Genomic DNA, 53,376 nt, shown 5'->3' with positions numbered 1-53,376 from the left:
GAAAATGAAATAGAATTACCATATGACCCAGTAATCTTATTTCCGGGTATGTATCCAAGAGAATTGAAAGCAGGGACTGGAAGAGAGATTTCACACCCATGTTCACGGCAGCATTATTCACAGTAGCCGAAAGGAAGGAACCCATTGTCCGTTGACAGATGAATGGAAAAACAAAATGTGGTCCCATGGAATGTTATTCAGCCTTCAAAAGGGGGGAAGTTCTGACCCATGCTATGATGTGGATGAACCTTGAGGATATTATGCTCAGTGAAATAAGCCACTGACAAAACGATAAATATTCCACTCTTACTCTGTACTTAAATTAGTGGCATTCATGGAGACAGGAAGTAGAATGATGGTTGCCAGGGGAGAGGGGGTGTGGGGAGTTGTTTAATGTGAATCGTGTTTCAGTTTTGCAACGTGCACAACAGTCTAATCTACTTAATCACACTGAACTATGTATTTTTAAGTAGTAAATTAACATGAAATGGTAAGTTTTGTGTTTACCACAAATTAAAAAATAAGTTTAAAAAAAAGCCTTTCTGGGCTTCCCTGGTGGAACAGCGGTTAAGAATCCGCCTGCCAATGCAGGGGACACGGGTTCGATCCCTGGCCCAGGAAGATCCCACATGCCGCGGAGCAACTAAGCCCGTGCGCCACAACTACTGAGCCTGCGCTGTAGAGCCCATGTTCTGCAACAAGTGAAGCCACGACAATGAGAAGCCCGTGCACCGCAACGAAGAGTAGCCCCCACTCACCGTAACTAGAGAAAGCCCGTGCACAGCAACAAAGACCCAACACAGCCAAAATTAAAAGCAAATAAATAAATTTATATATATATATAAAAGCCTTTCTGAACTTAGTAGCCTTTCATTTCTTAAAGAACAGCTGTTAAGAGAACAGTGAGGCCAGGACGAGAACCGTTGAGAAAATACATGTATTTCTCTACTGAGTTTGAGCATTTTTTGTACAGTACAATCAGCTATATGTATTTCCTTTATGAGGGATAAATATTGAAAAGGAAGTAAAAAAATACTGCAGAAGATGTATGCTCATCTCTGTAAAAAAAAAAAGCCGATATGTTTTGAATAATACGTTGACAGTGAAGTGTCTAGTTATAATATTAACACAAAAAAACCCAGCTTTCCCATATATCAACATTAACCGCCTAGAAAAAGGGAGAAATCACATCCACGATGGAAACACAAACTATAAACTAGAATTAAGTTGACCAGAAATTATACGAGATAATTAAAGATAAAATTATTAACATTTAGGACATTCCCTGGCAGTCTAGTGGTTAGGACTCTGTGCCTTCTCTGCAGGGGGCATGGGTTCAATCCCTGGTCAGGTTACTAAGATCCAACAAGCCTTGGGACGCGGCTAAAAAACAAAATTATTAAAGTTTACTAAAGAAAAGACATGAATAAATTGAAAGAGACATCATATTAATGAATGAGAAGGCTGGGTCAACATTGTAGAAGTTATTCTTCCACAGATTAATCAATATAAATGCCATTTCAGTAAAAATCCCAACAGGAATTTTTATGGAACTTAGATTGGTTTTCAAGTTTACATAGGGGGACTTCCCTGGTGGTCCAGTGGTAAAGAATCCGCCATTCAGTGCAGGGGATGCGAGTTCGATTCCTGGTTGGGGAACTAAGTTCCCACATGCAGTGGGGCAACTAAGCCCACGCACCACATCTACTGAGCTCACATGCCCTGGAACCTGTGCACCACAACTAGAGAGAGAAAACCCACATGCCACAACTAGGGAGAAGCCTGCACAGCACAACGAAAGATCCTGCACGCCTCAGTGAAGACCCCGCGCGTGCTTCAACTAAGACCCGATGCAGCCCCCCCCAAAAAAGAAAATAAATAAGAAAAATAAATAAATATTTAAAAAAATAGTTTACATAGATAGTAAATTGCAAGAAAAAAAATAACAAAGGAGGTCTTGTCCTGCCAAAATCAAAACACCTTATAAAGCTATAATCACTAAAACAGCATGAAGGACTTGTAATCAGAATATACAAAGAACTCTTGTAAGCCAACAATAAAAAGACAAAGAACTCAGTTCAGAAATGGGCAAAGAATTTGAATGGACGTTTCTCCAAAGAAGATATGCATATGGATATATGTGGTACATCCAGGTAATGGAATACTACTCAGCCATAAAAACAAACTATTGATATGCACAAATGAACTTATGCTACCTGAGAGAAGCCACTAGGACAACCACTACTGCCTGGAGGATGATGGATCCCAACCCCGTTCTAACAGTCAGAAGCTAGAAAGCTAAAAACTGTATTCCCCAGAATCCCATGCAGGGAAGTTTCTGGACATAACTTGGGTTCTGCTAATCGTGACTGATTTGGAAGTGCCACATGTGACAGGGAGAGCCAGGTTGGTTGCCGAGGTGCTTCTGGGGCCAGCAGCAGTGGCATCAGCTTTCTGCCTTGGCCGGCAGTTTCCTGACTCAGCGGCCTCTTGAGTATAAGCAGTTTTCCTGGTCACAGCAGATACAGCGTGATTCCACTGTCAGCTGCTGTAGAGATGATGGAGCCTTCTGGACTGATGAACTAGGGCTTGTTTTCGGAACATACTCTTCCAGCCCCACCGATGATTTTTTTCCCTCAGATTAAAAAAAAAAATTATTCGTTTATTTATTTATTGGCTGCATTGGGTCTTCATTGCTGCGTGCGGGCTTTCTCTAGTTGCGACGAGCAGGGGCTACTCTTCGTTGCGGTGTGCGGGCTTCTCATTGCGGTGGCTTCTCTTGTTACAGAGCATGGGCTCTAGGCGTGCGGGCTTCAGTAGTTGTGGTGTGCGGGCTCAGTAGTTGTGGTGCACGGGCTTAGTTGCTCCATGGCATATGGGATCTTCCCAGACCAGGGATCGAACCCGTGTCCCCTGCATTGGCAGGCAGGTTCTTAACCACTGTGCCACTGGGGAGGTCCATCTCCCAGATTTTTTGAGCTATGATTTACAAACTGTAAAATTCACCTCTTGTAACAGTACAACGGCTTTTAATAAATTCATACAGCATGAAACCATCACCACAATCTAGTTTGGGGACACTGTCACCCCAAAAACTTCCCTTGTGCCTGTTGAGATCAGTCCTGCTCCTAATCCCAGCCTCAGGAAACCACTGATCTGTGATCTGTCAAGGTAGTTTTGCCCTTGGTAGAAATTTCACATAAATGAGATAATACAACATTGTAGTCTTTTGTGTCTGGCTTTCTCTACTTAGCACAAGTTCATTTGCATGTATCAATAGTTCATTCATTTTTATGGTTGATCAGTATTTCATTATTTGGATGTATCGTGTTTATCAAGTCAGCAGTTGATGGGCATTTGGACTTTTCCACAGCGTTTGGTGATTATGAATAATGGTGCTACGGACATTCATGTACAACTTTTTGTGTGTGAATATGCTTTCATTTCTCTTGGGCATATATATGCCTAAGAGCTGAATTGCCGGGTCATGTAGTAACTCCATATTTAACATTTTAAGAAATTTCTAAACTGTTTTCCAAAGTACCTGTGCCATTTTACATTCTCACCAGTGGTTGTGAGGGTTCCAGTCCCTCTACATCCTCAGCCACACTTGGTATCATCAGATTTTTTATGTTAGCTGTCATAGTAGGTGTGAAGTGGTATCTCGTTGTGGTTTTGATTTGCGTTTCCCTGATGGCTCATGATGTTGATCGTCTCTTCATGTGTTTATTGGCCATTTGTATGTTTTTAGAGAAATGTTCATTCAAATCCTTTGTTCATTTCTAAGTTGAGTCATTTGTCTTTTTACTACTGAATTGTAAGCGTTCTTTGTATATTCTGGCTACAAGTCCTTTAGCAGATACATGATTTTTAAACACATTTGTCTTCATTTTCAAAGCTGACATTTGTTTGACAATATGGTTTGAAGGGCAGGAATTTTAAATTTTGATGAAGTCCAGTTTTGTCATTTCTTTCATTTATGGTTTGTGTTTTGGTGTCATGTCTAAGAAATCATTACCTAAGCTGGAACATAGAGAGTGGCATTGACATATATACACTACCAAATGTAAAATAGATAGCCAGTGGGAAGCAGCCGCATAGCACAGGGAGATCAGCTCGGTGCTTTGTGACCACCTAGATGGGTGGGATAGGGTGGGTGGGAGGGAGACGCAAGAGGGAGGGGATATGGGGATATATGTATATGTATAGCTGATTCACTTTGTTATACAGCAGAAACTAAAACACATTGTAAAGCAATTATACTCCAATAAATATGTTAAAAAATGAGATAAAATGTGGTTTATTTAAAAAGTATAAAATTTGAAGATACTGTCATAAAAATTATATACTAAATTTGAAAAATCAAAAATTAAAATTATTTTCACATTTGTTTTCAAATATTATCTTTTTTCCAAACTGTTGGATATTATTTATAAAATTAAAAAAGAGTATACAAATTGTAATTAACAAATACCAAATTTTAAGTATAATAATAAATAAAAAAGAAATCATTACCTAATCTGAGGGCACAAAGATTTTCCCTTATGTTTTTTTCTCTCCCAACACTTTTGTAGTTTTGACTTTTATATTTTAGGTGTATGATACATTTTGAGTTAATTTTTGTATATGGTATGAAGTAAAGGTCTTAAGTTTTCTAAGTTATTTATTTATTTGCGTATTATCCAGCATTGTTTGTTGAAAAAGCTATCTTTTTTGCATTGAACTGCTTTGACAACTTTTTTTTTTAAGTATAGTTGATTTACAATGCTGTGTTAGCTTCAGGTATACAGCACAGTGATTCAGTTATACATATATTTTTCTTTTTCATATTTTTTCATTATAGGTTATTAAAAGGTATTGAATGTAGTTCCCTTTGCTATACAGTAAATCCTTGTTGCTTATCTATTTTATGTATAGTTTGTATCTGTTAATCCCATACTGCTAATTTATCTCTCTCCCTCTCCTTTTCCCCTTTGGTAACCTGTGATCTGTTTCTGTTTTGTATATAGATTCATTTGTATTATTTTTTATTTATTTTTATTTTTTGATGGTTCATAAATATTTATTAGAATTCAAAGTTGGAGAATTCCCTGGTGGTCCAGTGGTTAGGACTCTGCGCTTCCACTGCAGGGGGCACGGGTTCAATCCCTGGTGGGGGAACCAAGATCCTACATGCTGTGCAGCGTGGCCAATAAATAAAATAGGCTTTTAAAAAAATTGAAAGTTGTTTCCTCTCCTATCCCATGAGCATCCTTCCAGCTGCCTGTCACCTGTTAAGATGCATGACTGCTGTCATAAATGCCCTTTGCTTAAAACTGCTTGCTCCCTGCGTTGTAGCCAGTACCTCTCTTGACACCTTTATATAAAAGATATCCAAAACTTGCACCCCAAGCAAGCCATCCATGGATAAAAACGTGTACCCAGGATCAAAAAGTTGGCCCGGACAGTTCAAGGATTCAAGTCCACCCCTTCAACTTTCAGCTTAGTACCTACATAGTGCTTAACTTCCTGCTTAGTGCCTGTTGGCCCATGGACGCAGCATTAAGCTTGCGCTTTGAGACCCCAGCAGCGGTTCTCATCCCTTTGGTACACAGCTGTCCACCAGAAGCCATCAAAAGCCACATTGCATTCATGCCTGGCACCCATGCCTGGCGCCATTCCAAGAGCTGTCTCATACCTTCTAAAGCTGTATTATTTTTTAGATTCTACATATAAGTGATATAATATTTGTGTTTCTCTGTCTGACTTGCTTCACTAAATATAATATTCTCTAGGTCCAACCATGTTGCTACAAATGGCAATATTTCATTTTTTTTTTTATGGCTCAGTAATATTCCATTATATGTGAGGGGTGTGTGTGTGTGTGTGTGTGTGTGTGTGTGTGTGTATACACACATGTATATATATATATAGTCACGTCTTATTAAGCCAATCATCTGTTGATGGGCACTTGCGTTGTTTCCATGTCTTGGCTGTTATAATTAGTAGTGCTATGAACATTGAGGTGCCTGTATCTTTTTTTTTTTTTTTTTTTTTTTTTTTTTTTTCGTTACGCGGGCCTCTCACTGTTGTGGCCTCTCCCGTTGCGGAGGACAGGCTCCGGACGCGCAGGCTCAGCGGCCATGGCTCACGGGCCCAGCCGCTCCGCGGCATGTGGGATCCTCCCAGACCGGGGCACGAACCCGTGTCCCCTGCATCGGCAGGCGGACTCTCAACCACTGCGCCACCAGGGAAGCCCGCCTGTATCTTTTTGACTTAAAGTTTTTGTTTTTTCCATATATATACCCAGGAGAGGGATTGCTGGATTATATGGTAGCACTATTTTTAGTTTTTTAAGGACTCTCCATACTGTTTTCCACAGTGGCTGCACCAATTTACTTTCCTACCAGCAGTGTAGGAGGGTTCTCTTTTCTCCACACCCTCTCTAGCATTTGTTATTTGTAGACTTTTTGATGGTACCCATTCTGACCCGTATGAGGTGGTACCTCATTGTGATTTTGATTTTTATTTCTCTAACAATTAGCGATGTTGGGCATCTTTTCATGTGCCTGTTGACCATCTATATGTCTTCTTTGGTGAAATGTCTCTTTGAATCTTCTGCCCATTTTTTTTTGATTGGGTTGTTTGGGGTTTTTTGACATTGAGTTGTATGAGCTGTTTGTATATTTTGGGTATTAACCCTTTGTTGATTGCATTGTTTGCAAATATTTTCTCCTATTCCATAGGTTGTCTTTTCGTTTTGTTGATGGTTTCCTTTGCTATACAACAGCTTTTAAGTTTGATCAGGTTCCATTTGTTAATTTTTGCTTTTATTTCTTTTGCCTTGGGAAACTGATATAAGAAAATTTATGTCCCAGAATGTTTTGCCTATGTTCTTTGTAGGAGTTTTATGATGTCCTGTCTTATATTTAGGTCTTTAAACCATTTTGAGTTTATTTTTGTATATGGTGTGAGGGAGTGTTTTGATTTCATTGATTTACATGTAGCTATCCAGCTTTTCCAACACCACTTGTTGAAGAGACTGTTGTTTCTTCATTGTATATTCTTGCCTCCTTTGTCATAGATTAATTGACCGTAGGTGTGTGGGTTTATTTCTGGGTTGTCTATTCTGTTCCATTGATCTATATGTCTATTTTTGTGCCAGTACCACACTGTTTTGATTACTGTAGCTTTGTAGTATGTCTTAAGTCTGGAAGGGTTATGCCTCCAGCTTTGTTCTTTTTCCTCAGGATTGCTTTGGCATTTCTGAGTCTTTTGTGTTCCCATATAAATTTTAGTATTATTTCTTCTAGTTCTGTTAAAAATATCATGGGTAGTTTGATAGAGATTGCATTAAATCTGTTGGTTGCTTTGGGTAGTATGCCCATTTTAACAATATTAATTCTTCCAGTCTAAGAGCATGGGATATCTTTCCATTTATTCGAATCATTTTCAGTTTCCTTTATCAGTGTTTTACAGTTTTCAGTGTATAGGTTTTTCTCCTCCTTGGTTAACTTTATTCCTAGGTGGTTTTTTTTGTTTTTGTTTTTGACACGATTTTAAATGGCATTTTTTGGGGTAAATTTTCTCTTTCTGATATTACATTGTTAGTGTAAAGAAATGCAACCCATTTCTGTATATTAATCTTATATCCTGCTATCTTGCTCAATTCATTTATTCTAATAGTTTTTGTGTGGAGACTTTGGGGTTCTCTATATGTAGTATCGTGTCATCTGCAAATAGTGAGCTTTATCTCCTTCCTTCCAATTTGGATACCTTTTATTTCTTCTTCTTTTCTGATGGCTGTGGCTGGGACTTCAAATTCTATGTTGAATAGAAGTGGTGAGAGTGGGCATCCTTGTCTTGTTCCTGAATTTAGCAGAAACGCTTTCAGCTTTTCACCATTGAGTATTATGTTGGTTGTGGGTTTGTCGTAAGTGGCTTTTATTATGTTGACATATGTTCCCTCTGTACCCACTTTGGTGAGAGTTTTTTTATCATGAATGCATGTTGAATTTTGTCAAATGCTTTTTCTTTGTCTATTGAGATGATCATGTGATTTTTGTTTTTACTTTTGTTAATGTGGTGTATCACATTGATTGGTTTGCATATGTTGAACCATCTTCGCAACACTGGAATGAATCCAACTTGATCATAGTGTATGATCCTTTTTGTGTATTGTAGGATTCGGTTTGTTAATATTTTGTTGAGGATTTTTGCATGTGTGTTCATCAAAGATAACATCCAAAGATAAGCCATCCAGGGGGCTTTCCTGGTGGCTCAGTGGTTAAGAATCTGCCTGCCAATGCAGGGGATACGGGTTCAAGCCCTGGTCTGGGAAGATCCCATATGCTGCGGAGCAACTAAGTCCATGCGCCACAACTACTGAATCCTGGGCGCCTAGAGTCCATGCTCTGCAACAAAAGAAGACACCGCAATGAGAAGCCTGGGCACCGCAACAAAGAGTAGCCCCCGCTCGCCGCAACTAGAGAAATCCCGCACCCAGCAACGAAGACCCAATGCGGCCAAAAATAAATAAATAAAAATAAATTTTAAAAAAAGATAATGGCCTGTAATTTTCTTTTTTTGCAGTGTCTTTGTCTGGTTTTGGTATCAGGGTGATGGTGGCTTCATGGAATGAATTTGGGAGTCTTCCCTTCTCTTTAATCTTTTGGAATAGTTTGAGAAGGATGGGTATAAGTTCTTCTTTGTATGTTTGGTAGAATTCCCCAGTGAAGCCATCTGGTCCTGGGCTTTTGTTTGCAGGGAGTTTTTTAAACTACAGATCCTATTTCACTTCTAATGATCTGTTTGTTCAAATTATCTGTTTCTTCTTGACTCAGTTTTGGCAGGCTGTATGTTTCTAGAAACTTGTCCATTTCTTCTAGGTTGTCCAGTTTGTTGGCATACAACTGTTCATAGTATTCTCTTGTGTATTCTTGTTGTTGTTGTTGGATTTCTATTGTATCAGATGTTATTTCTCCTCTTTCATTTCTTAACTTATTTAGGTCCTCTCTTTTTCCTCTTGGTGAGCCTGGCTAGAGGTTTGTTAATTTTGTTTATCTTTTCAAAAAAACCACTTCTTGGGTTTTTTTAATCTTTTCTGGGTTTTTTTTGATCCCTATTTTATTTATTTCCTTTCTGATCTTCATTATTTCCTTCCTTCTGGTGACATTAGGTTTTGTTTTTGTTTGTTTTTGTTTTTGCAGTACGTGGGCCTCTCACTGTTGTGGCCTCTCCCGTTGTGGAGCACAGGCTCCGGACGCGCAGGCTCAGCGGCCATGGCTCACGGGCCCAGCCGCTCCGTGGCATGTGGGATCTTCCCGGACCGGGGCATGAACCCGTGTCCCCTGCATCGGCAGGCGGACTCTCAACCACTGCGCCACCAGGGAAGCCCGACATTAGGTTTTGATTGTTCTTTTTATAATTCTTTTAGGGGGTAGTTTAGATTTTTTATTTCGATTTTTTCCTTGTTTCTTGAGGAAGACCTCTATTGCTATGAACATCCCTCTTAGAATTGCTTTTGCTGCATCCCATAGATTTTGTAAGGTTGTGTTGTCATTTTCACTTGTCTTTAGATATTTTCTGGTTTCTTCTTTGATTTCATTGTTGACCCATTGGCTTTTTAGCAGCATGTTGTTTAGTTTCCATGTGTTCATTTTCTGGTTTTTCTTTCTGTGGTTGATTTCTAGTTTCATACCATTGTAGTCAGAAGATGCTTGAAATAATTTCTATCCTCTTAAATTTGCTGAGGCTTGTTTTGTAACCTACTATGTGGTCTCCTAGAGAACGTTCAGTGATCACTTGAAAAGAATGTGTATTATGGGTTTTTTTTTCTTTTTGGATGTAGTATCCTGTAGACATCATTTAAGTCCAACTGGTCTATTGTATCATTTAGGACCTGTGTTGCCTTATTGATTTTCTGTATGGAAGATCTGTCCATTGATGTCAGTGGGGTGTTAAAGTCTCCTACTATTATTGTATTCCTTCATTTTCTCCCTTTATGTCTATTAGTATTTGTATTATATATTTAAGTGCTCCTATGGTGGGTGCATATATGTTAACGAATGTAATATCCTCTCTTGTTTTGGTCCTTTTGTCATCATATAACATTCTTCATTGTTATTCTTTGTGGACTTTGTTTTTTTTTTCTGTACGCAGGCCTCTCACTGTTGTGGCCTCTCCTGTTGCGGAGCACAGGCTCTGGACGCGCAGGCTCAGCGGCCACGGCTCACGGGCCCAGCCACTTCACGGCATGTGGGATCTTCCCAGACTGGGACACGAACCCATGTCCCCTGCATCGGCAGGCGGACTCTCAACCACTGCGCCACCAGGGAAGCCCTGGACTTTGTTTTAAAGTCTATTTTGTAGCCAGGTCATGGAAGCAACCTAAATGCCCATCGACAGACGAATGGATAAAGAAGATGTGGTACATATATACAATGGAATATTACTCAGCCATAAAAAGGAATGAAATTGGGTCATTTGTAGAGACGTGGATGCATCTAGAGACTGTCATACAGAGTGAAGTAAATCAGAAAGAGAAAAACAAATATCGTATATTAACACATATATGTGAAACCTAGAAAATGGTACAGATAAACCAGTTTGCAGGGCAGAAACTGAGACACAGAAGTAGAGAAAAAAACGTATGGACACCAAGGGGGGAAAGTGGCAGGGGTTGGGGGTGGTGGTGTGATGAATTGGGAGATTGGGATTGACATGTATGCACTGATGTGTATAAAATGGATGACCTGCTATATAAAAAAACAAAATTTAAAAAAAGATAATAAAATCTATTTTGTCTGATACGTGTATCCTACACCCACTTTCTTGTCATTTCCATTTGCACGAAATGTCTTTTTCCATCCCTTCACTTTTTTTTTTTTTTTTTTTTTTTGGCGGCGTTGGGTCTTCACTGCTGCCTGCGAGCTTTTCTCTGGTTGCGGCGAGCGGGGGCTACTCTTTGTTGCAGTGAGCGGGCTTCTCATTGTGGTGGCTTCTCTTGTTGCAGAGCATGGGCTCTAGGCATGTGGGCTTCAGTAGTTGTGGCACGGGGGCTCAGTAGCTGTGGCTCGCAGGCTGTAGAGCGCAGGCTCAGTAGTTGTGGCACACGGGCTTAGTTGCTGTGCTGCATGTGGGATCTTCCCAGACCAGGGATCAAACCCGTGTCCCCTGCATTGGCAGGCAGACTCCCAACCACTGTGCCACCAGGGAAGCCCCCCATCCCTTCACTTTCAATCTGCGTGTGTCTTTTGCCCTTAAGTGGGTCTCTTGTAGGCAGCATATTGAAGGTTCTTGTTTTATTATCCAGTCTGCCACTCTGTGTCTTTTGATCATAGCATTTAGTCCATTGGCATTTAAAGTAGTTATTAGACACAGACGTAGAGAACAAATGTATGGATACCAAGGGGGAAAGGGGTGGGGTAGGAGGAATTGGGAAACTGACATTGACACATATACGTTATTGATGCTATGTATAAAGTAGACAACTGATGGGAACATACTGTATAGCACAGCGGAACTCTACCTAAATGCACTGTGGTAACCTAAATGGGAGGGAAGCCCAAAAGGGAGGGGATGTCTGTATGTGTCTGGCTGGTTCATTTTGTTGTGCAGTGGAGGCTAACACAACATTGTAAAGCAACCATACTCCAATAAAAGTTAATTTAAAAAATTAAGTAATTATTAATAGGTATGTACTTAACTGCCGTTTTAAACCTTGTTTTCCAGTTGTTTTTGTAGTTTTTTGTTCATTTTGTCTTTTTGTTTTTCCTTTTTTGGTTTGATGGGGTTTTTATGTATGGGGGGGAACGCTTGAGTTCCTTTCTTTTCGTTTTTTGTGAATCTACGTTTTTGATTTGTGGTTACCCTGGATTTCAAGTACGTTGACCCATAACTGTATCTACTTGCTTTATACTGATAGTCATACAAGTTCAAACACATTGTACGGGATCTACATTTTTATACTCCCCTCCCCCACATTTTGTGATCTTGATGTCCCATGTTACGTCTTCATGCTTTTTCTTTTACTGTTAACTGTAGTTAGAATCACTTCTACAAAACTTTTTGATTTTTTAAAAAATCTGTATACTGGCTTAAGTGAGTTTCAATCCTTTTCTATATCTGCCTTTCCTATTGTGCTTTTCCCTTTCTTATAGAGTCTTGTTTCCTTTCTATTTAAAGAAGCTCTTTCAATATTTCTTTTAGGGTATGTTTAGTATTGCTGAATTCTTTTAGCTTTTGCTTGTCTGAGAAATCCTTTGTCTCTCCTTTTTTTTTTTTGGCCGCACCATGCAGCATGCAGGATCTTAGTTCCCAACCAGGGATCAAACCCGCGTCCCCTGCAGTGGAAGTGTGGAGTCTTAAACACTGGACTGCCAGGGAAGTCCCTCTCCCTCTATTTTATTTTGTTATTTTTTTGAAATAAATTTGTTTTTTATCTTTGGCTGCGTTGGGTCTTTGTTGCTCCGTGCAGGCTCTCTCTAGTTGCAGCGAGCGGGGGCTACTCTTCGTCGCGGTGCGCGGGCTTCTCATTGCGGTGGCTTCTCTTGTTGCGGAGCACGGGCTCTAGAGCGCAGGCTCAGTAGTTGTGGCGCACGGGCTTAGCTGCTCCATGGCATGTGGGATCTTCCCGGGCCAGGGCTTGAACCCGTGTCCCCTGCATTGGCAGGCGGATTCTTAACCACTGCTCCACCAGGGAAGTTCCTCCCTCTATTTTGAATGATAGCCTTGCTGGGTAGAGTATTCTAAGTTGCAGGTTTTTCCCTTTCAGGACATGAGTGCATCACGCTACTCCCTTCTGGCCTGCAAAGTTCCTGCAGAGAATTCATCTGATAGTCTTATGGGGATTCCCTTCTAACTGACTCTGTTGTTTTCTTGCTGTCTTTCGAATCTTCTCTTTATCTTTAACTTTGGCCATTTTAATTATGATGTGTCTTTGTGTGTGCCTATTTGGCTTCAGCTTGTTTGGACCCTGGGTGCTTCCTGTACTTGGATATCTGTTTCCTTCTTTAGGCTTGGGAAGTTTTCTGCCATAATTTCTTCAAATACATTTTGGATCCCTTTCTCTTCTCCTTCTGAAGCCCCTCTTATGCGTAGGTTGGCATGCTTTATATTATCCCATAGAACTCTTATGTCATCTTCATTTTTTTAATTTGTCTTTCAGTCTGCTGTTCTGATTGGGTGATTTCCACTGTTCTGTCTTCTAGATCACTTATATGTTCTTCTGTGTCATTTCGTCTGCTATTCATTGCTTCTAGATTGCTTTTTATCTCACCAGTTGAATTGTCTAAGTTTGACTGGTTCATCTTTATAGTTTCTACTTCCTTGTTACAGGGATCTGCATTTCTATTAATAATCTTTCTTAATTCCTTTAACATTTTTATTATCTCTTTCTTGAACTTGGGGTCTAGTAGACTGGTGACATCTTTTTCGTTATTTGTTCTTTCAGGGGATTTCTCTCATTCTTTCAATTGGGAGTAATTCCTCTGCCTTTTCATTTTATTTAAGTTTCTCTGTCTCCATGAATTTAGGAGAAACAGTTATCTACTGTGGTCTTGAAGGGGAGTTTTTCTGTGGGAGCGTCCCTGTGTAGACTGTGTTGAATCCAGTACTTGTGGCGCAAGGGCTGGTTTTGGTATGGACACCAACCACATCTTTCCTCGGGGTGTGCTAGCAGCTACCCCCTTGATAGGGGGTTTGGTTGGTGTTGTGGTATCCAGAGCCTGTGCTGGGTGTTGGGCAGGGCTTCCTCTTTGCTCCATGGCTGTCACCACCCTGCTGGGGTGGGGTCTGCTCCCCAGTTATTGGGGTAGAAGTCCTGAGGATTGGGTTTGATGAGTCTCCCTTGCCCTTGAGTGCCTGCCCTCAAGGAGGTGACCGCCGAAGCAAGTGAGGCCCTTGTGGTCACAGCAATGCCCAGAGTGTAGCCCAAGGTCACATCCCTTTCTCCATCGTGTTCATCCCAGACCTAGTGCCGGGCTATGTCGTGGAGTAGACCTGGGCAGGCCTCTCCCAAGACCTGTCCGCCTCAGATCTGACTCCAAGCTGCTGTGTAGAGTGGGTGGAGCTGGGGTGCTCCCGCTGGAAACGAATCACCACCTACTCCTGCCCAGGGCCTTTCTGCCTGAGACTCAGCGCCCAGCCGCTCTGTGTTTCCGTGGCACCATTCGGTGTGCAGGCCGACAATGCCAGACCCCCTTTGCTGTGTGCGTGCTGACAGTGGGCTCCACGATTCCCCCCCGGATGAGACCCCAGGCCTTCTGGGCTGTCCCCTGCAGGTAGATCAAGTCCTCTCCCAGGGCCTGTCTGCCGGAGATTCAGTGCTTCATGGCTGTGAATATTTGTGGCCCCGCCCCACGTGCACGCTGACAGTGTCCGCCCAGTTCCATCCGCCGCTCCTGTGCGTGTGCGGACAGTGGTCTCTGTGGTTTGGCCCGGATCACCCCCCAGGCGCCCCGGTCTGTCTCTGCGCAGCTAGACTGAATCTCTGCCCTGATCTCACACCAGGCTCTACGGTGGAGTGTGTGAGGCCAGGACACCGGGTCCTTCGGATTGGAGAAGTGCAGTGAGGCGGCAGCCGCCAGCCCTCTGATTGTCTCTCCCCACCCTGACTGTTAGCAAGCCGGCATGCATGCACTCCTCGAGAGTGGAGTCTGGGCTTCTCCAGCCCCTTTACCTGTCCCAGCGAGTTTCCCAGCAGGCAGCGGGGCTCCCCAGGGCAAGGGTCTGCCCGTGTGGACCTTCTCTTCCTTACAGATCCTTCCCAGGTTTGCCAGTCCTGTCCTGATGCTTTTTTTTTCTTTCTTGTCCAGCCCAGTTATATAGAGATCTTTCCTGCAGCTTTGGTCGTATAGGGGTTCTCTGTCAGTTTCCAGTCCGTTTGCTGTGAGAATTGTCCCACGTGTAGATTTTTTTTTTTTTTTGCGGTTGGCGGGCCTCTCACTTGTGGCCTCTCCCATTGCGGAGCACAGGCTCCGGACGCGCAGGCTCGGTGGCCATGGCTCACGGGCCCAGCCGCTCCGCGGCACGTGGGATCTTCCCGGACCCGGGGCACGAACCCGTGTCCCCTGCATCGGCAGGCGGACTCTCAACCACTGCGCCACCAGGGAAGCCCCCCGGTCACAACATTTTTATCCGCTGATCAGTACATACCTTGTGTAATGTGTATTTCTGTTTGGGGACACCTTAAGATATACTGGTGATTCACTAGCATTGAACTCATGGCCAACAGCGCTATAATTCGTGCCTGAATGGAGCTTATTTAACACGTGTATAATCTTTTCATAAGGCACCTCACAGCCTTCTTGTACTCAAGACCACTAGTCAGTACTTCAACACTGTACTTGGGGGCCGCCTTCAACAGTGAAATCACCAATAAAAATGCAAAAAGACAGAGCACTAAACAGACCCCCAAAAGACACACGTTCACAGTCTGAGCCGAAGCAAGGAGGCACCTTCTTCGACCTTCAGCCGTGAACGTGCACGTTGGGTCATTAAAATTTGCCAGTGCTGTGAGCATTTCCAGAGGTGACTACAAAAGCGCCACAGGCGTTCATTTGGGGGGTTACAAATAATGTTAGTGAGCAGGCAAACTTGTTAATATGGACCCTGCAGATAAAGAGGGTCGACTATACTTACATATTCAAAAACATAAAAACTTGCCAAATTGAGGAGGCGGGCTTTAAGCCTTATCTGCATCAAATGCTTTTTGCGAGGAGAACGTCTTCATACATTTCTTATCGATTTATAATTTGATGTTTGAAACTAAAAGAAAAGGGGTGCCTCTGGATATCTAGAACCTTAAGGGACACTGAAGGTTTTCTTCCTCCTGTCCTGATGGGCTGACCCTCCCTGCTCCTCCTGCCGATACTCTTTCAGGGCCAGATACTGTGGACGTGCAGTATCAGCTTTGGTCTGTCCATACACGGACTGTTGGATGAGAGAGGAAGAAAGTTCTTTCTCCTTTCAAACTGCTGCTGTCTTGGACCTCATGACAACAGCAAACTCATCTTTCCCGAAAGATGGAATTCATCAAGAATCACAGCTGCTGGACTTCCCTGGTGGCCCAGTGGTTAAGAATCTGCCTGCCAATGCAGGGGACACCAGTTTGAGCCCTGGTCCGGGAAGATCCCACGTGCCGCAGAACAGCTAAGCCCATGCGCCACAACTACTGAGCCTGCGCTCTAGAGCCCGCGAGCCACAACTACTGAGCCCGCGAGCCACAACTGCTGAAGCCCGCTTGCCTAGAGCCTGTGCTCCGCAACAAGAGAAGCCACTGCAATGAGAAGCCCGCGCACCACAAGAGTAGCCCCCGCTCGCCGCAACTAGAGAAAAGCCCGCGCACAGCAACGAAGACCCAACGCAGCCAAAAATAAAATATAAATAAATTAAATTTATATATTAAAAAAAAAGAATCCCAGCTGTTAACTGGGACCAACGGGGTGCTGTGATGATCACTGTCAACGCGTGTGAGGGGCTTTGGGGCATCAGACACTGCCCCCTTCTGGTCATCTTGTTGCCCCTCCACGGCCACCCTGTGAGATGGGGGTCTGTTTTTACAGATAACGTCCCCTCCCAAGACTCAGAAGGTTGGACTCACACAGCCAGTCAGAATTTGAACCCAGAACTGATTTTAGAGTCTGAGCTTCTCAACAAAGGACAAGATGTTCGCATCTGGCCAAAAATCAGAACACGGGGTGTTGAAGTGCTTTATTGTCAGAACTTAGTGGAAGGGTTTTCAAGTTGCTCCCAGGAAGGCAAGTAGGTTCGGGGACCCAGTTCTTCTTCAAACGTGTGAAAGCTTTTCTTCTCTGATGTCTCAAGTCAATCCTCCGAAGAGGAAAAAAAGCCAGTTGGAACCCACAAGGTCAGATCTTTTTTTAAAACAGGCAGTTCTTCAGAGACCTCCCCATCAGCTTTCCCAGGATCACGCCCTGAAGGTTCATGGGAATTCAGAGGTCTGTGATGGCCCTGTCGCTTCAAGAGGCATGGCAGGTCTGAGAGGGGGGTACCTCTTCAACAGGTGGATGACAAAGAGACTGACCCATAGGGAATCTGACTTCTTAAAAACACGAGAGACTCAAGTCCCTGCCCAGAGCAGCAAATCACGTCGCGATGGGGTCTTCCTCTTGGAGGCTAGAGAGAAGAGAAAGACAAGTTATCACATGGGGATCCTTGGTACACGTATTATATGTTCATTCCCTGAGACCCCACAAGGTACTGTAAGATGGAAATATTCCAGAATGAACGGATCCACTTAGAAATGAGAAAAAGAAAAAAAAAAGAATCCCTCTCCAATGAACTTTAGAGTGGCACTCTCCAGGAGGAGTATCACGTGAGCCACCGAGGTAATTGAAAAATTTCTAGGGCTTCCCTGGTGGCGCAGTGGTTGAGAGTCCGCCTGCCGATGCAGGGGACGCAGGTTCGTGCCCCGGTCCAGGAAGATCCCACATGCCGCGGAGCGGCTGGGCCCGTGAGCCATGGCCGCTGAGCCTGTGCGTCTGGAGCCTGTGCTCCGCAACGGGAGAGGCCACAACAGTGAGAAGCCCGTGCAAAAAAAAAAAAAAAAATTCTAATAGCCACACAAAAAAGGAACTGGTGAAATTGACTTAGGTGCTATATTTGATGTAACCCGGTATGTCCCAAAGATCATCATTCCAACCTTCAGTCAGTACTTTAAAATATGAATAAGATGTTGTATGTTCTGTATTTCGTACCCTGACTTGGAAGCCCAGTGTGGGTTTTATACCCACAGCACATCTCAGTTCAGACGGGCCGCATTGTGGGCCAGTGGCTGCCATACTGGACAGCACAGGTGCAGAGAGGGTCCACCTCCCACCCCCACGTCAGTGTTGGATGATCTCTTACCCAACCACAAAGTGAAATCTGAAATCTTGCAAAAGACGCGGAATGATGAGTGTGATGGGTTTAGCTGCTGGGCTCACCCACGGCACTTTGACAAACGAAGGTGTGGAGAAGTTTAATCGGTTAACAACGAAGAAGAGAAAATGGATACAGTGGTGTCATGGGCTGGATTGTGTTCCCCTCCACAAATTCGTATGTTGAAGTCCTCACACCCAGGACCTCAGGATGGGAGTGTCTTTGGAGATGGGGTCTTTACGGAGGTCATCAAGTTAAAATGAGATCGTTAGGGTGGACCCTAACCCAATAGGACAAGTGTCTTTATAAGAAGGGGAAATTTGGACACAGATGCAGGGAGAAAACGGCCGTCTACAAGCAAAGGCGAGGGATTTGAGAAGGAACCAACCCAGCCGACACCTTGACCTTGGAGACTTCCAGCCTCCAGAAACTTGAGAAAAGAAATTCCTGTTGTTTAAGCACCCTAGTCTGTGGAACTTTGTCCTATGGTAGTTCTAGGAAACTAATACAGGTGGGTAGGCTGTGGACGTCAGAAGAGGATGATTTGACCACTAAAGGGTTACAGGTGACCCTTGGGACAACCGAAGCTGCATCCTCCTCTCTGCCTGCACTGTGCCTCTAGCTGGGGTTCCAAAATCCTATCAGTGACTCCTGATGTCGTCAGGGCTCCCTGTGAACAAGACTTGGGGGAAAAGGGGGAGAAGAGGGGTGGGTGGGAGGAGCTCAAGTCTCTGTCCTTTACCCCCCAGGGTGGGTCGACACACCTCATTCCTTGGGTTCCCGGCCAGTAGAACTTCTCCCACCCACAGTTTTCTTTTTTTTTTTTAATATATAAATGTATTTGTTTATTTTTGGCTGCGTTGGGTCTTTGTTGCTGCGCACGGGCTTTCTCTAGTTGCAGTGAGTGGGGGCTACTCTTCGTTGAGGTGCGCGGGCTTCTCGTCGCAGTGGCTTCTCTTGTTGCGGGGCACGGGCTCTAGGCGTGCAGGCTTCAGTAGCTGTGGCACGCGGGCTCAGTAGTTGTGGCTCGTGGGCTCTAGAGTGCAGGCTCAGTAGTTGTGGCATGCGGGCTCAGTAGTTGTGGCTCGTGGGCTCTAGAGTGCAGGCTCAGTAGTTGTGGCTCACGGGCTTAGTTGCTCTGTGGCATGTGGGATCTTCCCAGACCAGGGCTTGAACCCATGTCCCATGCATTGGCAGGCGGATTCTTAACCACTGCGCCACCAGGGAAGTCCCCCACCCACAGTTTTTGACAAAAGGGCTTCTCCAAATAAGTCACAATGAAACATTTGGGCATTTCACCAAAAGCTCTGGTCCTGGATGGGAAGGCTGCCCTGCTCCCTCTACGAGACAAGTAAAAGGCAGGAAGAACAGCTAACAGAGTTGGTGGCCAAGCAGGAGGGAGTTTGCATGCCCTGCTGGGACCCAGGAAGAGCGAGAGTTGAGGGCAGACACTACCTAGAAGCCGCGGCAGCCGCGCGTGGGTGTGTGTGCACACGAGGCCTCTGCGGTTCTGCTCAGGGACCTACCTGCCGCCTGGGGGAGACCAGCTGTGTTGGACTCATCTGAGGCACAGCCCAGCGAAGCCGGTCTCGCCATTGGGGCAGCCGGGAGCAGCTCTGCCAATGACGTCACTGATAGAAGTTGTCGATTTGCGTTTTGTATTTCTGGATTATGAAATGTCTTTTAATCTTTGTCGTTGGACCTGCCGAGAAAGGAGAAACCAGTTCAGACGTAGGGATGCAATAAGAGTCCACGTGCCCTGGGCGTGACCAGGAGACAGGTTCTCATGGCTGGGGCCGGGCTGGTGGCTGGCTGTGCCCTTGACTTCCTGGGGGCACCCCCTTTGCCATCCGCTGGGATGAGAGGACCCCTCCCCACCCCCGCCTTGTCCTTCGGCCGCGGTGAGGATTCCGTGAGCTGGTAGGTGGAGAGCACAGTGAGCTCTGTGCCTGACAGGGATGCTGCACCCGACCATGGAGGGACAGCCCCTGACCCTCTGATTTTATAGGTGAGGCTCAGGGCCAGTTGCTCCAAGGTCACCCAGCAAGTGCATGGCAGGGTGAACACTCGAACTTGAGACTTGTTTCATATGCAGCCCAGGACGCCCTGTAGGCTCCGGTCACCACGGGGTGTGGGCTTCCCTCCAGATGTCCTAGACACACACACACACACACACACAGACACACACACACACACATACACACCCAACCCTGGATCACATTTCCAACTCATAAATAAAAAGACCAGGGTTTGGAGGGACAAGTCCCAACTCCATGTGGCGGGCACAGGATTTGAACCCAGGTTGTTAAAGACTGCATGCTTGCCATGCTCCCAGCTCCCTGCGGTCCACGCTGTGGAAGTACAGCCGAGTGCTGAAAGCAAGCCCCAGGGGGGACCTCAGGGGAAGGCAAGACCCCCCCCACCCCGACCCCTCCCCTCTCGGCAGGGAGATAGGCAAAGCTAAACTAATACATAGGGTAGTTTCAGACTCTGACGTATTAGGGAAGCAAGAAGACAGGGCGGTACAGTAGGTGTGACGGTGGACTGTAGGGTCAGTGTGTTAGGGGGGACGGCAAGCTGCCTTAGCCAGGATGGCCAGGGAAGGCTGCTCTCAGGAAGTGTCCTTTAGGGTGAGACCCGGACAATGAGAAGGAGCCTTTCGGGCAAAGAATTGCGGGGGAAGAGCAGTCCAGGCAGAGGGAGCAGCAGGTGCAAAGGCCCTGGGAAGAAGGGTGTGTGTGTGTGTGTGTGTGTGTGTGTGTGTGTGTGTGTGGCCGCGGGGAGCTGGACACCTGTTAGCTGGAGGCGGCCGCATCCCCCTCCCGGTCCACAGCTGGTCCCACAGACACTCTGACTCCCAGAAAAAAAGATGCGTCTCCTCAGAGCCCACAGTGGCCCTGGACACTAGCAAGGGACCAGCCTCCAAGTTTCAAGGCCACTGGCTCTCCGGGCCACTCACCTAGCTCCCCGCCACTGATGGAAAAGTCCTTCTCCAAGATGACCCACTTCTGAATCTTCTGCGCGTTGGAGATGGCACACTGATTCACGGCATTTATGCCTTTCTGGATGGCCGTGTAGACCAAAGGGTCTCGCAGCTCCAGGATCTCGGACACGGTGGTCGCCTGGCTGCCTACATCCCGGCAGAACTTGATGGCCTCCCAGGTCAGTCTGTCCAGCGGCTCTCCAGTCGTCTTGTCGACCTCACACTGCCCCAAGACACCCCTGTCACAACGCCTAGCACCCGGCCCTGAGGACCAAGAAGCGGATCCCTCTCGCCTAGAACACCCACGTTACCTTCAGCGTCAGGAGGACACCCAGAAACTTGGCCTTATCTCCCACTAACATGGCGTTACTGATGATGGGAATCTTCTCCTTAATCAGGTTCTCGATGGGAATGGGGCCCACATTCTCGCCGCCAGCAGTGATGATAATTTCTGAAACAAAGCATGGCTGGGTGTGGGTTCAACCGTGACAGTCCAAAAGCCCTGCCCCTCTGTGGATCAGAGGGGACAGAGGTTGGCACCAATGACCACTCACCTAGAAAACCCCAGAAGCAGAGGAAGACCTCCGCCCATGGCCAGGACTCTCTCTCTGTCCTTCTCCAGGACACAGACCCAAAGTCACTCTGCCCTTCATCCTCCATCTTCAGATTTCCATTAAGCATCCAAGTCCTGGGCATTCCACTTGGACAGCATCTTACGAGCTCCTTGCCTATTTCTTGGTCCCCCATACCCTGCTCCAGGCCCTCCAGCATGTCTTGCTTGGAAGATAGGTGCTTCTGACCACACCCTGTCTCTCTGATTCCTCCTTCTCCCATCATTTGGCAACTCCCAAAGACCCTAAGTCCACGCTCCCCCTGGGGGGGCGGGTGTCACATCCCTAATTTTGACAAGCTCTAAGAGTTGTGTCACTTTCTCTCGCTGCCCCTGAAATTCTTCAAGAGCCCCTCCTCCTGCCCCAGACACAATCTTTACTTGTTCTTTCACCCTGGGATGCTTGCTACACCCACCCAGACTCTCTCCCTCCCATCCCATGATCTCACAGTCACCCTAGCTGAGGTCGTTACAGCACTAGTAATAATCAGTTTGATCCCATAATGGACATCTCTGATATCATCTGCCCAGTGACGACTCCTTTGGGTTTCTTTAGGGAGCTACTCTCCATCTTTGTGTGGTTTTGGGGGGTTGGACTGCCGGCGTGAGCGTGTGACCAGGTCTGACCAGTCGGCATATTCCGTCCTCTACAGTGATTCATTCTGAGATGTGATAGCGACCCAAGAAGATCCAGCGAGAATCAGGCCTAAAACTTGCCGACGCTACTGGGAATAATACACTCTTACTCGTCCCTTGGGTGTTAGGATGAACCTAGACTGTTGGCAGCCATCTAGTCACCAAGTTGGAAAAGCCTCTTTAAGAATGGCATCAGGGGACTTCCCTGGTGGCGCAGTGGTTGAGAGTCCGTCTGCCGATGCAGGGGACACGGGATCGTGCCCCGGTCCGGGAAGATCCCACATGCCGCGGAGCGGCTGGGCCCGTGAGCCATGGCCGCTGAGCCTGCGCGTCCGGAGTCTGTGCTCCGCAGCGGGAGAGGCCACACCAGTGAGAGGCCCGCGTACCGCAAAAAAAAAAAAAAAAAAAAAAAAAAAAGAATGGCATCAGGGACTTCCCTGGTGGCGCAGTGGTTAAGAATCCGCTTGCCAATGCAGGGGGCACGGGTTCGAGCCCTGGTCCGGGAAGATCCCACATGCCTCAGAGCAACTAAGCCTGTGTGCACAACTACTGAGCCTGCGCTGTAGAGCCCATGAGCCACAACTACTGAAGCCCGTGCATCTAGAGCCTGTGCTTTGCAACAAGAGAAGCCACTGCAATGAGAAGCCCGTGCACCGCAACAAAGAGCAGCCCCCACTCGCCGCAACTAGAGAAAGCCCACGCACAGCAACAAAGACCCAATGCAGCCATAAATAAATAAATATCTTAAAAAAAAAAAAAAAAAAAAGAATGGCATCAACACAGAGGACAGCATGGTAACAGAAGGATAGAGAGATTCCTTGTGATGTCATTTTGGCACCTGGATCCAGCCATGCCGGAAGCATGACCTTTTGGACTTTTCTGGTTTTGAGCCAGTAGCATCACTTTTTCACTCAAAGCTGCTTAAGAAGGGTTTTCCGTTGCTTATCATGGAAATAATGCTAACACAGCCCTCTAATTGTATAATTACTGCCTATGTCAGGCTCCATGCCACATGGTCCCCCTCAGAGGTTGGTAACCTCCAGCCTGTGGGCTAAATCCCACCTTCCGCCTGTTTTTGTATGGCCACGAGCTAAAAGTGGCTTTCACATTTTTTAATGGTCGGAAGGAAATCCAAAGAAGGATAATATTTGTGACACATGAAAATCCTGTGACACTTGTGTTGGCAAACAGCCATGGCCGTCGGTCTGCACATCGTCTACTGCTGCAGCGGCCAAGTGGAGCAGCTACGACAGAGACCCTGTGTCCTGCAAATCCAGAATATTTACGAGTGGGCCCTTTATGGGAAAAGTTGACTGATCCCTGCTCTACATCATTTCAGTTAATCCTCACTGAATCGTCACAACTCTGTAGTTATTGTTATCCTCGAATGGCAGGGGAGGGAACAGAGGTTTCAGGCCCAGAATGGGCTTCTTTTCTGGCTCCATCCTGCCGAGGGCCACATGCTGGGCCCAGGGACAGAGCTGGGATGCGCGGACTGGGGTGTCCCTGTACATCAGAGTAAGCCTGCCCCGTGAAAGGCGGGGGCTGGGAGCCTTCAATGTTCAAGGTGAGCCTGCTCCCAGGAGGCCCCTGCGGAGCCCAGCCCTAGTACCTTTGATGCGGCCTGTGATATAGAGGAAGCCCTGGTTGTCCACGCGGCCGAGGTCCCCAGAGTGGAGCCAGCCCTCCTCATCGATGGCCTCCACGGTCGCGTCCTCCCTCTCCAGGTAGCCCATGAAGACATGCCGGCCCCAGAGGCAGATTTCCCCAATGCCATCCTTGTTCTGCTGGTACAGCATGTTCTTACACCCAGGCATGACTTTGCCGGAACTGCCAGGGGACAGGAGGGAGGAAAACTGAGGCTCGGGGAGACGAGGTCACCCACCCAGGTTGGCCTGGGTCTGTGGCCCAGGCTCCTGACGCTCTGCTCAGCCGGCCTGGGCTGGAAGCTGCTGCTGCACCCTCCCCAGGCCCCGGTGGGCATGAGAGGTGTTGGCCGAGTGGAGGGAGGGCTTGTTCAATCAAGTGAGCCAACTTCCCAAACACTTGGTGAACTGGGAAACCCAGCAGAGTTGTAGATTGTTTTATCATTACTGTTTTTGAGAATTAAAAGAAATTTTTATTGGAGTATAGTTGTTAGTTTCAGGTGTACAGCAGAGTGAATCTAGATTGTTTTTATCTTCACATAAACGGGAGAAGGACAGAGTGCTCCCGGGTTAAAAACAGCAACAGGGAATTCCCCTGTGGTCCAGTGGTTAGCACTCCACGCTTTCACTGCCGAGGGCCCGGGTTCAATCCCTGGTTGGGGAACTAAGATACCACATACTGCATGGCTAAAAAACAAAACAAAAAAACTGACTTGATTTCAATGTTTATCAACAAGGTATCTCATTTTCAGGATCTACAAGAGGTCCTTTCTGAACACCAAAACTTAAGAATTAAGATTAAATCTTTAAAAAAAAAAAAAGCTTTCCTAGGAATATGGAAAAACTCAGAAGCTATACAAGTTTCATGAGTTCAACCAGGTAAAGATAAAAAAATTCTGCACAGCAAAAAACACTCTTTTAGGAAGGACCACTCTTTGGTTTTGGAAGAAAACTCCAGTGGGCATTTGGGTTCTGCAGAAAACAGACCCAGATGGGATTATGGACTGGAGAAGGGGAGATACTGATGTGCGAGGTAAAGTAAGAGGCAGGAGATCGTTTTGCCAGATTGGGAAGACTGAATTTAGTTTTTGCTAAGTTCAGAGGCAGCCAGAACTCGGCCGAGCATGAGAGGAGAGCCAGCCTTGCAATATGGCGGCAGGGCGGGGGTCAGGGAGCGGCACAACCAGGAGGCCCTGTGAAGGAACACGGTTCTGAGACTCCACGTGGAGCTTGGCTTGGATGTTCTTACTGTGTCAGTATCACTGGGCTCCATCCTGCAGCCCGAGGTGAGCTGAGCTTGGGAGAAAGCCAGGAGGGGCCTGGGGACGTGCTTGAGATAAAGCACCGTGGAGATGAACTGTCCCGAGGTCTAGGGAGGTGAACCTTGGGTGGGTGAGCCCGGGGTGGGCCGTCTGGAGGCAGAGCCAGCAAATGACAAATAGGGAGAGTCCATAGAATGTTTGAGAGCCCTTCCCCTTTGTCCATGGGCTCTCGGACAAACTGGGGCTTCCCACGGTCACGAAAATTTGGGGCTTGGAGGCTGGAGAACAGGGGTCATTCTGGAGACACCAAGTCAGGATTCATCTTAGCCCAGAGGCCTGTCGACCCTCCCATCTTCATCCCTTTGACCCTAGAGGACCCAGAGGCTGCCCAGGAGGCCAGTACCTTAGAATCCGGTAGTTCTCTGGACTGGATGTGGAATGGGGTCCTGAGCTTTCGCTCATACCGTACGCCTCACCTATAGGTACGTCCAGACTTAGAAAGAACTCAGCAGTCTCTTGGTTGAGGGGTGCGGCCCCGCTGATAAAAATACGGCAGTGATCCAGGCCAAGGGAATTCTTGATTTTGGTGAACACGAGGGCCTTTGCCATGCGGTAGCTCAAGGGATTGTCATGTCCCCTATGAACATGAATGCCAAGGAGAGCTCTATAGCCATGGGGCCACAAGTGGGCTGATGGGACCCAGCTGGAGAAGGCTGAGCCCCCTCACCACTGCCCTGTATGCCTGGCCCCGCTGGGCCCGCCACTTACCCTCGCATCCTTTTTGAGTTGACCTTGAAGCCAATATTTCTTGCCCATGAGAACACCTTTCTCCTCAAGCTTGAAGATTTGCCAACAGTTTCCTTTATCTTCTCATGCATCTTTTCCCAAATCCGGGGCACCCCCAGGAAGGCGGTAGGCTTTACCTCCTGCAGAGTGTTGACCAAAGTGCCCTGCAGGGCGCAGAGCTGGGTTAGCCACACCTGCAACCCAGATGTCCATCTCTCCTCGGCCGCTCAGCTCAGCCCAGGAGAACCTTCTCTTGGCTTATTGGACCAGGGTGAGCTCCTGACCCAAGGGAGCCAATCCATTGGCTGGCCAGTGGCCAATCAGATTATCACGCTCTCTCTGGGGATTTGGTAGAGAGCACAGACCGGTAAAATATTTTTGGAAGGCAGCGTGAGAGTACTATTAACATTTGAAGTGCAACTTGGCAACTTCACTTCTGTGGGTGACAGAATTCAGCTGAATGAAAGATCAGGTACACAGAGAAGCACGTGTGAGATATCCTTTGTGCATCATTTTGTAACAGGATGGAAACAGACTTCATGGCCAATGATGGGGGATTGGCTAAAGAAACTGTGGCCCAAGAATGCAGTGGAGTATTATGCAAGATTCTCCCCCAAACTGATCTATAGGTTCAATGTAATCCCTATCAAAAATAGGCAAGCTGGGCTTCCCTGGTGGCGCAGTGGTTGAGAGTCCGCCTGCCGATGCAGGGGACATGGGTTCGCGCCCTGGTCCGGGAAGATCCCACATGCCGCAGAGCGGCTGGGCCCGTGAGCCATGGCCGCTGGGCCTGCGCGTCCGGAGCCTGTGCTCCGCAACGGGAGAGGCCATGGCAGTGAGAGGCCCGCGTACCGCAAAAAATAAAGAAAAATAGGCAAGCTATTTCATACAAATTGACAAGCTGATCTTAAGATTTATATGGAAATGCAGAGGATCTGGAATAACCAAAGCAATTTTGAAAAAGAAGAACAAAGTCAGAGGGTTTGTTACCTGATTTTGAAACTTATTACAGAGTAGGGTGATCAACTGTCCTGATTTGCCCAGAACCGGAGGCGTTCCTGGAATGTAGGATTTTCACTTATGAAATCGGGAAAGTCCCAGGTAAACAGGGACAAGGTGGTCATACTACCATAAAGCCAGAAAAATAAAGTCAGTGTAGTTTTGGTGTAAGGATAGACATAAAGTTCAGTGGATCAAAACTGAAAACCTGGAGATGAATCGTCACATTTATGATCAACTGACATTCAATAAAAGTGCCAAGGCAATTTAATGCAGGAAAGGATATCTGTATACAAACAAACACACGAGGGCTTAGCTAACTTAGAACCTTCTTGCCAAATGCAAAAATTACCTCAAAATGGATCACAGACCTAAAAGTAAGAGCTAAATCTAAAAGCCCTCCAGAAGGACACATAGAAGAAAATCTCTGTGACCTTGGAGTAGGCAGTGATTTCTTACAAATGACACCAGAAGCATGGAAGAAAAAAAATCAATAAATTGGAGAGTCAACACTCATTAGAGGTAAACACGTTTTGCTTTTCAAAAGACACTAGTAAGAAAATGAGAAGACAAGCCACGGAACTGGGAGAAAGTATTTGCAAATCATACATTGGATAAAGGATTTGTATAAAGAACCCTTAACATTCAACAATAAGAAGATACACAACCAGATTTTTTAATGGTTAAAAATTTGATCAGACATTTTTCCAAAGAAGATATACACACGGCCAGTAAGTCGGGAAACGTTGCTCACCGCCACTAATCATTCGAGAAATGCAAATTAATATGGGAGATACCACTTTGCATCTACTAGGATGGCAATAATAATAAAAACAAAAACAAGTGTTGGTGAGGATGTGGAGAAATTGGACCTCTCGTACACTTCTGGTTGGGAATGTAAAATGACACAGCCACTTTGAAAACATTCTGTCAGTTACTTATGATGTAAAGCCAGGGTCCAGTGGTTAAGACTCTGCGCTTCCGCTGCAGGGGGCGCGGGTTCGATCCCTGGCGGGAGAACTAAGATCCCACGTGCCGCGCGGTGCAGACAAAAAAAAATGTTAAGACAGCTTTGTTTCCTGGTTGACAATTTAAAATTTTTTGACAGTATTCGGGGTTGATAAGGATATTGGAGACTGGGAACTTCTCAGGCGCTGTAGGCGAGTGTGTATACATTATGTTTTCAGCCGGAAAATAAAGTATTCATTTACAGAGTGTCTAGTGTGTCTCGGACACTGAGCATGGGGGATGTGAGAGTGACCGAAAGGGGTCAAGGAGATATTTAAGCAGGGAACTAAATGACACGGAGGAGCCAGCCATGTGAAGGACAGGAGAATGAACCCCCTGGAAGGAATTACAAAGGCCCTAAGACTTAGCCTAGGGGAGATTATCCTGGATTTTCCAGGTGGGTCCAGTGTCATCACTGGATGACATAAGGGGTCCTTATAAGAGGGAGGCAGGAGGATCAGAGAGGTGTGACAGTGGGAACAGAGGTAGGTGTGTGTGTGTGTGTGTGTGTGTGTGTGTGTGTGTGTGTGAGAGAGAGAGAGAGAGAGAGAGAGAGAGAGAGATTTGAAGATGCTATGTGCTCCTGGCTTTGAAAATGTAGGAAGAGGCCACAAGCCAAGGAACATAGGCAGCCTCTAGAAGCTAAAAAAGGCAAGGAAACCAGTTCTCCCCAAGAGCTTCCAGAAAGAACACAGTCCTTCTCATGTCTTGGTTTTATCCCATTGAGACCCATTTTAGACTTCTGACCTCCAGAACTGTGGCATAATAAATTTATGTTGTTTTAAGCCACTAAGTTCTGTGGTCATTTGTTCCAGCAATCATAGTAAGCAAATACAGAGGATGTAGCTGAGGAAAGTGCAGAGTTCTTTTCTGGCTCTGTTAAGTCTCTGCAAGGTCAGGACATACAAGAATTCTTTCACTTACTTAACATGAAAAACCTCCCAAAGATGAACTCCGGCTAAATGAAGAGGTAACCCCCAAAAAAGAACACAAGGACCTTAGAAGACAGAGGATTCGGCACAGGAGAGGGAGGAAGGGATATCCCTGCATGACAGCTTGTAGAAGCTACTGTTGATGTCCTCTTCAGACCTCTGATTGTCCACAGCTTCCCTCTTTTTCAGAGAACTGCCCTTATTCAGAAATGCCTGGGAAGTCATGCATCCACATGAGTGCATAAACCTATAGCCAATGACTCTGAGATGGGGGTACAAAAGCCCAGACCCCTTGCCTCAAAGCAGTACCACTGTGGTGCCATTCACGCTTCAGAGATTCCCATGGGATTGGTTTGCTTAAGGGCAATTCCACTCACATGCCAGCTGAACTTCCATCCTCTCTTCTCCCCTTGCCGTATCTTGCTCCCCTCACTCCCTTACAGTTTTCACCTGAGAGATCCTACTCAACTAATTACAAAAATCTCCATCCCATCTCAGGTTCTGCTTCTAGGGGGCCCAATCTAGGACAACTTAAAACAACAACCAGTCCTACTCAGGGCAGAAGGATGGAGGAGAAAATAATGCAGTAGGTGTTAGAACATTTGGAAAATCCCAATAAGCATGTGACAGTTGGGATGGAGCAACTGGACAGGTATACAGAAAACTTCCACCCAATTGGAAAAGAAAGGCAACTATTAACTCTGGGGAAAACAAAAGGTTGTACCAGACAGGAAGTGTAATCATGTAGTAAACTACATGGCTCCGTTAACTAAGAAATCTTTTCATTGAGAGGGTGGGAAAAGGGGAAGCAAGTGAAGATGGGGGTGTAAGAGGATTAAATCCTTGCCTACTGCAATAGAAAAGTAATAGGTAATATTTAAAAGTACATGAATCATGAAAATTATTACATATTTTTTAAAAACTGGAGGTGAATGCCAGAAGAAATCTCTTGAAAGTTCTGGAGAGTTTGCCTCTGGAGGGTGGTTAGGACACTGCTGTTTTTCAAAAGAGGTCCAACATCCCTTATCTCAAACCCTTGGGGCCAGATGTGTTCTGGAATTTAGAATTCTCTGGCCTTCAGAAAGGTAATACGGTGCTTATTTGTTATATGAACCCCACAGCGGTGTCTTGGCAAGCCAGCTGAAATCCTTCACCTTAATATTTCTGCAGGTACACGTATTCCCAATACGTGGGATAAAAATGAAGACTCCAGATAGCTTCACATCAGCTTAAGTCAGATTTTCCTGCCAAAAACGTTTGGTTTGGGGAGCATTTTGGAGTTGGGAATACTGACTTTAAAAAAAACTACACACGTACACACACGTTCTGCTTTCAATACCATTCACATCTTAGTCTTAGGTTGTTCAGTGTACAGTCTGCACAACCATGGATACCATGACTTGGATAAAGATAAAAACTAAAAGAAGGTGGCCGACTGTTTCAAATGCTGCTAACTGGGAGCATCAGACGAGGATGGAGAAGGAACCCCCCAGATCTGGGACCTGAAGGAACCATCCACACCTCCGGGCTGCCCTTAGCCTTCATACCTTCAGAGCGTCTGCTTGAGCAAAGTAGGTGAAAGCCCCGACCTTCATGGGTATCCAGACATCCATCATCTGAGCTGCGATGTGGCTGAGAGGAAGGTAGCTGACCACCACCTCCTGCTTCTCAGGAGCATAAGCCAGATTGAAGTCCCTCGCCACCGACCCTGCCGTCCACGTGATCTAGAACACAAATCGAGCTTACAGTCCAGTACCGTTCCGCGCGCCTCATCCTTGCCCGAGGGCCATGTAAATACAATTATTTAACAAACACAAAGCACCTGCTTAGGCACCGCTCTTGTACTTTACAAACATTGAGTCCCTTAGTCCTCATCTGCACACACTGGGGTTGATAACTGCGATTCTCGCATCTTACAGGTGGGGAACAGAATCACAGAGAGGTTCACTGACTTGCCTGAGGATGGAAGGAGCAGTAAAATTCGATGGGAAGCTTTGGGGGATTACCAGACGCCCTAGGATCCAGCAACAGACTCTAGAGTCGGAATGTCTATCGGGGATAGTCAGAAATCTGAAGGATTCAGAAAGTGTCCCAGAATCAAATCCTGACTCCGCCATTTACTAGCTGTGTGACCCTGGGCTATTTGCTTAAAAATCCTTTGCAGCCTGTATTTGCTCATCTGTAAAAGGGGCACAGACCTTCCTCGTGCCCAACATAAAACTATAAAACCAACACTGTCCAACAAACGAAAAGGCCACCCATAATCCCGTGGCATTAATACCCCAACAATTAGTATGTTAATGTTTTTCTTTCTCCGGTGCATACGTTGATGGAAAGTTTTAGCGTACCTATGATTTTGCAATCTATATTTTTTACTGGTGCCATAAGTCTCTGGCAAACAGTCGTCTCGTTAATGCAGCCACACGGGCCTCTGCACTGTTCCTCCAACACATCAGGCAAGGTCCCGCCTCAGGGCCTTTGCATGGGCTGTTCCCGCCGCCTGGGATGGGCATCCTCTAGCTGTCTACACAGCTGACTCCTCAAGATGTTATATTCTGGTTAAATGTCGCTTCCTTACGGAAGCAGTCTCACATCACCCGGACTGAAGTTTCCAGCATCTTTCTAATCCGCTACGTACTACTTGCCACAATCTGAGTGGTTTCATTTGTTCATTCCCTGGCTGTCTTCCCGAGCGCCACCATTGGGTCTGTTTTGCTCAAAGCGGTTTTCCCGGCACATAGTAGGTGCCCAGTAAATTTTTGTTGAATGAATGAATGAATGAGGAAAGAGAAGTTACATTTAAGTGTAATGAGATATGCAAAGCACTCGCCCTGTAGTAAGCCCTCAAGATTTGTCCCTCGTCTTTCTCTGGGCCTCAGGATGGAGGGATTTTCCGTCTGTACCCACAAACCCTGTCACCCACAGTGACCCAAGGAACCCAGTGCCCATTTGTTGAGAAAAGGGGTGTGTAGACCGCGATTTACAGTGGTTTAGACACTCCTGGGTTCAGATCCTGGCTCAGACCTTTCTGTGCTCTCTGACCTTATGCAAGTCATTTCCCCTCTCTGAGCCTCAAGTTTCCCAATCTCTGAAAGGGGTTAATGACACATCTTACCTTGTGGGGTTTCTGTTAGGGGTTAGTGTGTTTATCTCAGCATGGCATAGTACCCTATAAACGGGAGAAGCTTTGAGCTGTTGACGTATGTTGAGAACATGGGACTAGCTTTGACTTCCTGCTGTAAAGGTGATGATGATTTAAAAAATAATAGCCGACAGGGATTATTTTTTAATCCCAATGTGCCAGGCTTTGCTCTGAGCATTTTATGTCTGTGTGGTAGGTTAAAGACAACTGCAAATTCTCTGCCACCCCTGCCATTCAGAGCTGAAGTCTGTTTTCCTTTCCCTTCACAGGGCTGGTCTAGTGACTGGTTTTGACCCACAGAGTGGAGCACCGTGTAAACTTCTGACATTGAGTCCTAATAGACTGCAGCTTCTGCCTTTGTATCAGGGCATGCTTGCCCTCGGAGGAGCCAGCGCCACGTTGAGAAGTTCGACAGCCTCGATGCCCCCATGCTTTGAGGAAGTGCAAGCCCCGTGAAACACGTGAGTGAAGCCCTGCTTGGACCTGCCAGCCCAGCCTGGGCACCAGCTGAATACAGCTGAGTGACCCCAGCTGACACTCTGTAGGGCAGAAAAGACACTTTGCCAAGCCCTTCCCAAATTCCAGACCCAGAAATAACACACTCTTGGTGTTTTAAGTTGCTAAGTTCTAGAATGGTTTGTTACGCGGCAGTAGCTGACACAGTATAGGAAATAATTTAACCTTCATAGCAACTCTGAGAGGTAGCAACCATTCTTGTCTCCATTTTACAGATGGGCAAACCGAAGCCCAGAGAAGTTAAGGAAATCTTCTCAGGTCACATAGTTAGCAAGTGGGAGAGCCAGGATGCAGATCCAGGCAGACTTGCTCCAGGGGCTCGGCTTTTGTCTGCCCTCTGTGAGGACATGATCTCACTAGACATGAAGCCACTGGGAGCGTGGACGCTGGCCAGGGTTGGGTGGGGGCCTCATCAGACTCCATTCATTCAGTCCACACAATGGATTGAATCCTCCTGTACACCAAGCACTGGAGACACAGCAGTGAACCAGACAGATAGCCCCTGCCCTCAAGGAGCTGTTGTTCATGATAAACACGTGACTGTATAATATGGCAGTGCAAGAAAAAACAGTAGCCAAATGGGGCTTGGGGGCTAATGGGATGGTTTATGTTTCTTTGCTATTTTAAACGTGGAAGTCAGGGAGGGCTTCACAGAGGCGGTAACATTTGAGCAGGGACCCGGAGGCGGTGAAGGAGCAAGTCATGTGGGTCTCTGGGAAATAGTATTCCTTGTAGAGGCAACAGCCAGTACAAAGGCCGGTGTGTGCTGCCAGCTATTAAGCTGGGCGGGTGGGGAAAGCCCTTATAAAGTAGAAACGCTTCATTTGAAAACTAGCAGTCTTGGGGCTTCCCTGGTGGCGCAGTGGTTGAGAGTCCGCCTGCCGATGCAGGGGACACGGGTTTGAGCCCTGGTCCGGGAAGATCCCACATGCCACAGAGCAACTAAGGCAGTGTGCCACAACTACTGAGCCTGCGCTCTAGAGCCCGAGAGCCACAGCTACTGAGCCCGCGTGCCACAACTACTGAAGCCTGCGTGCCTAGAGCCCTTGCTACGCAACAAGAGAAGCTACCGCAATGAGAAGCCCACGCACCACAATGAAGAGTAGCCCCCGCTCGATGCAGCTAAAGAAAGCCTGCATGCAGCAACAAAGACCCAACACAGTCAAAAATAAATAAATAAATTTATGGAAAAAAAAACCCCAACAACTTTATCGAGCTGTAATTGACATACAGGGAACTGCATTTGAAGTGTACAATTTGGCACATACGGACTATGTCTGCACCCGTGAAGCCAGCCATCACCAACATCGAGATGGTGGACATTTCCATCGCCTTTGTAATGCCTCTCTCTTGCCCTCCCCAGGCAGCCACTGATCTGCTTTTGGTCCCTGTAGATAAGTTTGCGTTTTCTAGGGATTGAACCCGGGCCCTCAGCAGTAGAAGCACGGAGTCCTAACCACTGGCCTGCCAGGGATGTCCCCCATAAACAGGATCTTTTAGCATGTATTCTCCTTATTCTTTCCTAACAGTAACCTAAATAACCATCAGATTTGGACTCCACCCAGACGTGAGTAAGTTTTCCCCAAGCACACGGCCTTCCTCAAGTAACTAAAACAGCTTCTGCTTTACCTCTGAATCACGATGTGTATACTGCCCTTTCATGTATTTATTTTATCAAACACGGTTCTGAGCTCAAACAACCCATGAGGCAGGGACTGTTCCATTGCACCCATTTTACAGATGAGGAAACTGAGGCTTGGAGGTGTCAGATGCCCTGCCCAAGATCACAGAGCCAGGTCTGCCCCAGAGTCCCTGATCTCAACCCGCGCACTATGCTACCCCCAGCCTTGGAAGCATTTGCATAACCCTCTATGACCCACAGATCAAGGATCCCCCCATGTGCTGGGCCCCTAAACGCCACTGTGCCCCTGTGGGTCAAGAACAAAACTAGCCTGAAGACCACTGCCCCGGAGTGACGGGACCCTGGATGCTGCAAATTTCGTCCCTGTCAGCAGAGACAGCACTTACGTTGTCATGGCTAAGCATCACCCCCTTGGGATAGCCTATGGTCCCAGAAGTGTAGATGATCACAGCACACTGATTGGCCTTCTGGCTCTTTATGATCTGGTCCAGCTGGGACTCGGGGATGCTGTTGCCAAGCTCCATGAAATCATCCCACTGCGGAAAGAAAAGACAAGCGAAGACCTAAATAGACATTTCTCCAAAGAAGGCACAAAAGATGGCCAAGAGGCACATGAAAAGATGCTCAACTTCACTAATCATTGGAGAAATGCAAATCAAAACTACAATGAGGTATCACCTCACACCTGTCAGAATGGCCGTCATTAAAAAGTCTGCAAACAATAAATGCTGGAGAGGGTGTGGAGAAAAGGGAACCCTCTTGCACTGTTGGTGGGAATGTAAATTGATACAGCCACTATGGAGAACAGTGTGGAGGTTCCTTAAAAAACTAAAAATAGAGTTACCATATGACCCAGCAATCCCACTACTGGGCATATACCCAGAGAAAACCATAATTCAAAAAGACACACACACTCCAGTGTCCATTGCAGCACTATTTACACTAGCCAGGACATGGAAGCAAGCTAAATGTCCACGAACAGAGGAATAGATGAAGGAGTTGTGGCACATATATACAATGGAATGTTACTCAGCCATAAAAAGGAACGAAATCGGGTCATTTGTAGAGTTGTGAATGGCCCTAGAGACTGTCACACAGAGTGAAATAAGTCAGAGAAAAACAAATATCGTATATTAACACATATGTGTGAAATCTTGAAAAATGGTGCAGACGAACCTATTTGCAAAGCCAAAATAGAGACAGTGTAGAGAACAAACGTATGGACGCCAAGGGGGGAAATGGGAGGGTGGGATGAACTGGAAGATTGGGATTGACATATATACACTACTATGTATGAAACAGATAACTAATGAGAACCTGCTGTACAGCACAGGGAACTCTACTCAGTGCTCTGTGGTGACCTGAACGGGAAGGAAATCCAGAGAAGAGGGGATCTATGTATACGTAGAGCTGATACATTTCACTGTACAGCAGAAACTAACACAACATTGTAAAGCAACTATACTCCAAAAAACAAACAAACAAAAGAAATGGAGGGTGGGGACTCAGGGTGTGTGAGTGGGGTCCTCAGCACCTAGGAGTTCCCTTCCCCAGTCAGATCTTGCCCCACCAGCTTCTCCCAAAGCATGATTCCCAGCAGGAGGAAAGGCACCTCTTACAAAAGCCCTAAGACGTTCGCTTCTTCTCCTCCACTTCCCAGGCAGGCTACTCAAGCACCGGTGCCTCGGTTTCCTCATAGGTAAAATGGGAATGACATCAAGACCCAACTGCTTGGGTTGTTTTAAGCAGTAAATGGGTTAATATATGTAAAATGCTCAGAACAGCAGAGTTCAATATTATTTGTGCTGTGCCTTCCCAGATGCCACTCAGCACCTCAAACTTATTAGTTACCAGATTGATGTGGCTGAGGGCCACTGTGATTGGTTTAAGCTAGAAGGTCCCATCTGCCTGGGCCCCAGTGGTTAGACTGGGTCTGGGCATGTGACCTCAGGTGGTCCAATCACAGTGAAGGTCGGGGCTTTTGCTGGAAGTGCTGGGACATGAATGCGTCATCTGAACGTGAATAAGATGTAGCCATAGGAGCTGCTGGACCATCTCAGGACTAGGGGGAATCAAGGCTGGCATGGAGCCAAGATATGAAGAGAGCAAAATGGAGTCTCGGTCACATTATTTGAGCCCCTGGCTCCAGCCGTGCCTGAAATCCACACCCTAGGTTGTGGCTATGAGCCAATAAATGGTCTTTTACGCTTAAGCCATTTGGTGTTAGGCTTTTGTCACTTGCAACCAAAGACATCCTTACTGATAAGAGATACATCATCTCCCTATGGCAGATGAAGGAGCTGAGGCTCAGAGGTGGTAAGTTACCTGCCCAGGGTCACACAGCAGGTAGACAGAGGAACTATCATTCTAACCCAAGACTGTCTGACTCCAGAGCCTGTGCTCTTAATTAGCTTAGAATTTGGTGCCTCAGGAGGAACTGTTGGGCTGTGTGAACCAAATTTCACCTGGGACCTGCAAAAATTCTACCTCTGAGCCCCTAGTGAGGCTCTGGTTGAGGGTAATGTTCTGTCTGCAAGACAGAGGGCACTCCAGGTCCTCCAGAAATGGCCAGTATTGCCTGTAGCCTGCCAGGGCAATGCTGGCCCCATCTGCAAGGGAAGAACCTTTACCCAGACCATCTCTTAACAGGGTGGGGTGATGGTGAGAGGAGGAGCACCCAGAAGCCTTTTGCAGGACCCTGTCCTTTCTCTGAGAGATGCCTCAAGCCCTCCCCCGCAAAGGATGCTCCCCTAATCGCTGGTGAAGACCTCATTCTCCCGTGGCCACAAGTGATTGGATTAGGTAGACCCCAGACCCAGTCCTGTCCAATCCGGTCCTCTCTCTTGGCAATCTGGAATTGGTCCTGAGTCCAATCCCAGGCATCGTAACCTACCCAGTTAATTGTCTTATTCTGCCATCCCCCTGCCCCCGAATTTCACCTTCTGATTTCCCAGGCGCTTTCTTTTTCTCTCAGTTGTAATGAATGTCTTCCTAAACTGAATCTAAAAACGGTAGGTCCTGCTCACCCTTGCAGAGAAGTAGATACTAATCTATGTCACAGAACTCTTCCCTATAAATCATTGTCCTTAACCAGGGGTGATTTTGCCCCCGAGGGGACTTAGGCAGTGTCTGAGGATAGTTTTGATTGTTTCAACTGGGAGGGTGCTATTGGCATCTAGTAGGTGGAGGCCAGGGATGTCGCTCAACATCTTACAATGCACAGGGCGGCCCCCACGATGAAGAATTATCCACCCCAAATGTCCAACAAGGCTGAGAAACCCTGCTGTAAATACTATTTCTAACAAATGAGTTGATTTAACTTATCCAGGCTTAAGATATTGTTTCTGTGTTGGTCATTTTTAACCTCTGAAAGGTCTGTTAATTCTGATTGGCTGTCTTACTTAATTAGGCATTGTCCTGGTCTTAACATTTAAATGTTTTCTGAAAGGTGCACGAGCTGGTGAGTGTTTTGGCCAGAAAGGATCATTGACATCTTTCCTCCCGCTTGCGTGGAGGGCAAACCAAATAAACTCCATGACATTTTAGGACTTCTGATTTGGGACATGGGTTTGCTGGCCTAACAGCGTCTCATCCTGGCCCCTCACAGACCTCCTGCCCTGACTTCTGTGAGTTAACTCATTGTATCCTTAAAAACAAAACCCAGGGCTTCCCTGGTGGCGCAGTGGTTGAGAATCTGCCTGCCAATGCAGGGGACACGGGTTCGAGCCCTGGTCTGGGAGGATCCCACATGCCGCGGAGCAACTGGGCCCGTGAGCCATGGCCGCTGAGCCTGCGCGTCCGGAGCCTGTGCTCCGCAACAAGAGAGGCCGTGACAGTGAGAGGCCCGCGCACCACGATGAAGAGTGGCCCCCGCTCGCCGCAACTGGAGAAAGCCCTCGCACAGAAACGAAGACCCAACACAGCCAAAAATCAATCAATCAATAAATAAATTTAAAAACCAACCAAACAAAAAAAAAGCAAAACCCAAACCCCCTCCTTTGGCTTAAGTGGGTTTCTGTTGCTTGCACCCAAGCATTTTCTGACTCTAGAAGACCCTGAGGCAGAGTGAATTTGCAAAAAAATGACTGCGACAACATTTACGGTGTCACCCACTCTTCAGGGGCCCCGCCCCTCCCTCAGTAAGAGCTGAAGTCTGGGCCCTCATGCAGCTTGGCCTTGCTGGGCAGTGTGTTACTTCCAAGAATAGGTCGTTAAAGGCAGGACAGCTTCCACCTGGATATTTCTCTCCCTCAAAACATTCTCTCTCGGGGCTTCCCTGGTGGCGCAGTGGTTGAGAGTCCGCCTGCCGATGCAGGGGACACGGGTTCGTGCCCCGGTCTGGGAGGATCCCGCATGCCGCGGAGCGGCTGGGCCCGTGGGCCGTGGCCGCTGAGCCTGCGCGTCCGGAGCCTGTCCTCCGCAGCGGGAGAGGCCACAGCAGTGAGAGGCCCGCGTAACCAAAAAAAAAAAAAAAAAAAAAAAAAACATTCTCTCTGGAGATCTGAGCCACCAATAAGTCCAGAGGTCCTGAAGTCATCATGCCGGAGACAGCATATGGAGACACCACAGAGAGACAGGAAAATGTGCTGGAGGAGCCCCAGCTGTAGGGTTGGGACCAGAGTGAGGACCAGGGGCTTCTCCTTGAGTGCAAAATTTTAGCGGATGTGGGGAAAAAAAAAAAAGCTTGTAATCAAGATAAATAGTACTTTAATGCAATAATTTAAAAGTCACTATCAAAGCAGAGCAAATTCATTATGAATGAAACATCAAAAGTTTAAAAAAGGCTCCAGCAGTGCTGTTGGTCCGAGCCATTGCAGAAATGTGCACCCCTATATCCCTATTCGTATCTATTAAAACTGGCTAATGGTTTTAATAAAAATGTTGATGACTTTGCATCTGTGAAAACCAGGAAAGTAAATTTATAATAAGTTCTGGTTTGAATACAAATGAAATATTTAAACTTAATGCTGTGAGTGCCAGCACATCTAATTTTCAGTGATGCAGTATTTTTTCAGTTACCCTAATGGTCTGAAAAGCAACTAATAATAAAATGATTGGTATTGTCTTATGCCACCAATTTTTGGGGCGATTTGTTACACAGCAATAAATAACCAGAACAGACACCTTCTGGTAAATCAGAACCTTCATGCCAGAAAAAAATTATCTCAAAAGCCTCACCCCCTTCCCTTGTGAGGCCCCTTCCTCTCCCTCGCTCACCACCCACTTCCTTTGTGAGCCCCTGCCCACTTCCCTGGTTTGGCCTCACCCTCTCCCTTGCTCACTACCCACTTACTTTGGGAGTGCCCTCCTTCCCTTTCAAGGCTGTGCCCTCCCCTTTGCTCAGTGCCCCCTCTCACACTTACAGAGTACAGGTTGTTACATTTGCTCTCCTTCACTGGCAGCCTGTACTGAACGATTGCTTTTAGGGTCTTCATCTTGATCTTTGGAATCTGAAAAAAAGTTGTGTATGGACCTCATGGTAACGGGGCCCTGGAAGAGCGCATTCTAAGCTCTCTCCCTCAGGGACCTCAGCCTCTTTCCCTCCCCCTGCCCATGAAGTAAAACTTCTGCTCTTTGTCTTGACTGACAGGTAGGTATCAGTAGACTGCAACCATCACAGAGGGTTGAGGGCAACAGCCTCCTGAGTTCTGCTGTACAGAGCTGTGGTTTTGGTCGGTGAGTCGAAGGAGGCCCTCCCGGCTCTTCGTCTCCTGGCACCTTATGCTTCACAGCCAAGATCCAGCTAACCTTCTGGTTGGAGTAGGGCTACTCCATGAAGGTGGCTGGAACTGGCGGGGGTTCAGAACTCTCTACCTAAACCTAGACCTGTAAGGTTCAGGTAACCAGGCCTGTGGGATTCTTGCCCCCCTGTTTGTGCAAAGGAAGGAGTGTGCCTGTATGCCATTTCTAGCCGATCCAGTGAAGAAGTCATTTCCAACATCCAGTACGCTCCTTATAACCAGGTCTCTGGCATGACCTGGAGAGAAGAGATGACAGAAGTGCTTGTAACAGCTGGACAAGAGTTTTCCAGAGAGAGAAGAAACAGATATCCGAAAAGCCTGAAGCAGGTAGTAGCCGGGATGTTGGAGGGATATAAAAAGTCCAGGCTGGCTGGAATGGGGATGGAAGGGAGAAGGCCGGGGGAGGATGCAGGAAGGGATGGAAGGGCCAGGTAGGCCATGCCTTGGAGGTGACAGCAGGAGTTTGCAGTTTATTCTAAAGGAAGAAGGGAAGCACTGGAGGGTTATGAGCCGTGACCGTCCCCCAGAATCAAAGATTTCCAAGTGGAGCTGAACGTCCAGTTTGGGAGGAGAGTATCAGAAGCCTGGCTTTGAATCTTCCATACAGAGCAACCAGAACAAGAAATCTCCCACAAACTGCATCTTTGATGAAACTAAGAGATGGAAATAATTCATGCATGTGAGGTTGAATATACCAGAACAAGGACAAGAAGCCATAGCAATGAGGTGGCTGCAGGGGAAAGGGTGGGGCACGTGACCTCTTCTAACGGTGGAAAAACCCAAATTGGAAACCAGTATTCACGGCAAGGCGAAGGGCCCCACCCATCACTCATCACCCGTCACCCACCCCGCAGTGTGTTCTGCTGCGAACAGGACAGACAGGGCATGACATGAGTACCAGGGACCAAAGAAGCATGCCTTCAGAAAGCAATTTCAGAAAGTGGACGTCTGTCCTCACTGAACCAGCTCAGGAATTAGGCGTCGAAGGAGGCCTGGTGGCGCAAAATATCCCGTTTCACCGAGTCTGGCTGGATTCCATTGAGGCTGGCAGATCTGCCCTGATTTCAGAGAAGTTAAAATGTGGGGAAACACACGGCCCACGGCGTTCAGAGGATGCCATCCATGGCGAGACATCTCAACTCGAGAGATATCAAAAAGTAACTCAGGAAAGATGAAATATGGTATTAAAAGAAACAGGAATTCCTTGGTGGTCCAGGGGTTAGGACTCTGCGCTTCCACTGCTGGGGTTCCGGGTTCGATCCCTGATCGGGGAACTAAGATCCCACAAGCTAGGCGGTGCAGTGGCTCTCGGGGTGAGCCATGAACCTGGCCATCGAGGCTCACCCCTCCCAAGGACTCCCCTCCCCTCAAGATCCTTCTGCCCAAAGCTGGTTCAGGCAACTGCAGCTCATTCAAACACAAGTCATTGGAAACGTTTCTTGCAACATTACAAAGATAACACAAGGGGGGTAAAAAAAAAAAAAAAAAAAGGAATAAGAGAGGGTCAGATTTCACTGTGCGCAAAAAGTCACTGCAAAGCAAAGGAAAGTTGCCCCCTAACCTTCCAACGTGAAACCTAGGACGTAATGGGGTAAACGCAGCTGGGAAGGAAGAACACAAAGCAAACATACAAGCCCTGAGGGGAGAGCCAGACATCAGAAAGTAGTGAAACAGGAAGTGGTCGGACTTATGAAAGAAACGGAAAAGAAAGACAAAAGCATTTCCGAAAGGAGGACAATTATAAGAGGTGAACATAGCAAGGATGACAAGGTTCAAAATAACTGTTTCTAAAAGAAAACTGATAAACAGTGAACTGTATATAAAATAACACACAAACACATTTTTAAAAACAGAGACTGAGTAGGAAATGAATACGCATTGGAAATTAAACTCATCCACTCCACGCACATCCACTCCACACATACACAGCCCCCTCCTTCCCCCAGTTTCTGGCAGGCAGCAATGGGGGGCGGAGGGGTTTACCGAAAGGATTTTCTGCAGCTGTAGGTCATTTTCCACCAGCAGGATGTTCACTTTGGCGTGAGCAATGACATATTGACAGGCTTCCGCAGAGTTGGTGGCATAAATACCAACACAGAAGCCCCTGGGAAAAGAAAACACATGCACGAGTGTGCCCCACACACCTTAAGTCGAGAACGAACGTCCTGGAAGGTGGGGGGAGGGGAAGCGTCTGCGGGGGAGGGGGAGGGTCTGCAGGGAAGGTCTGAGTTTGCAGCCTCGGCACCAGCTTCCCTCCCTCCACAGCTGGACAGTGATGATGAGAGGATGGGCTCCCGGGATGTCATTATGACCTGGAACCCTCACAGTACCCCATTTTACAGATGAGGAAACTGAGGCTCAGGGCAGGGAAGTCACTTGTTCAGGGTCCCACAGCAAATAAGAGGTGGGGTTTGGACCCCCCCCACCCCCACCCCTCCACCCGTTCCCTTCATTCGCAACCTTTCGTTCTTGCTTTGAACTATTCTGCTGTGGGTTCCCTTTGTATCTCCCTGCTGGCTGATGACATCACGGATCTTTCCGAGTGCCTATTTGCTACTTCCCTTAGTGATGTTTCTGTGCAAGTCTCTTGCCCATTTAAAAATCTTTTTTTTTTTTTTTTTTTTTTTGGCTGCACTGAGCAGCATGTGGGATCTTAGTTCCCCGAACAGGGATCGAACCCGTGCCCCCTGCAGTGGAAGCGCAGAGCCTTAACCACTGGACTGCCAGGGAAGTCCCTCTTTTTGTGTTTTTATTCCTGAGTTGTAGAAGTCCCTTGTGTATTTAAGATACTAGTCCCCTGTTGGACGGGTGTGTGTGTCTATCTCGCCGGCTCACCTGCGGCTGCTTCTGCAACCCCTATTCACATCTCCGTGGGAACCAGCCTGGGGCTGCCAGTCCCGGAGTAGCACCACCCAACATCCACAGGGACCCGGGCCCGAGGTCTTACCCCGCGAAGATGGCGCCAAGAGCCGCAAGGAACCACTCGACGGAGTTAAACCCAAGGATGCCGACAGAGTGGAAAGGCTCCAAGCCCAGCTGGGAAGGCAAAAACAGACAGACAAACAGAAAACAGAAGCAACAGAGTTTGCAATCCGGTTTGCTTCCGGGTGGGATCTGCTCACTGGCAGGTGAAAGCAGACCCCAGAGCCCACGGAGTCACAAGGGGGACAGCCCGTGTTGAGATGAAAATCCGGAGTGTGATTTTTTTTGTGTGTGACTCTTGGGAGGTCGGTTTACCTCCCTCTCTGTAATACCCCCTTTATTTATTCTAATTTTTATGTATTTTTTCTATATTTATTTATTTGGATGCACCAGGTCTTAGTTGTGGCAGGCAGGCTTCTTAGTTGTGGCTCGCTGGCTCCTCAGTTGTGGCATGCAAACTCTTAGTTGCGGCATGCATGTGGGATCTAGTTCCCTGACCAAGTATCAAACCCGAACCCCCTGCATTGGGAGCGCGGAGTCTTAAACCACCGTGCCACTAGGGAAGTCCCCTATGTATTTTATTTTTTAACCATTAACCAACTCTACGTGCACAGCTCAGTGGCATTAAGCACATTCACATTGTCCTGCAACCATTCCCACCATCCATCTCCAGAACTTTCTCATCTTCCCAAACGGAAACTCTGTCCCCACGAAACACTCACTCCCCACCCCCTCCCCCAGCCCCTGGCCTTCGCCATCTACTTTCTGTCCCTATGGATTTGACTCCTCTAGGGACATTTTATAAGTGGAATCATATATTTGTCCTTTTGTGTCTGGCTTCTTTTACTTAGTATAACATCCCCTAGTTCATCCGTGTTGTGACAGGTGTCAGCATCTCACTCCATTTTAAGGTTAATGTTCCATTGTATGGACGGATCACAATTTGGTTATTCATCCATTGATGGGCGCTTGGGTCGCTTCCACCTTTTGGCTGTTGTGAGCAATGCTGCTGTGAACGTGGGTGTCCAAATATCTGTGCGAGTCCCCGCTTTCAATTCTTTTGGGTCTGTACCCAGAAGTGGAATTGCAGGATCATATATAGTGATTCTAAGTTGAATTTTGTGAGGAACCGCCAGACTGTCTTCCAGGGTGGCTGCACCATTTTACATTCCCACTGACAGTGACTGAGGGCTCCAGTTTCTCCACATCCTCACCAACACTTGTTATTGTCTGTTTTTTTTTTCTTAATTAGCCATCCTAATGAATTCATTTTTAGTTTTAATCATAACAGTACTCGAAGAGTGATACCCTATAGTGGTAATAGATTGCGCTTTTGAAGGCATAGCCCTGATCTGAACGTGGTTGAGGATGAATCAGGAGACGTGGACGTGAAAGTGATCATGCTTGGTGGTCGCCCCCGCTTTTGTCCTGGAAACTCCCATTTTGTTGGCTGTTTTAGTCACCTGGGCAAGGCTGGCAGTGACCCTCTGTCCCCGGGGAAAACCTAAGCATTTGGAAGGCATCTGCCTGCATCAATGTGTAGATAAACTGACTTCTTTCTGATTGGATCCCTGAGATTTAGGAGAGCAGGGGTCCTTGAAGTCCAGAACTAAGGGCAGAGGGAAAGAGGACCATCTTTCAGGAAGGGTGAACTTGGCACAGCACTATGGCGTGGGGGTAAGGGCAGCCAAGAAGAAATCCAGCCCAAGCAGGTGGTTCCTAATTCCGACCTCTCCCAGTCTCTAGATGAAGACACATGGGCATCAGAGGAGGGGAGAGAGCAGCTTGGGTCTCGGTCAAAATGTGATCGGATTTCCTGTAAATCAGAACCATCAGGAGGTGCCCTTTTACAGTATGAGATGTCTGCTACATTCATTATCTATGGCTGCATAACCTGTCATCACAAATGTAGCAGATTAAAAGAGCACACGTTTATTATCCCAGTTTCCACAGGTCAGGAGTCTGGGCGGCGGCACGGCTGGGTTCTCTGCCTAGGATCTCCCAAAGCTGCAATCAAGGTATCGGTGGGGACCATGACCTCCTCCGAAGCTTGGGGGCCCTGCACTTGGAGGTTGTTTGCAGAATTCATTTCCTTGTGGTTGAATGATTGAGATCCTCTTCTCTTGCTACCTGCCAGCTGAGGACCGCTCTCAACTCCTAGAGTCTGTGTGCCATCCCCTGCTACATGGCCCTCTCCAAACATGGCAGTTTGCTTCCAGGACAGCAGGAGAATCTCTCTTAATGGTTCACCCAATTAAGTCAGGCCCACCCAGAGCACCTGCCCTTTCTCGTGAACTCAAAGTCAACAGATTAGAGACCTTAATGACATCTGTGAAATCCCTTCACGTTTGCCATCTCAGGAGGGAAATCCCATCGTAGCCCACAGTCACAGGGAGATTATACAGCACAAGTACACCAGAGGTTGGGAATCTCGGTGGAGTCACCTTAGAATTCTGCCTAACGTGCCTATCAAATAGGCCCAGATGAACAGTTTTGATAATATGATGTTGACAATAACATAGGTAAACAGATTCTCTCATACATTGTGAGTGGACTTAAAGGGCATTGTCTTTGTAGGAACTCATTGTACAAAGAAGGTTCAATATGGCACCACGTATCGTAGCAAAGGCTGGAAGCAACTTAAATGCCCACCCGTAGGGGGCTGATTAAGTCAATACTGTTACATACGTATTTGCAGTTGTTGAAAAGAATATGGATTTTAAAAAAATAAATCAATATGGAAGGATCTCAGAATGCAGCAACCAGCCTCCAAGATGAGTTTCATCTCCTGGTATTTGTGTTCTACTATAATCCCTTCCCATATTGTATCAAGGTGTGCTTAACCTTGTGAAAGAAGTGATAGTATGTCATTGCTGAGATTAGGTTATAAAAGATATCATGGTTCCCATCTGGTTCATTCTCTCTTTTGGATCACTCATTTTGGGGGAAGCTGGCTGCCATATTGTGAGGACACTCAAGCAACCCTACGGAGAAGGCCATGGAGCAAGGAACTGAGGCCTCCTGCCAAGAGCCAGCCATGTACAGAAGCCATGTACAGATGATGCAGCCCAGGCTGACAGCTTGACTACAGCCTCATGAGAGATCCTGAGCCAGCAACATCCAACTAAATCACTCCTGGATTCCTGACCCACAGAAACCAAGAGATAATAAAGCTCTGTCATTTTTTTTCTTTTTTTTTTGTGGTACGCAGGCCTCTCACTGTTGTGGCCTCTCCCGTTGCGGAGCACAGGCTCTGGACACGCAGGCTCAGCGGCCATGGCTTACGGGCCCAGCCGCTCCGCAGCATGTGGGATCTTCCCGGACCAGGGCACAAACCCGTGTCCCCTGCATCGGCAGGCAGACTCTCAACCACTGCGCCACCAGGGAAGCCCGCTCTCTCATTTTGAGTCACTAAGTTTTGGGGTAATTTGTTATGCAGCAGTAGCTAACTAAAACACACATATACTGTGCTAACAGAAAAAAAAGCAGGTTGTAGACTCTTGAGTATGCTACCATGTGTGTAAAAATGTACTTCTATAGAATTATATAACATGTACACATAATTTATTCCACAGAAGAGCATAGAAAAAACTGCAAATGATGGCTACCTCCGTAAGAGAGGGGACAAAGATTGGAAGGAAAATTTTCACCAGTTAACCTTGTATCTGGGGGTGCCTTGTGCGTTTTGTCCCATATGTATGTGTACATAAAAGGAATGATTTAGGGCTTCCCTGGTGGCGCAGTGGTTGAGAGTCCGCCTGCCGATGCAGGGGACACGGGTTCGTGCCCCGGTCCGGGAGGATCCCACATGCCGCGGAGCGGCTGGGCCCGTGAGCCATGGCCGCTGAGCCTGCGCGTCCGGAGCCTGTCCTCCGCAGCGGGAGAGGCCACAACGGTGAGAGGCCCGCGTAACGCATAAAAAAAAAAAAAAAAAGGAATGATTTAATACATGGTGAACGAATGAAGGAATGAATGAATGACTCATTTACCTTGAGTAAGGCTCTTGCAGCTTTCCGACAAGCCTCGTAGTACTGGTTGTAATTCAGAACTTCCCACTTTCCATTCTTCTTTGATGCGAGGGCTGGATAAGTCCCAAATCGGTTGACTGACTCCCGAAAAAATTCAGGGATGGTCATGGGGGTCTCATGGCCTGGCCCGTGTTTTGAAAGCCTCATAAGGACTTCTCCATCTCGGTGAATGGTCCACGGCCCAGGAGTAACTGCAAATAGTCACCAGGGTTGGGTGGCAGACTTTTTAAATTCATTTAATAACTCAGGAGTTGCGGAGGGGGGGGGCTGTCTTTTTGAACCTGAATTAATCCCACACCTTGAGTGAAGTCACATGGTCAGTGCTGGTCTACTCAAGCTTCCTCTTGCATTTATTTCTTCCGTACCCTCTCAACAGTTTATTATGAAAATTTTCAAGCATACAGAAAATTGGATTGTATAGCTAATGACCTCTACCCACCACCAAATTCTACAACTTCTAGCATTTTGCTGTATTTGCTTTATCACATCTCCATCCAGCCATCCCTCTGTTATCCATCCATTCCTCCATCTTACTTTTTGATACATTTCAAAGTAAACTGCAGCTGTCCATCCATTTCACCCTTCAACATTTGAATCATTTTAAAAAGTTTTATTGAGGTATAGTTGATTTATTAGAACGTGTTAATTTCTGCTGTACAGCAAAGTGACTCAGTTATGCATATATATATTCTTTTCCATTGTGGTTTATCACAGGATATTGAATGCAGTTCCCTGTGCTACACAGTAGGACCTTGTTGTTTATCTGTTCTATATATAATAGTTTGCATCTGCTAATCCCAAACTCCCAATCCTTCCCTTCCCTACCTCCCTTCCCCTTGGCAACCACAAGCCTGTTCTCTATGTCTGTGAGTCTGTTTCTGTTGTGTAGATAGGTCCATCTGTGCCATATTTGAAATTCTCCATACAAGTGATATCATATGGTATTTGTCTTTCTCTTTCTGACTTCTCTTAGTATGATAATCTCTAGGTCCATCCATGTAGCTGCAAATGGCATTATTTCACTCTTTTTAAAAATATTTTAATCATTTGGTGTGAGTCAGCCTTTAGTATTTGAATCATTAACTAGAATTCCACATTATTTACAAATGATATATATATGTACACATATCTGCATTACATTATTGTTACATCTGCACCGTATATAATTATATCTGTACCGTATGTATAATCACATCTACACTATATATGTATATAATTACATCTGTACTATATAGTTATATTCTCAGTCTAAATATTATTACATCTGTACTATATAAACAATTACGTATTACATTTGCCACATATATACACACACAGTTACATCTGCGCTATATATAATATATATGTAATATGTAACATATTATATATATTATATATTTATGTGCTTTACCCACACAGGCTCACCATCCTAATAAGGAGGTGCTATTATCAATGCCGCCCCGCCCCGCCCCCAGTACCAACAATACACACGAGGCTTCGAAAGAGCAAGTGACTCGCCCATTGTCACCGGCTAGCAGAGCTCTGCTCTGAACGACGGGGCCCAGCTGTCAACCACTTGCCTGTGCCGCCTCTGCTCCCCATCACATATAGAGACTTGGCCTCCCAGGTTCGGGCACCTCCGCCAGGCCAGCAGCTGGGGCAGGGAGGAACTGTGCCTGACTCTCCCGGCCCAGACCCCTTTATAAAAAGCCATGGCTGACTCAGTGTACCTTTCTGTCTCACACAGCATACCTCGTTCTTGACTCATGTCTGCCTTAAGGTCCTCGGCCTTCTCTTCTCGAGTCATTGGGGTTTCAGCACTTCCAGGTCCACAGAGACTATTCTTCACAGTGCTGCAAGGCACAAAGCAGGGAACTTAGCAGGCCTGGCAAAGGGGGCTGCAGGTCTGAAGCCAACTCCCATGTCTGCTTAGTCATGTCTTCCCAGAATCCTGGGGTTGATTAGTCATGCCTGTCCTGGGCCTAGGAGGAGAGGAGAGTGGCCTGTATGCCAGATCATAGAGCAGTTGTAAAGTCCAAAGGGTGTTCAGTCTTTGAGTTTCCAGAAGAGTGGCTTAAACAGTTAGAATATAGGGGCCAAGTCCACACGTGATCCTTTGGGTGAGAAAACATTTTGAGGTCTCCTGAAGGAAAGCAACTCAACACAAGAGAGTTCTGCTCTGGTTGGTTGCCTTAAAGATAGTACAACATGAGGGACTTCCCTGGTGGCGCAGTGGTTAAGAATCCACCTGCCAATGCAGGGGACACGGGTTCAAGCCCTGGTCCAGGAAGATCTCACATGCTGCGGAGAAACTAAGCCTGTGTGCCATAACTACTAAGCCTGTGCTCTAGAGCCTGCGAGCCACAACTACTGAGCCTGTGTGCCTAGAGCCCATGCTCCGCAACAAGATAAGCCACCGCAATGAGAAGCCCACGCACCACAATGAAGAGCAGCCCCCACTCACCACAATCTAGAGAAAGCCCATGCTCAGCACGAAGACCCAACACGGCAAAAATACATAAATAGATATTTTAAAAAAAAGATAGTACAACATGAAAACCCAAAGGGCATAAAGGAAAAAACAGGGTAAATCTTGTACATAAAAAGTTTTAAAATTTTTCACATAGCAAAGAATCCATGAACAGAATCAAAAGATCAGCAACAAACTGAAAAAATATATAGGCAACACATCTAATCAATAGAGGCCTGATTTCCTTAATATGTAAAGAGCGCCAAACAATCAATAAGAAATAGATCAATAACCCCAATGAGAAATGGGACAAAGACTTGAATAGACAATTCTCTGAAAACACATTTTTAAATGACTTTTAAAAACAGGAAAACATGCTCCATCTCGGTCCCAGAGAGAAACGCAATAGAAATACAATGCAGTTTTCAGCTATCAGATGAAGTAAGACCAAAAAGGTTGAAAAAGACCTGATATTCTTGAGGATGTGGGATAACAGGGGCTCTCAAATACTGTGGTAGTTGATGCAGCCCCTTTAGAGGATGTTGTATTAGTAATCAAGCTTAAGGTCACATGGCCATGAATCCATTGGTAGAGGACTGCAGATTCCTCGCTGCCCAGGGTCCTTGCACACTCAGGAACTGTAGACCAATCAGCGGAGCAAAGCAAGCAGCAAAGCACAGCCGATTTAGAAGAAGCTATAAACATGCACGTGAAGACGTGCCCAAAGCATGCGGCAAACGAAGAAACTAGAAGGAGGTCCAAGGTCCGGATGGAGCGACTGGATCTGTCCAGAACCTGAGGGTCACCCTGGATTCACCCTTCACTCCCCACCTTCCTTTCCTTCTCTCCCTCCCTTCCTTCCTCCCTTCCCACCGCCCCCTCTCCTCCTCCCCCCTACCCCCTCCCCCCCCACATCTGGTCCACCAGCAAATCCTATCAGCTCAGCCTTCAGAATCAGTCCTAAACCAATCGCTTTCGAACCTGGGCTCCCTTGCGTGAGCCAGAGGGACCCCAGTCAAGGTGGGGCCCATCACCCGCATGCGCTGTGTGGTTGCTGGCTGGATCCCAACGCAAACAAGATGCTTGTGAGGCAGTCGAGGATTTGAACGCTGCCTGGATCTCAGGTGACACGAAGAGAGGATGGTAGCTTTTGAAAGTGTGATAACAACGGCTCTGGGACTCAGTTACAGAAGAGAATCCCTGTCGCTAAGGCCTTCGCAACCTGGAATAATGGCGTGCTGTCTGGGGTTGGCTTTAAAACCAGCAGGCGGGGGCGTGGTCGCGTGGAGATGAACAAAGTCAACTTCACGTTGACAATTATTGCAGCCAAGTGGTGCGTACATTGTGGTTCACGACACCGCCAGCTCTATTTGTGCGTGATTGAAAATTCATAGAACTCTACACCAAAAATAAATAAATTCTATGATATGTGAAAATACTGTACTATGCTTAGGATGGACAATTTAAAAATATTTTGTGGCTAATTTCACTGGCTTCCAGGTGTTGCTAGAGATAAATATAAGGAGAAAATAATATGAGCGGTAGCTTCCCATTTTCAATATAGACTTAGGTCTTTGTCCATAATATATCAATTACGTGTTGATTGTTAAAAAGTCTTCATCACTTTTCCCAAAGGTGTTACGTGGTGATAGCATACAGAGAAGAATTTCCTCCAGTCAGTGAATGTTTTATAAATAAAGGTTTCCTTTGGCAAACTAGAAAAGAAAAGATGTACTATACACCAAAATCCTATATCCCTACCCCAATGTGAAATTTTTTTTTTTTTTTTTTTGCGGTACACGGGCCTCTCACTGTTGTGGCCTCTCCCATTGCTGAGCACAGGCTCCGGACGCGCAGGCTCAGCGGCCATGGCTCACAGGGACGCGCAGGCTCAGCGGCCATGGCTCACAGGCCCAGCCGCTCCACGGCATGTGGGATCTTCCCGGACCGGGGCACGAACCCGTGTCCCCTGCATCGGCAGGCGGACTCTCAACCACTGCGCCACCAGGGAAGCCCCCCAATGTGAAATTTTTGATAAAATATAAAAAAATTTTTTAATGTAATGAAAGATCTACCCCATGCCAAGCACCATGACAAGCTGTGTGGGGCTACCGTAAAGGACTTTCAGAAAGTATCTGCTTCCACAAAAAAAATTAAAATCGGGAATAGAGCTCCCACTTGAGGGCAAACTGAAGTAAATTGAGACTTCCCTGGCGGTCCAGTGGTTAAGACTCTGCACTTCCAATGCAGGGGGCGCCGGTTTGATCCCTGGTCGGGGAACAAAGATCCCGCATGCTGCAGCACAGCCAAAGAGAAAAAAAAAATCGAAGTAAATTGGAAACACCAAAGTATTATTCACCTAACAGAATTTTAAACCACATACAAAGAATGACCACTGCAGCACTGTTTGGACAGCAGAAGACTGGAAGAAATGGAAATATCCAGCGATGAAGGACTGGTAGTATGCATTATGGAATCCCCACATGGTGGAATGTTCTAGAGCTGTGTAAGAAAACACCAGGAACCAGGAACGCACAGCCGTGTTCACAGCAGCACAGTTCCCAGTAGCCAAAAGGTAGAAACTGCCGAAACACCCCTCAACGTGTGAATGGCTAAACAAAATGTGGTCCATTCATACAATGGAACATTATTTGACCCCCGAAAGGAGTGAAGCCCCGACACTCCCTACAACGCAGATGGACCTTGAGAACACGATGCTCAGTGAGAGAAGCCAGACACAGAAGGACCCACAGTGTGTGATTCCATTTACATAAATGTACATAGAGACAGAGAGTGGGTTTGTGGTTGCCGGACGGCTGGGGAGTGACTGTTTAATGAGCACAGAATTTCCTTTTGGGGTGATGGAAATGTTTTGGAACTAAATAGAAAAGATGATTGCACGAGACTGTGAATGTACCAACTGCCACCGAGCGGTTTACTTTAAAATGGTTGATTTTACGTTACGTGAATCTCACCTCAATTAAAAAACACCAGAAATGTTGATTCATGGCTCCCGAAATGGAACGTTCTCCAAGACATAACATTAAATTTCAAAAGCAAGATGCAGGACAACAGATAAAGAAGGTGACTGGGCAGGCAGACGGGTACGCGTGTGTGACTCAAGAGGAAAGTTCTGCGTCTCCGGTCTAAGAGGTCTTTATCTCCTTGGTGGACACAGTGCAGAATGCCAGCAATCTGACCCCAGATTTGACCGCTGACGCCCTGAGAATGGGACGATGAGAGAGAGGTCTCAGATCGCAAAGTCCCCAGGGGCCTGTGGCCATCAGCAGGCCTGTGCTGGTCTCTTGCAGCTTCACCACCACCAAGAACCCATCCTGCACACCCAGCAAGGGGGAAGGGAGGGGCTGCATCCCAGGGGTCAGCCACTCTCCTCCCCTGGTGCTTCCTGAGCACCTGCTGTGTGCCGGGTAGTGCTCTAGCCACCGGGCAACCAGATGGACAGAAATCCCTCCAGGAACGGACATTCTAATTGGGAGAAACAGCCAGGAAACAAACAAAGATCAATTCAGAACGGTAACAGGATGAGCCTCGAAGACATCAGGCTGAGAGAAAGAAGCCAGATACCAAAAGACACAGAGCGTGTGAGTCCATTTATGGGAAGTGTCCAGAACAGGCAAATCCACAGAGACAGAGCGTGGGTTCATAGTTGGCTGGGGCTGGGGGAGGTGGGTGGGGAGTGGCTGCTTAATGAGAGTATGGTTTCCTTTTGGGGTGCTGAAAGTATTTTGGAACTAGATGGTGGTGGTGTTTGTGCATCATTGTGGAAGTACTGAATGCCACTGAATTGTGCACTTTAAAATGGTGAATTTTGTGTTAGGTGTGTCTGCCATTAATTAAAAAAAATTCAGATTAATGATGACCAGAATGGAGACAATAGAACAGGGCGTTGTGATAGAGAGCACTGGGGTGGTCAGGGAGGGCCTCTTGGAGGAGGTGACATCCGAGCTGAGACCTGAAGGACGCGGAGTACTACCGCAGAGAGTATTCCAGGTGGGGGGGAACCGTGAGGGCGAAGGCTGTGAGGTGGGAAGCAGCTTAGCATGTTCCCGGTGCAGAAGGTAATATGCAGCGTGGCCGGCCTCCAGGCAGCAAGGGGCATATGGAGATAAATACAAAGACGGCCCCCCCCTCATTCCACATGCCCTCATCTACTCAGCTCCAGCTACTGGAACCTTCTCTCCACCCCCTCCC

General features: G+C 46.8%; 1 protein-coding gene across 1 annotated transcript; it reads right to left on the bottom strand.

Moving 5' to 3' along the window:
- Positions 1-19,490: 19,490 nt before the first annotated feature.
- ACSBG2 (acyl-CoA synthetase bubblegum family member 2) lies at positions 19,491-48,487 on the bottom strand. Its single transcript, XM_032627525.1, has 13 exons — positions 48,447-48,487; positions 46,677-46,906; positions 42,713-42,801; positions 41,749-41,869; positions 39,388-39,474; positions 34,411-34,560; positions 30,272-30,448; positions 25,768-25,949; positions 25,403-25,636; positions 23,704-23,921; positions 21,157-21,296; positions 20,822-21,068; positions 19,491-19,564 (listed from the first exon to the last, which is right to left on the bottom strand). Exons 1-13 carry the CDS (start codon positions 48,460-48,462, stop codon positions 19,491-19,493), a joined length of 1,965 nt encoding a protein of 654 aa, XP_032483416.1. The 5' UTR covers positions 48,463-48,487.
- Positions 48,488-53,376: the final 4,889 nt, after the last annotated feature.

The sequence above is a fragment of the Phocoena sinus genome, chromosome 3 (genome assembly GCF_008692025.1).
Source record: "Phocoena sinus isolate mPhoSin1 chromosome 3, mPhoSin1.pri, whole genome shotgun sequence".
NCBI lineage: Eukaryota > Metazoa > Chordata > Mammalia > Artiodactyla > Phocoenidae > Phocoena > Phocoena sinus.
The sequence above is the reverse complement of the archived record's forward strand: the minus strand, read 5'-3'. Positions and strand labels throughout refer to the sequence as shown.

Coding starts and splice junctions, on each gene's coding strand:
- ACSBG2 (XM_032627525.1), bottom strand. Junction 21,297..23,703: donor TATCACAGGCCGCATCAAAG/GTACTAGGGCTG, acceptor GCTTTGTTTCAG/AAATTATCATCACTGCTGGC. Junction 19,565..20,821: donor CATCAGTGGCGGGGAGCTAG/GTGAGTGGCCCG, acceptor CTTTCTCGGCAG/GTCCAACGACAAAGATTAAA.